The following is a 72,089-nucleotide window of genomic DNA, read 5'->3' on the forward strand; positions in this document are numbered from 1 at the left end:
TCGAGGTCTCCGGAGGTATCAGTAGTGAAGGTGCCCAAAGCAGACAGCCCTCCTTCGCCTTCCGGCTGTCCCCTCTGTGCCCAGCCAGCGCGGCTGCGGGGAGCTGCCGCTGCATCCCGGACTCCAGCCCAGGGGCACTGGCACGGCCGTAATCAACTTCATCATTCCTCACTCGGGTGGCATCACTCCAAGTGAGTGAAGTAATCGTGCAAAGGGACTGTTCGATAGGGCCTGCAGTGGATGTGTGCTCAGGCCCGATGGTGGCAGCCTCAGGACCCCTGCTCAGGTTTCACCCTTCTCCTCCCTGATGAATAGCAACAGCCGAGAAAACCTTGTTCTCCTCCTGGAGGATAGAGCCTGGCTGCCTGACTGTGTGCATTACTTGCAAGTTATGTTTTACCTTTCATAACCTCAAGGAAATACCAGATATACATTCCTGAGCTCTCCTTCCTGCCCCTTCAGTAACCTTTGTACCCAGGTGGTTTTTTATGTGATATTTAATTTACCATTTGACCAAAAAACCAAGCTTAAATTCAAAGTAAATGTTAAACACTTGCAAAAAATGCCTATAACCGAGGTTAGGGAGCAAACTCCCGTCTGACTTAGTTTTGCTACGAACTGGTCTAAATGTTATTACTACAAGTGGGAAATGCTGGATATATTTTTCCAAGAGTGGCAGCAGCTAAAGCCCCAAGAGAACCCACTGAGAAGGACCCGATGCTCCCAGCTCACTGAGGTCCTTCTGGAAATGTAACTCATTTTTTATTAGATTCTTTTCATAAACAAAGAAATTAATTTCCCTCCAGTTTTCATAGTATAAACTTTGACCGTTAGCCAGCAGCTAATGTAAAGGTCATACTGACAAGATCTGTCTTCCCAGGTGTGGGTAACAAGATATGCTTGGAAAGACAACCGTGGTAGATACCATGGAAAGAGAGTTTCTCAATGCGTGTCTATGACCTCTAAGGTATCTCAATCCTAAATCCATGAAATCAGTCGCAACTCTAAAAGTAGAGTTTCAATGTGACAGAGCAAAGTGTCTCCAAAGCTGTGACCCTTAGCAAGAGCAAATTATCAGGACACTGAAGGAGAAGGGTTGGAGAAAAGCTAAATTGTTTCAGTTATGACTGAGGAACTGTTTTTATTTAATTTTAAATTTAATTATTTTTTACTATAAAACTACAATGTGGAGAAATGGGGGGAAAAATAGCAAGCAAGACATTTTGAAAATGAAATCTCTATTTCACATAGAAAGCCAGTCAGTTGAAATCATGAGGTGATTGGAAGTTGTCAGCATTCGTGACCTCAGAAATGTTTATTTTTTGATTGATCAATATGCATTCTAAAATACGCTTATTTGTCAAACCAACGTTCCAAAAGAAACATGTGATAGCTCATACCTTTATAAAAGAGAACCTGGCATGTTCACCTTTACTTTATCCCCATCATGAGGGGCTTGATATTAGCCCTGGTGTTAACCCTGGTGGGTAAGTAACTTATCTGCTTTGATGGATTTAAAATAATAGATTCAGGAAGAGGTTTGAGAATCTAAATATAGTTCAATTACAAACATGAGCTTTAACATTATACAGAAAAAAAACTTTTTATGACACTTTTTTTGTTGTTTGGGGAAAAAAGGCTTTTGGCTATGTGCTGAACTAGAAGTAAAGTTAATTGGAAAGAGTTATGCCGCATGTACAAGATGAGATATAGCCTCTCACACTAAAATACATTAACATTTTGGGGTGGGTTTTTTTGCTTTGTCATTTCATTACTCTTTTTTTTTTTTCCCTTCTCTTTCAGGGAGCCAGCATCTTAATTACCGTAAGTAATTTTTCTATCAGCTAATATAATTATAATGAGTGAACTTCAAAATAGAATCTGAAAAGTATATCAATGTTTAATATAGTTTTACAACAGCTAATTCTGTTCAGGTGTAATACAAAAAAGAGCAAATTCATCTTTTTTTGTTCCATACATTGTAATACAGGTACTTTAATACGTTCTGTACAATCTCTATAATGTTTTATGGGAACCATTTCTTTGCAGAACCCGACTTCAGTGAAAACAAGGTTTATACATTTAATTATGAAAGCGTGCTTCTCAGTGGACTTCCAGAGAAAGGACTTGCAAGAGCTGGAATAAGAATAAAAAGTAAAGTGGAAATTAGTGGTATTGGGCCAAAGCTTTGTCTTATTAGGGTAAGAAAATGTATTCCGTTTGAAAGGTAAAATTCTCTTCATACTTGACTTCTTTTTTAAGCTTTTGGGAAGTAATTAAGTTTCATCATGTGTTGTGCTTACTCAGGGAGAATGTAACTAACACTATTATTTTTTATGCAGTGCCCTAAATTCTATTTGCACTTTGCCAGGTAATTCTCAGCTCAAGCCAACCTTGGGCTTGAAGGATTTCTTCTGCTTTGTGGTCAGGGAGACAATGGAATGTAATTTGAAATGCACAATAATTTATTACTGGATCAATCCAATTCTTCCAAACTGTACAACCTAGGATTATTTAATCAACTGATTTCATAACCAGCAAACTAAAGGCAATAAAACATGCGACAGTAGCTGGATGTGATTCAATATTTAGCATAATTAATGTCATCTGGTGGCTTCTTTTTCTGCAGGGTCCCAAATGACATTCTTTGTCATCCTCAATTGTATATTTTTACTGCATGCTGAGTAATTACTAAGAGTTCTGATTATATGAAAAACACTTTTGCCTTTAACAGAAGCCTATACGTGCTTCTAATGAATGTATTGAAACGCACTCCTCAATTGCTTTACACAAACTCCACTTAGTCTTGTGTATATGTAGAAGAAAAATGATCTTTTTAGAAGCTTTTATTCAGCAAATTGAAAACTGCAGATTAAAAAGACTGGTGACTGTCTAATAAATGCTTGTAAATGCTGTGGCCTTCCAGCCTAAATTAGCCTTCTCTTACTAGGTATTTTTATAAGTTCAAACTATAACAGATCTAGACAGGAAACATTGCTTTTCCACGACCTTTGCAAATGGCTGGATATTTTTGCAAAAAAAACAAGGAAATAAGAGCCACACGTCTACGCTGGTGAGTAGAAGGCTTCCCTGGCAGAGGGGAGGCAGAAGCAGTCTCGGCTTCGCCCCACAACCTACCCCATTCCTGCCGAAACAGCTCTTGGTGTGCCAGGGTGAGCCTTCACCAAAAATTGACTCCTGTTTCCTAAAACCTTCCAACACTGCTTCACCTGCCCTCGTGCATTTGGGAAAAAAGTTTCATTTTCAAATATAAATACAGAAAGAATTTCAGTCAAGAAAAAGAAGAGAAAAGAAAAAAAAATCGTGAGAATTGGGGGCAAGTTCTAAGCAAAAGGTAATGATACATTTTTTTCCCTTCTCCTCTGGGAAAAGTTTATTTTGCTGCTGTTATATTTAAATTAGACAGTTCGGAGGGATGGTTCAGGGAATTAATCTTTCATCTGTAGCCTACTAGTTCGCTTTCAGCCCTAGCAAAAAGCTGTGTTCCCTGGGCGGTTTCCAGCTGACAATTTTTTCATCGCAAACCCACAAGTAAGAATTGCCAGCTGTGTTCAAAACCTCGCAGACAGCATAAGTCCTGACGGGGCCCCGAGGGCTGGGGAAAACTACCTTGCCCTGACCCTGCAGAGCAGTCCCAAACCTGCCCGTATGCAATACGCCAGAAGCATGTCCAAGAGGCGGCATGAGGGATTTGCTCCATAACAGCCTCCTCTGTAAGCTTCAGTTGCTGGGGTTGGCAGTGATCTCCACCAACAATAACAAAAATAAATACGAAAGTGCAGTCTCCAGCGATTTGCTGTAGGAGGATTTAGTTTGTGCGGCTTTTTGAGAAATTAATCCACGTCTTGCCTCACATCACCAGCCTGAGGTGTCAAAGAAAAGTCTCTTTAAATTGTCAAAATATATAGAAGGGAAGGGTCCTCTGAGAAACTAAGCTAAACGTGCTCCGTCCCCATGGGGCAGAAACCATTCGAGTTATGCATAGTTTAGCACAACTTTCTACTTGCTTGGATGTGCCCCGGGTTGAGGCTGAGTGTGAAGTGCAGAGCGGGGTTGGGGCAGCGCCTGAGCCTTCGGCTCCCCAGAAGAATGTGTAGGGAAGGACAATTTTGGTAACCTGCTCTCCACTGATCAAACTAATTATGACCATCTGGCTGGCCCAGCAGCCATGTTGTTACTCATTTCTGACTGTTGTTACTCATTTCTGACTGTTGTCTGTGCTCTGCGACCCCAGTGAGGGCGACAACAGAGTTCACAACAGCAGTTAATGATGCCTTACGCAACATTAACTTTCTCCTGCGATTTCCTGCCTACTGCTTCCTTCCATACTACTTTTGGGTAGCAACCTGCTTCATGCAGCTCTTCTCTGGCTCGTTTCTTCATACAAGTCAACCTTTGGCAATATGGGTATCTATGAAATAGAACAGAGTGCAGCGACTGCTGAAATATCACAGTCATTTGCATTACTCTCTTTCCTTTTATATATGGAAACGTGTATCGATACTAACTGTGTTAAACAACAACTTCTAAGTTTTCTCTTTGAAGAGGCTTTGTGTTAAAAGCGTGTTTTTGACATGAGTAAAGCTCTAGATGCTTATGTGCATAGAAAAAAAGTTAACTGAAAAAATTAAAGAGGAATTCTTTTCCCCCTTTGTTCTAGATTCACTCAATCGAGGCAGCAGAGTACAATGGCGTCTGGCCCACGACCTCGTTCTCTCGATCACTCAAACTGACCCAGGTACTAACCGGGCAACTTAGTACTCCCATCAAGTTTGAGTATAGCAATGGCCACGTTGGAAACGTTATGGCTCCTGATTCTGTCTCGGATGATGGTCTGAACATCTACAGAGGGATTCTGAACGTGCTGGAGCTAAGCATAAAGAAGATGCAGCATTCATACAGCTTGCAGGAGGTGAGCTTCTTGCTTTTGTCCACTGTGGTTGCTTTGTAAATAAATAAGCCTTCTCTTCAGATTCTTCTACTGCATTTTCTGAATTCATCCTTGACATAAACTTCACTAACAAGAAACACTTAAGCTTGGGAAGTCATGATTAAATTGTTCTTATGGGGCAACATTTGATGGAACTGTAGCTAAACAGGACAACAGAATAGCAGATTTTTAACCTGGCTGATCAAAGTGTTTCAGAAAATGCGTTTGCAGTGTTAGATCCTTAGAAAATCTGGTTTGTGATTCTAGGGAAAGTAAGCTCCTGTGAACCCTGAAGTCTACATAAAATTTGAATACTATATTAAAACAAGCCTAAACATACAGCACAAGATTAAAGCTAAAATAACAGTAATTTGATTTTTTTACCAATCATATATACTTTAATCTCTCCTAGCTCCTCTTTTAGGAGAAAAACAGTATATATGCCATGACATTACTGTTATAGCTTTGACAGTTGCAGTTGATGCTCTATTGGAATTTCCACTGTTTTTCAGCTTTTAATATCTTAGTCAAGGTAAATCATCTGATATTACTATTCACCACAGAAATTGCAATGTGTTTAGTTTTTGCGAAACCATATTTACATTGATTAGACTACATTCGATTCAGAGATCAGCAAAAACCTTGAAATTATTATACTTTCATGTTATTTTTATTGAAAATGCAGACTGGAGTAACTTTAATTTTTTAAAAATTTATTTTTATGTAAGTAGAGTTGTTTCTGGGAAAGGAACTATATGACTTAATATTTTCACGCTGCTTGTTGCACATAAAAACCCCAGGCTGGGGGGGTGTCGCATATTCTGCACCACTCTTTTCTCCTATCTGATTTTACATCTTCATTCTTTCTATTTCAGTTAGCAATATGTCCTGCTTTCGCTGCTGAGCAATATATGTGACCACCTCCTAAAGCTGTTTCCAAGTTTTCTTTCCTTAGACAGCAACTGACTAATGAACATCGGCCCCTTTGCTTGACAATCTCATGTCACTCTGTAAAGGGAGATAAGCGTTATTAGTCCCAAAATCTGAGCTGCAGAGAGGTTTAAAGGACTAACCTGGGAAACTCTACATCACGTCCTGCAGGGTGTAGGGTCAGGGTGCCTGAGCTAGCTGTGAACTGCACACAACTAGAAAGTCCAGCTAGGCAGGAGGCTGCTTTGTCCCACTGAGCCCGGTGGGCTGGACATTCCCATTTGAAGTCTTGGTATCTCTACCACACCCTGCAGAGGAGCCCCACACCCGTATTTACAGAGTACATGTCTTTCAGAAAGCTTGGGCAATTCTTAAATTCTTATTTCTAGCGCTTACCAAAGCCACGGTGTCTTCAGGAATAGTGCTAAGCTGAAGATGAAGTGGGTATGTCTTGCCTCCCAGCCACCACATGACCATTTTGCTGTTCTGACACAGCCCAGAGCTGCTCTCTGGAGTGGGTATGCTATCAATAACAATAAAAAAATCATGAAAATAACCCTTCCTCCTAAAATGCAATCAAATATTTTTCCTCTCCAAAAATCTCCTGGCTGACTGAGGACGTTTAAGAGCTCTTATAAATATATATGCTTGAAATATTATAAAAGATCTGAGCTAAAACTGCAAACTCAAGAAAACTCACAATCAAAACCCTGCCATCCTGAAATTCTTTTTAATTATTGCTGTTCGTATTGTGACAGATCATCTGATATTGCAGGGCCTGTTCCATAGGCATTTATAAGCTGTCTATAAAACGAAATTTTAAGGGCAGAATGTCATCTCCAACCTTAAAATACTTTGCTGTTGAGAATTTATTCTGACTGGTCAAATTATTTTGGCACTTTTTATTAATATTCCTTAAATCATATTTCATAATCAACAGCTCTAACTGGAAATTGTTACTCACCTTCTCTGAGGCTCCAAATCTTGTCTCGGTGAAACTCTTGAGAATTCTAGTTCTCAGTGAAACTCTGATTTGCCTTATTGGAAACCTGTACGTGTAAAAAAAGAGATGAAAGTAACAACCATTTTGCTCCGGAGAGTGCCGTAAATTAAAAAGCATTTATTTCTATCAGGAATTTTGAAAATACAGAATTAAACAGGAAATCCCGTGCGGGGAACTGATGAAGCTTTGCGTAGGGGTGAACTTCGCTGACCACATTCTCATTTTTGCCAGGCTGGGATCGGAGGTATTTGCAATACAACGTATGCAATCCAGGAAAACAAGAGAGCAAACTCAGTCTATGTGACCAAATCCAAGGACCTGAACAGTTGTGAAGAGAAAGTTCAAATGGCCACAGGTTCAGCATACACTCATCCGTGCCAGACCTGCCAGCAGGTAAATTAGAGTGGTATTAGGTATACGTATTTTATATTCACATACAGGGAGCCATTTGGCATCCACATTATCTCTTGCTTTGTTACATTTAAAATGAGAGAAGAGTTAGATCTTCTGTATGCAGTTACCAACATTTTATTTCTGTATGAAAATCAGATCCACAGAGCAGCAGAGGTCTGTGCTGCAGACGGTCATGTACTGCAGACACACTTCAATTAGCTTAAACTAGCTGGCTTGGAAACCATTAATTATCAGCATGAGTTAATTCACTTACTCTGTCGAGTAAAAAAGACAGTCACGATGTCCAGTTTCTGCTATTCAAGATAGGTACTGCTGCATCTTATTATAAACCTGCCTTTGAAATAAGAAATTGTGTGGCTTGTACTGCTGGTTTCCCCAGAAAACGTGTCTCCTTCTCAAGGGAATAACCAATTACTTATATTTGGGAAAGGGAAAAACCACCTGACACTTCTCACCAGTAAACGTAACGGAGCCAGGCAGCGTGCCTGACCTCTCCCATGGAAGTGTGCACACAGAATTCACATAAACTGCTCATACGGCCAATGAACAAAACAGCCCTGGAAAATAAGTGGGTTGAAGCGGGTGATGTAATAGCTTCTAGTCACAGAATTTAGAAGTTCTATGTCTTTCTATTTTCTTTGTTTCTTTGCTTTTTTTTATATTATAAAAGAGAAACAAGAATTCCCGGGCAACTGCTACTTACAATTACAAAATTAAATATACACGTAATGAAGCTGTAATTACACAAGCTGATGTTGAGGAAATCCACCAGTTTGCGCCCTTCAACGAGATAACAGGAGGAAATGCTATAGTAGAAGCAAGGTACTGTACATATGCCTTTAATTCAGCAACTAACTCAGCATCTCAGTAATCTGGTCATACTCCATAACTGAAATAAATCCTTTACTTCCACAGCCCATTGTTTGCCAGTATTTAATTACATAAAATCCCAAACAGTTCATAAAAACGACCTTCACCGCGAGTTGTAAATCTGAAACATGCACATCACTATCCAAATTTTGTTAGCTAAACTTGGCAGGGTTTGACTATTTTATTTCTCAGGGATATTTGATTTATGTCATAAAAGCCAAAACAAATGTAATTCCATCTGAAAAATTGTGAACTAATATATTTGCAGTAAAATACTTTGAAAGACAGTTACTCACTGAAAGAGAGTTCCCTGGAAAATAATAATGGAGTAAGAGACCCTGGAGTCTAGTTCACAAGAAACCTAGATAGGACTCTGGATTCCGATGTGTTTCCTAAGTACAGTGGTCTGCTTGCAAATCTCCCATCAGAAGAGTTTCTTGATAGGAAATTGGGTTTTGTTGCAAAAAGATTGGGCACAAAACATGTAAAATGTGTTTGCTTTTCCACAGCAAATTTTGTAAAGTTTGGGGGAAAATGAGAATATGGTTGTCTAAGAAATTGAACCTGTGCTCATTTTTAGCCCAAGCCCCCAAAATTTCAGTGTTTGAGAGTTTTTTTCATCTGTTTCAATATTACCTATTGAAAAAATTTTTAGTTACCTGCTTTAGCAATGGACTCTGCAGAGAGGGGTGCCCTGCTGAAGAGGGAGGCTTTTTGCGTAAAGGTCATTGCAGAAGATACACCTCAATCCCACTCCAGCTGCTGTAATCTTGCATTGCTCCGCTAGCTTCTGCAAGGATCTATTGGTATAATATAGAGCTCTGGAAACTGCAACGTCAGAAAGTTCATGTCAATAAGTCACTGATTAACTTCATTATCAATTTAACTTAACTTCATATTCAGTTTGACTAACAAAACAAAACAAAAAGAACAGTAAACGTGAAAGTGGTTTCACTATCTCATGCAATCAAGGTAAAGATAGATACAACCGTAGTGCTTTTATCAAATTATAGGTTTTTGTGAGTGAGCGTTAGTCTGGAGCCAATGGACTTTTGGTGATTTAAACTGTCCTGCAGTTCTCCCTCAGGTACTGAGCTCCCAGAAATCGTAGTGCCTTTATTTTTCCACAGTTTTCTCTAGATCTTTTGCATTGCCCAGCAGGTGGGGCCAAATATAAGATGGCAGGGAAGATGCAGGTATGTCACCCAAGTCTTGGAAGTTATTTCTACAATGCACATTCTGTATTAAAAAATAAATAAATAAAAAAGAAAAAAAAAATCTAATACCAAGGACTTAAAACATTTGGAGATGAGTTTTCAGACCTGCTCGGCATAAGCCTCTTGCAGCACCTTTCAAAGCCAAGAGACATTTTACTATTGTTTCACTGTTTTAATCCTATCTTTAGTATTCATTTGCTCTTCTCTTTGGCGTATAATATTTTCCCATCTATTCTAGGCAGATATATCTCTTCCCAAAACAATGATGGTAGAGACATAATAGATTCCTCATGTGCTAGAAGGGGGAATTAAGTCTGTCCAAGTGTACCTGATGTTATACTTTTTGACCCAAATGCCCTTTCAATAATATTGTATAAAATTTCAAGAGAGAAAAAATCTCTGCTGATTCAGTAGTGATTTCTATTCAAATTCCAGTGGCTTGTCTGCAAAGCAGTTATATGCTATTTTCTGCAGCAGTTCTCTGCAATCCATATGGAAGAAGTGGATAGAAATGATACAGAAGATCATCATAGAGATTCCAAAATAAACACTCCCGATCTTTTACAGAGATTTTGAGATACTGTGTAGTACAACAATATTGCTTTTGGAATGTTTTCAGTTGTTCAGTACAAATGCCTAACTTTATTATAGTGTCCTAAACAACCTATTTTAAACATAATTGGTGGGACAGGATGCATCCCTTTATCTGAAAATGTAGCAAAGATAGAAAGTGTTTATGAAGACAATCTCTCATTGGAATTATTCTCAATAACAAAGGTTTTGTGCTCCTTGAAAAGTTTCCAAAAACTTGAGTACTTTTCTGAAGACTAATCCTGAATTTATCTGGCCCTTTTTGTTTGGGAAATCTAGTTTGAAACTTCACAAGAATCTTTTATCTTCTGCAGTCCCCGGGACATTCAGCTTCCCTTCTCAGAGCACGGTTCTGAGCATCACGTCCAAATGTATCTATTTGTAAATACCTTTGCCCCTCGACAACAAAACCCTTTTGAAACAACTGTAGTTGCAGTGCAATGCAGAAAGGCAGAAACACTCTTCTCTTTTTAGTGTGGACCCTGCATCTTGTGATGTTAATACCCCGGGTTCCTCTGTTCCAGGCAGAAACTTGCTTTGACTGACGTGCAAAAGCAAATGGCTGAGGTCCCACCAAAAGAATTCCAGAATCGTGGGTCACTTCAGTACCAGTTTGGCAGTGAATTGCTTCAGCTTCCTGTCCACTTATTCAGAATAAAAAATGTGGAAAGCCAGGTAAAGTTCAGCCACCGGACAGACTCTTTGTTGGAGGTCGGAATCGGTGCATGTGGGAAACAACGTGTGTGAGCTTCGTGCGTTTTAATCTTCCTGCAGATAGAGGAAAGTCTGCAAGACCTAGTAGAGACCACATCTGAACAGCTTCCCAGTGATGCACCAGCAAAAGCCCTCAAGCTTTTGCACCTCTTCCGTGCAGCAAACGAGGAGAATTACGAGTCAGTGTGGAAGCAGTTCTCCAGTCGGCCAGCGTACAGGTAAGGCCATACAAGCGGTGGTTCCTCTGCTGATAAACTCTGTTGGAGACCATCTGGGATGACTATGTTCGAATGCAGATCTGGAAAATGGTCCTTGCCTTTCCCATTACAGGCGCTACATTTTGGATATAATTCCTGCAGTTGCCAGTCACCGTGCACTGAGGTTCTTGAGGCATAAAATGGAAAGGCAAGAACTCACCAACTGGGAAGCAGCTCAGACGGTGCTTGTGGCTCTGCACTCAAGCACGCCAACTCAGGACGTGATGGAGGAAGCAACAGTAGGATTCTCTAAGCACTCTCAAATAACTCTTTACTGATTTTAGCATTTGTCGTATTTATTCCTTTGACAAGATTGCAAAGGCGTTGAAAATATAAAGGTTTTTTTATCCTCTAGTGAGGTTGAAAGGAGTTTATTTTGTGACCGTCTTAAGGGGAGGAGAATGCAAATCAAAAGGGAAAAAACAAATCCAGAATGAAACAGGCAAGAAAGAGTAAAATACCCTGCAGTGACAGAGGTAATTGCTGCAAACAGTGGTTTCTAGCCTTCCTTTGTCCAAATGTACTTTATAGTTACATCAGATTAAATCTCTAACTGGGTGTCTAAAAAGACTAGGGAGTAAGAAATACATATTTGTTATATCTGTGCATTCATCCAGACTGACCTAGCAGGATGGCTATAAATTGCAGCAGATCTTTTGAAATCAAGGGAATTACGCCAATGCGGAGCCCACATAGGAGAAACTCTAATGATTTTTACAATTTTTTCCTATTCTGCAGGGTCTAATTCCATCCCTCAGATGCAGGAACTTATCTCTGCCTACCCTAGGTAGTGACCACAAATCTCAGAGTAGAGTTTTGCCCTCTGTAAAAGCTGTGACAGCCCGGCTCTTACTGTGCGGTAATGCTCTGCTTCCCACTCAAGGAAGCAGTGGGCTGGTGCCTCCTGTCAGCTCCTACATTTATACAAAATATTCCTGTCTGCTCAAAGGACTGAGGTCTGCTCACAGTGTATCTCAAGTTTTTTGTACCTATAGCTGGGGCAATTATAAAACAATGATGAATGTTTCTTGAATAATGTGTTTTTTCCATTCCATAACTGGGTGATTTCCTCCCTTTGGATTACAGCCTATGCCAAATTTAAATCTGAAACACTATAAAAGCAACAGATCTGCCTTCCAGATGTTACTTGGAATTACTTTACGATTGTATTGTCAAATACAGTAATATCCACTGATTAACAATAAATCCACCTATACAAAAAAATCAAAAGCCTGGGTTTGCCTTGCATTTGGCCGAAACGTATTTTTTAATATTGTTGCTCCTTATTAGTGGCGGTAACGAACAACCGCTTTCTCCCCAGCTCATCGTGAAAAAACATTGCCCACGCTCAAGTACTGTACTTGGAAAGGTTTGCCATCTCAGCTACGCATCACTGTGCCACAAACAGTGCTCTTCATCAGACTCCTGCTCTGAATGTCTCCAGGTAACCACATTGTTATTTAGCGTTTAAAAGAAAAATTAAGCCTTGAGTTCTTTCTTCATTATTCAGAAACCTGTATTTCACTTCACTACAGTGTTTCCTTTGGGAAAGGAACCCCAGTTGGTTAAATACAGCATTTTATCTTTAGATTAACACACGAAAGAGAGTGAGAGGAAGAAGCATATAATTCATAGCACTTCCTATCTGAGTATCTCTGAGTGCTTTATTGCCAATTATTAATGAAGTCCCATGGCACTGCTCTGAAATACTTTAAATATAGGTACTTATATGTACTTATAAATAAACTAAGTGACGCAAAAGCCCCGTTTGTTGCCCAAAGTCATGTACCCCAGCTATTTCTCAGCCAGAAGCAGGGCCCAGTCATTCACAAAGACTTTAAGCTTTTAATAATGTTCTGCACTGCTTTTAATCAGCAGGCCTGAAAACAATTTAAATAGGCAGTAAATAACATTTCCCCCTTCTAGAGATGCATGTTGTGGTTTGCAGAGGTCGGCCACTCAGCCAGTGATAAAGAGGGAAAGAGTAATGGGTGTTTTCAGTCTTCAACACTGGTCAGTCCACCATCCCCTGTAAGAGCAGGGTGTTCCCAACACAGTGTGTGCCTGCCGTGACTTTTTTCCTGTAGTACACACGCGTGGCCGACATTCCTACATGCACCTTCTGTGCTACAGTTGCCACCAATGCTCTTGAACTAGTTAAATCTGAGAAGCCCAGTGCCAGGGAATGGAAATTCTTTCCCAAAGCAAATGATTGTATAGGCTCATTCGATGCATTTCAAATGCCCATTCATTCAAACAGTAATGCCAAATGGACTTTTTCTGCACCATCAATGGATCTCAAATGTGACATTTTAAAGCATGGGAACTGTATGGAAATTATTCTATAACATCTCAGAGTTTCTTTTTTAGAGCCATTGTTTAGCATTAAAAACAGTTTTCTATTAGGATGTAGTTCTTTTCTCATATTCAGCCGTCAGACAACTATTTCTAATCTTGCCATGTTGCTTGCAATGAAGGCTGTAAAACAACCTGGTGATCTCATTGCCAGCTATTAACCCACGGTAAAACGAGCTGAAGTTAAGAGCACCACCACTAGCCATATCTTCAGGAATCTTATTTAAGGGTCTGAAGCATTTAACTGTAATCTGCATTTTTGCACCTATCTTCAACCATTAGAGAGATACATTCAAACAGCATTATTGCAGCTTTCCCTGCTCACCCTGAAAGGCAGTGGGAACCGGGTCCTAGACGTTACTTTTTCCTTTAAAAATCTTACTTGATAAATTTAAGGCACAATGATGAAGCAGCTGTTCATTGCAGCTTTCTTGGCTATGCTTGTTCTATGAATAAAATGTCCTATTCATGAGGTTAAAAAGAATTTGAAAATATTTAAAATAAGTGACTTGAACAAACTGAAATTATCAAAGTCAAACCTCAGAATAGGCTGGGGGATGGGATATAGATAAGAGCTGTAATTGAACTCAACAGAAGATTTGTTTTCTTTTTTCAGTTACTTCATGGCTTTGCAGGAGAGGCACTGAGCAAGTCTAACACAGAAGAAATTTCCCTGGCTTTGAAGGCCCTTGGGAATGTAGGACATCCAGCCAGCATCAAGCACATCAAGAAATTTTTGCCGGGATATGCAGCTGGTGCCTCAGACCTGCCACTCAAGGTCCATGCGACTGCCGTGATGGCCCTGAAAAACATAGGCATGAAAGACCCAAAAATGGTAAGGGAACAAAACTGCCTCCTTTGCACTTAGGATAACCCAGCACTAGGCTTCTAACTGATGATGAGTGATGAGGGCGAAGCAGAACTTTTTTTCAAATATAGCTGTAATATGTGGGGTTTTTTAAATACTTAACTATTCCTGAGTTGGCATGTCTTATTCCATTTGACATTAACCTATCGTGTTTCAGACTGCAACAAAAAGCACATTAAAAGGATACATTCATTACACTTTTGTTGAAGACAAAACAGTATTTCCATTGCAAACATTTATTTTCCAAGAACATTAGACAGAAAGCTAAATTATTGACCAAAATGTGTTTAGTGCTACTTCAACTTTGGTATGTGAGAGAACCACAAAACAAGGTTTTCAGAGAATTGACATTTAATACTGAGTGTCACATCTAATCGTAATTCAAGACCAGATCTTATTGTAAATAGATACTGGAGGTTTGCATCCTAATTACAAATTTACAGACATTGTGTGGGTTTAAGTCATAAACAGAACATTTACTAAATGTGACTTTTGTCCCTGAACAAGATAATGATTAGATATCACATACAATGGTTACACAGGCGTACTCTCATCCACCACAGACATCACTTTACAATCTTTTTCACCTAAAAGCAATCCACTTCTAAAAGGAAACCTTGCATTTTCAAGATTTTTTTTCCTCATATTGAAATTTTTTGTTTTATGTAAGACTATTCCTAATATAAAAAGTAAAATAAAAGCTTTCATTAACTATTCTCCTACTAACCTGTATCAGTTTTTCCATTATACTTATTTTTTGCATATGACTTCCAGTTTGAGTGCACATATTGATCCACAGACAATAGTGTGACAGCGTATGCTTTTAAGAAAAAGAATAAAGAAACAATTTACTAGAGTGCAGGAGCTAGATGGGGGAAATCAGGGAGGAGGGGAGAATAGCAAGGGTAGGAGTTAGCATATTTGCTGGGGAAGAAAAAAGCCAATCTGGCGTTTGACAACAGTGCTGTGCCTCTGATTGCCCTTTGGCCTAGCTTTTCGCGTGTGACCCAAACCACTGTTTAGTTCCATTTTCTATGCATTTTCTTTGGAGAAAATTGATCTGGAGCAAGTTAATCACTGTGGCCAGATTTTTCATTGTTAAAAAACCAGTATAATGCCTGGTTTGCAGCTAGCTACACACCTGTACTTGCATTAAACATGCTTAATACACGGTCTGTCTTTTTTATTGTTTAATTTGAAAAGGTTTCATTTAGAAAGAGGCTACCACATCCTTGTCACCACTTTTACCTTGGTATTTGCTAATCAACATCTGCAAATTAGAAAAACCAATCAGGGCATTTCCAAAGTTGGTTAAGTTTTCTGAATGAGACTTTTCATTAGAGAGCGTGGGTGTGCGCCGCCCCAGGCAGGACAGGACCACGCAGAAGGGCTGCCAGAACGGTGTTACACCATCCACATCCATTTTGAAGTTGGGGTCAAAGGCTTCAGTGCAGCTCATGGAAACTGGAAAGGTCCCAGTACAAAATTAGTCTTGATACTGAATATTGCCGGGGTCAAACACATTGGTCACAAGTAGTACGTTTGTTGCATAAACTTTCAGTTTTAAACTGCCTACATGACATAGATATTTCTGAGAGTAAAACGGATTTTATTCTAGCAAAAAGGGCTCCAGGAGATCAAATGACTGGAAATAAGGCATACCTTTATGGGTAGGGATAAGTGATCACTGAAACCACTTCTCAGGTATGTGATGGATCCATGAAATCTCTTTTACCGAGAGTGGGTATGCTACATACCTATTTTGCTATAGCTGAAAAAGGGATAATAGACTTGATGTAGGAGTCATCCAGCAAAGATCCTTGGCTTTGATTGTGTGGAAATACATTACCATAATGCCCCTTCCAGGCCTCAGACTATGAAACCAGGAACACTATTGCCATAATAATTGAATAATACAAATTTTTACTGTGCTAGGGATGAAGACGTCATTCATTGGTGATGAATGGTTATTAACAAAATGTTCAAACATACTGTAAATTTGAATATATCTATTATTTTCAGGTCCAGGCTATTACCCTTGAGATTTTCCTGAATCAAAAAATCCATCCTCGGGTCCGAATGCTAGCTGCAGTGGTTTTGCTTGAAACCAAGCCAAGCCTTCCAATACTGATGACATTAGCTGATGCAGTGCTGAAGGAACCTAGCATGCAAGTGGCAAGTTTCATCTACTCTCACCTGAGGGCCCTGGGTAGAAGCACAGCTCCAGATCTTCAAGTGATGTAAGGAAAATCTGCATCCCTCCCCTAGATGAAAAACTTGTTACGAACTAATTGAGGTGTTAATGTGCTCACTTGCATTCTTTCAGGGCTTCTGCCTGCAGAATGGCTATCAGAGTATTAAGCCCCAAATTCGACAGGTCTGGATATCAGTTCAGCAAAGTTTTCCGCTTCAGTATGTTTAAAGGTAAGATTCAGTCGATGTTGTAGAGAAATATGTACAGGTCAACGTGTGAAAAAAATCATACGGTATGAGAACCCAATTCTCCTAGCCAGCTGGTTAGCTGCATGTTGTTCCTCCAGATTCTCCTATGTTCAGTGAAAAAAACGTATAAAAATCCCAGGCTCTCCATTTGGAGAGTGTTTAGGTCCCTGGGCGTTTTGCATTGTACACTGCCAGCATGAAATTACCGGAGGGCTTGTGGGGCTCTAACCCTCCATTTTCATCAGCCGGTGAGGCACATGCTCCTGTATCAAATGCCGTAGTCTCAGCGGTGCTTAACAATTTCATACCATTGTTCAGCACCAAACAAACAGAAGGGACCTAAATTACTGCTGAAGTGGATTAATTTCTACCGGTGCTGATCACCTACAACTCTTGCTGAATTCAAATGTGATGCTAAACACGCTTCACCCCAACAGTAGTGCCCAGTGAAACAGCAAACTGAAAGCATTCAGATGTGACAATTCATTGCACCCATGAGCAGCTAACTCGGGCTTACTGTCTAAAGATTGTTCTTGCACCTTCCTACCAGGATTCTTTACTGGAATGAGCAGATCCACATGTGGGATCTGAAGGCTGACCAGTTACATCAATGGGAATTGCACATAAAAATGTAGTCAGAGTGGGGAGGACCAGACTAAAAAACAGCTCTTGCTTGGACAAATTGTAGCTGTTTCTTTTTCCCATGTATGTTATTTTTCTTAGTAGAGATTTTTTTAAGCAATTCCCCTATGTAAATGACCATGACAGCCTCAGTGATTTGGCATATGTAGCTGGCAGACTAGGGAGATTGTATCTACAAACACAGTCTCCTTACACATGCTGTTTATCTAGGAGGACTCGGATGTTTTTAGCACTTTTGCTATTCACTGGTACACGTAAAGATTCTTTTCAAAGTAATCAAAAGAAAAAGAGACTCTGGACTGTCTGAAATCTACAGTCCTGACTGTACAAGTACTTTTGCCTTCTTTTTTTTCGGGGGGGGAGTGGTTTGAAAGACTTTTGTAGATCTTATTGTTGACCTACCCCTGTTTCATGGTTTTTACATGACCATTTAATCTGGTCTATAATGAAAGTAAATATAATACATACCACGACAACCACAGAAATATACGATACACGTGCTTGCTGCCTCAGAGGTGGAGACAGAGAATGCCCAAAGAAGTACAGTCGCGAATACGTACTGCATGAAGTTTTGTACCATTTAAAATGGATTCAGGGAGAGATACATTTTCCAGTAATACGCAGATGTGTGTTTCTAGTTTTAGGTACTTGTTTTCTCCTTTTATTTTTGCTTTTAAAATGAAGATATCTGAATTTCCACACAGTGAGATAGAAGGGTGCAGTATGCATGACAGTAGCTGGCAGAGGGCTATGTGAAATGGGTTACATTTTTCTGGCTGTAGCCTGGAAATGCGGCACATCAGTGAATTGCTGTTGCTTTATGGTGAGCACCAGTGTCAGAAATTTGGTTACTATGCATATGTAATCTTTAAACCTCTCATCCTGAAGAATAAGGAACAAGATCCTTTTCTCACACATGCTAATCTTAGACTTGGATAACCCAGTTGGCTAAATGAAGTCAATCTTCTATTACACTGGTGTGGGAGGAGGATCCGTCCTCCAGCTTTCTGATTTGATTTGTCTCCACTAGCCACAGATGAAATGTGTTTCCATGAGTCCATTCTGGAGGAGTTACCATAGTGACGGCTGTAATGCAGTACCTATTTCCTTGCTAAAAACAAAAATGTGCCCTCAGCATCACAGATCTTTGTGGTGCTAGATGCTGAATTTTTAATGATAGTCAATAATGCCAGCCGAATCTCTCTCTAATCTGGAATATGTCACACATGGCCACCAAAAATAGTGCTTCATGCTCTATGCACTGCTACTGAAATCAAAGGGATGACCCAGGTTCTGCTCAATGTGAGGACTGACAGAACCTGACTCTCAATATGCAGAGATTCATATAACTAAATAAGTGTTCTAATGTTCATAGGTGCCAAAGTCTGCTTTCTTTGATCACCAATTTTTCTTTCCCTCTTCCCTGGGGCAAGACATTTAGGTAGATATATGCAGGTGCCATCACACTTTCACAGTGAAGTGGCTCCAGTGCATCATCTGACTGTCAATACGATTTTTCATTGGTAAATATTTTCTTAGAGCATTAGAGCTGTGTAATACCTGAGGTATGGAAAATATCCCTGCTCTCTTCAAGTCAATCAATTCTGTATAATCATTTAATCATTTATAAGCAACACTTCTTATTAAGTATCAGTAAGTACCATGGTTGGGCTTTTTTAACTTTTTAACTAAAGTTTTCATGGGTTAGAGCACGAAAAAATAGAGAACCTTAAGAAAATGACTAAAAGTACCATGTCTCATTGTAGTGTTCAGTCCATGTGACACCTAGAACTGTTCTGGCTAAGCTCATTGGAGAAAAAGTAGTCTTCACATTTCCAAGTCTCAAGTCATCTGATTAGTAACGTCCCAGTGTGGCATTGCTTTGCTTTTTATTTTCTATAGGAACAGCATTAAAATGTGAGCTTTTCTCATCTCTCCTTGCTGTCTGTTGAAGGTTCTCCACTGATTCCTCTGCCCTCAGTGGGGTGGCATAAATACCTGTATTCTGATTGTAGGAGCTGTTACTGAACCACGTAGGTTGTAGGTAGATAGTGCCTTGCGCTTTGGGTAGCACCAGAGCTTCGTACAGCAAAAGAGTGAAGGCGATGTAGTGAAATGCCAGTTCATACAGATTTAGCAGACTAAGTGGATTGCTTTTCCAACAGACTGTTTCTTAAATACATGAAAAGTTGGAATCTGTCCTGAGAAATTAGAAATCTAAGTCAGTCCCAGTAATCTTATCCAAAACATCTAGTGTGAGGAGTAAGCGAGGGTAAACAACCATTGAGACCCCAGTCTGCATGCATGGATTCAAAAGAGAATGGGAAGGTGTTGACTCACAGGTGAGATAGATACTATCTGAAACACAGAGGCTGGTACTAGGGGAGTAATATGGACATGAGCATTCATAACGCCCCACATTCGTGAACCAAGTGATAATCTTTTCTTCAACTTTTGGCCAAATAATTTCTGAGAATTTAGGCGTTACTTTTCTGGAAAGAGGTCAAAGACTCACTCCCTCCCATAATGCTTGAAAATATATATCCTACAATTCATCAAACATTTCTGTACAGTTCCTGAAATTATTGGTCTGGATTTTCCAGGGCTCTGCAATTATCCTGGATTCACAAAGTTGATTTCTGGTGGTGCTTGGATTTAGTCAATATATGGTGCCCATTAACATCAGCAGAGCAGAAATTTAACATAGGGACTCCTAAAATACTTCCCTCTCTTCCAACTAGTAAAGGAAGAGAGGGGGGAGGAGGGTTGGAAGAAAGGAAGCACAACAGGGATGCCTGTCACATGTCAGGCACAACATGTCAGTCTTGTTCCTCTTGAAACCTGAGGAAAATGAGAAAAGCCTTGAGATCACTTTAACTCAGAAAACAGGACTGTATAGACCTGTGCCAAGATCGGGAAGAATATATGACTGTGCTCTACACTGATTATCTGTATCTAAGAACATTATGGATGATAAACCTAAAGTAGAGAAAATAAATAGATGCAAATTATGTTTGCTCGAAGTTCCCTCAATGGTTAACAATTACTTAAGAATTAGTGCATTTCATGGAAGGAGTTAGGGCATTTGGAACTAGAAGAATCAAATTGCCTCTGAGTCATTTGAGAGATAAATCTACACCTCACCATCTGTCCTTATAGGACATCTATGTCGCTTTCCCCAAACTATTAGCAAAGGATAGCAAATCTGTTTCCGTTTCTGATCCCCATTGTCAAGTTGCCCTAAATGATGTCTCATAAAAGCATTTCATAAGCTGACGTTACGGAATCTGACCGGATGTAAATGATATAGCAGAAGCAACTGGAAAAATAGCATAACAAACACACAGTGAGCAGGGGGCTTGTAATTTTGCCCATTAATAGTTAAAAAATGCAGAATATTCTGTTTATGACTGTTTTATAACATCAGCTTTATAGCCGGGTTTTCTGGCCTTTCTCATATCGTGCTGTATCAGTTGAATTATGCAATTTGTAAATTGATACAATCTGCACACTGTGGCTTTAAAAACTAACTGTGCTGTGTTTTACTGCCTGTTTCTCTGCAGAGTTCCTTATGAGTGGACTGGCAGCTAAATATTTGGTATTGAATAATGCAGGCAGCTTAATTCCAACAATGGCAATGTCCCAGCTGCGGACGCATTTCCTTGGAAAAGTGGCTGATCCCGTGGAGGTAATTGGGTATACCCACAGTTTGGCCTCTCATCAATTCTTATGACCATCGTCCAATTGGCATTTACACTTGACTTCTTCCCACAGGTGGGAATAACGGTTGAAGGACTGCAAGAGATGTTTGCTAAAGGTTACTCCCCTGACAGGGACTGGGAGACTGACTATAACTTCAAGGAAATCCTGAAAACGGTAAATCCTCAGGGAAAAGAAAATCTCTAAGGTATTGCTTCCTCAAATGTTACTGAGAATCAGACTTTCTTCCTCTTTTCGCACAGCTCTCTGACTGGAAGGCATTCTCCAGTGACAAACCATTTGCATCAGGCTACTTGAAGATGTTTGGCCAAGAGTTGTTCTTTGGTGGACTTGATAAAAACGCCATCCAAAATGCATTGCAGGTATTGTTTTGAAAACGCCACCACCCAAGCATCAAAAGCTTTAACATACTGTTTCTTTCACGCATTCTCTCCCTTTTTTAAAATTTTTAATTCAAGAGGGTTTTTTGTCTTTAGTATTAATCAAGGCAAATAAGGTCAAGCTTTGATCAGGGTTAGCTATAATCGCTGCTGGCAGACTTTCCCCTGAGGCATAGCTAATGACACGGATCACGATGTTCAAGTTGTGCTTGTTTAGACAAGTTGAATTCTGTAATTACAGGCATGGTATGGACCTGATGAAAAAATCCCTTCGATAAGGAGAATAATCAGTAGCCTTCAAAGTGGTGTAGGGAGGCAGTGGACCAAGGCTTTGCTGTCCTCTGAGATCCGTCATATTGTGCCTACCTGCACGGGGTTCCCAATGGAGACCAGCTTCTATTACTCTTCTGTCACTAAAGTTGCAGGAAATGGTAACGTATTTCAAGACGAGCAATACAAACATGCAGGTGAGGACTGGGGGGATTTTTAACACTTTTTTTTTTGCTTTCTTTCTAATAGTTCAAGCTCAGATTACACCTTCTCCAAAGTCTGATTTCAGATTGACTGAGTTACTGAATGCCAACATTAGGCTGCGATCCAAAACGAGTCTAAGGTAAATATTTATTATAAAATTAAAGAACCATATTTCCAAGTGACAGAGGCCATAAAAATTCAACAGCTGTTTGCTGTATGAACATAATTTTACCCTCATTCTACCTTTTCAGCATGGCTAAGGAGATGACCTTTGTAATGGGGATCAACACACGCATGATCCAGGCAGGGCTGGAAGCACACACCAAAATGAACGCTCATGTACCTGTGAATGTTGTTGCCACTGCCCTTATGAAGGAAAAAAATATCAAAATTGAAATTCCACCCTGTAAAGATGAGACTAACATAATTACAGTAAGGTAAGACATAGCACTCATTATCTTTCTATGTAGCAATGCAGAGTCTTTCCAAATAAAACAGAACATTTGCTCAGGGATCTTGCCTTTGACTGACAGCTTGGGTAACTGGCAATGATTGGTGTAGTTTATTTAATTTAAATGAAATGACATGTACCAAAGCTTTGCTTGAAAATATGCTTTACTTCCTGTGGTCTTCACCTGAAAATCCCCTTTAGGACCATTTTTCAGTTCTTAAGACCCATAAGCTGTTTGAAACACACATGGCATAAAATTTCTATCCCAATACATATATTTGGACTGGAGACACTAGGTAAATTATAAGCCAGCTGAATCCTATCAGTTATAACAGATAACCCATTTGGTGCCTTGAAGCGTAGAGAACTTGGTGTTTCTTGTGTTTTTACCTTGTTTCCCTGTGGCTGCCATTTGGTTTTCTTGCCTGTTAGGTCTAGTTGATTTATTATCAGTGCTTGCAATTACAATACACTCTGGAAAACTATTGTAGCCAGATGCCAAACAAATGAAAACAGATGGAAATACAAGCATAAAGAGAGGGAGGAAACAGAAAGAGTACGTCCAAGGAATCAAAGCAGTAGACCAAAGCTTAGAAAACTTTCACATACACACATGAAAAAATACCGAGAAAGACAAGCTGAAAATTCATCACAAAGGAAAAAGCATCACTGACAAAAGAAATCAGCTATTATACAATCCACAGAAATGTTAACAAGTTTCTGCTCTAGGAATACAGCCGTAACAAGAGAACTCAGTTGCTTGATCCAGCTGCAATTAGCATTCATGGCTGCTGGCCCAGAGCAGCTCTGCAGGTCTCCTCAGTTTAGCCACCACAGAGGCTAATCATCGTTCTCCCTTGCCCTTCAATGGTCACAGACCATCCTATCAGGTATTTGACATCACATCCTCCTCCCTGAGATGATGCCTTTGCTCCATAAAACATGACTGTAATGAGGTTCTCCATGCAGAGGAGGGAGCGTTTCGGCAGTTCATAGAGCATCCGTTAGCTGTGTATAAGCTGCTGGGGTACCACAGCACAAAAGTCTTGTTCGATTTCTTGTGAAGACGTGGTCAGTCCGCTCCCAAGGTCATCAGGGACAGCAGGCACCTGCTCTCACTAGCTCTCACTGTTGGAGAGGGTGAGGCAGATATTAATGAACTCAATAAAGATGCTGAACTGAAATGAGAATATTGGACACTGATAGGGAGTTTGGAGCCTCAAGCAGAGCTAAAAACTTTACCGGAAGGATCCTCCCTGCAAAGCAAAATAAAAAATATTTTCCTCCTTTGACTTAAGGGGAAATCAAATCAGACAGAAAAAGGGTTAAATGCATTGCCAGAAAGCATAAAGCAAGTCGGTATCAGAGGCAGGGGATTACAGCAGGGGAGTCCATGAGTTCCAGCCCAAGCCCTGCTCTAGACCCTGCAGCATTATCATTTATAAAGTGTAGTAGTCAGTCGGAAATGGCTCTATAATGCCAAGTATATGAGAAAGCTAATACTCACCAGCTAACTTTTAGCACCATCAATTTTTCTCCAAAAAGCATTCCTGTTCACTGTTACAAAACAAATGGTCGGTGGAAATCACACAGAGCAATGAAACAGCAATGACTGCAAGTGAAGGCAAAGCAATAACTAGAGAATGTAACATTGAACCACATCACTGAGGAGGTCAAAGAACAAGCAAAGTAAAATCTTAAAGGTATGAAGAGAAACAAGTAGACATGATAGAGAAAGAAAGGTTGCGTATATATTCTATATAGAATAAGTCAAAAATCTTAGTTTAACATAGTCTTTCTCTTCCTTTTGCATAGGTCCACAGTAAAAAGCCTATTGAATTCAATATTTTAGATGTATTCTGACACATTCCCTTGTTAGCTTTAAATTCCCCATTTAAAGAAATGGTTCTAGAAAGCTATTGCGCTTTCATTTGTTTCTGAGCTCTGTTCAAAATATTTTAGTATTGGACACTTGGTTTTGATGGTCAGTGGGCTACCTTCTATAGTACCATGTCATTAAAGCTCGTCAGGATGTGATATTATTTTCCCCTTCATCTCTCACATCCAGACGCAGGAAGCAAACAGTCTTCAATAGCATTAAGTTCAGTTATATCCTACACACTGTACAGGTTATAACCTGTCACAGCTGTGGGATTTATATAAATTTTCAGGAGCCGAAGAGAAACTCAGGCGAGCAATTGCAGACTCTAAAGAAAAAAATAATGAAAACTTCGGTGATAGAGAGATTGCATTCCCAAGACAAATCAGCACATTAAGGACTCAACTTTCTCTATAGCAAAAATCAGAGCAAAATAATTAACCATACCATAGAGAGAGTATATAGCATGTGTTTCAATTCAACGCCATCAAAGTTAAATTTAATTAAAAATAATAGTTATTTTTAAGGCTCTTTTAACATAATTATTTAGTATACTACAGATGGCTACTTAAACATACTTTTAAACAAAATTTACGGGAAGAAGTAAAAATCAAATAAATTTCAGGGAAAATAAGAGCCCTGTGATTAAAGTATAAATATGGAGAGCTGCCAGAGAATGCACTTTGCAAATATATCACATATTCATAATGACAGGCTACTGAAGTATATACATAATCTTGAATAGAGCTGGTATCATAGGGGTTTTTTTGCTTGTTTTAAGTGTAGGATAAGCAGAAATTGCTTCACATGGGCATCTTATTTATAAGATGAATTACAAAATTACAACACTGTGTACGACATGCATACAGCATGCGTGGCAGAAAACACAGGAGAGCCAGCATATGCTGTGAGCTCGAAGGCAGCACGGTGTATTTGGGGACAGAGAAGGGAAACTGCTGACGCTCGAGGTCTCTGGTTTTGTAACACCTTGGTGCCGAGGTCAGAAGGATGGTGCGTAGGAAAGGCAGAAATTTTCATTTCACCACAGCAGAAAGAGAGCTAAATATCTGGTTGGAGGATTGTCTCTTGCTTCTCATTTATTTAGATGCAATGTCATGCTGGGCTTTAAAACCTGGGAAAATAGTTTTTCATTGTTTTTTTTTGTTTTGTTTTAAACAGACATTGAGCTCTTCTGTCCCCGTGTTAGGGATGTAGGTAAGGCCACACTCGGTGAAAGATCAGTGGACCCAACACAGCTGAATTGCTTGTCCCTTACCCCTGCAGTGAATTTGGCTTATACTATAGCACAGCTGCTTCTCTCATCCAAAAAATACACTAATACATATTGGAAAATCTCCTTTTTATTTTTTCTCCCTTGTGTGGATCAGAGAGAACAGATTCTTTCATACCATAGCTTTAGGCCTTCTTTGTGACTGTTTTTCTTGTTAAAGCACCAGAGCTGGCTCTTGTAGCCTATTTTTACTGTGCCGTGTGATTCTGCAGACATTGACATGTGTCACCTGTGATGCAGCTACATTTGTCGGCTCTCTGTGCTCAACAGGGAGGAATCGATCCTCCACTTTCATTAGGTGGCAGGAGTAGACTATTGGCATAAAAAATACTGAAAAAAATTGGAAAAGAAACCCCAGGGCTTTCTGCTTGGAGACCCAGACTGCAGTTCAGTGGTCATTTGAATTATTGAATGGGATTAAAATAAAAGCCATTTCCCTTTTTGTCCCTTTACCCAGATGAGCCATCTGAAATGCAAGTTGATTTGTATTTTCTTTCATCCCCTTAGCTTGTTAGGGAGAATATTTTATTTCAGATTCCATTCTTCAAGGTTCTCCTATCACCCAGCGTGGAGCATTGCTGTCATGTCCTTATCTAAAAAAAGAGAGAGATGGAAAAGAAAACAAAGCCCACAGGTGACGCACGTTTTATTGAGGTGTTCCACATGAAGAGCAATTGTGTGCTTTACAGTGCACACAGCACGGTAGGAGCCTTCAAGAGGAAGAGATGGCTATCAAATGAATACAGAATCATCTTTCAAATAGGGTAGATTGGAATTGCTTAGGCTAGTGCAGTGTGGGCGATATTAAAATAGAGACCATTTTGCAGACCATCTTTCCATTCACTGTCACAAAGGCCACCTTCATTGGCAGACCACAAAAGCCCCAGGGCAAGAAGATCAACTTCATACTTGAGAAACAGCACATGGGGAATTTTGAGCTGGATGTTAGCACTGATAAACAGCTAATAAGGTAGAGTTAGTACAATGCTTATAGGTGGGGGAAATGGATTTTAATTTCCCAAAAGCGTTCAGCGTTCAAGATGTTTCTCTGACACAAAACAAAACTCATAATTATCACAGCACTGTAACAACCTCCATGAAGAACGTGGGGTATGGAGCCAGGGGGTCAGGATGTTTAGCTGTGAGTCTCAATCTCATGCTGCACCTTATATCACTCATCTTGGATCCTGAGTAAGACTCTTAGAGTCCACAACACTGGATACAAGGTACTGAACACATTTACGTAAATAAGCTCTCAACCTTCCTACACATCTCTCGGTGATGTATGGCCAAGCCATGGCCAAGCCATGAGTACCGCTGAATTTATATCAAGCTGGAGATGCTTACTTTGATGATTTCAGCCTCCTTTAATTCTGCTTTAACAAAAGTTGCACAGGAATGCATATACAGTAGCCACCAATTCCCGGGTTGTTTTTTGAATATGGCAGTATTTTCCCAAATATTATGTCAAAGGAAATGAGAACAAAGTTTAGCAATGAGCACACAGAAGATGAGTTTAAAAATTTAAAAGTCCAGAAGATCAAAATAGAAGACTCAAACATTTAATAATGTAAAACCACAGCCAGGCTTCTAAGTAAGTGGGCTGTTCTTCAAGGTGTTAAGCATACAGACATCCCATCAGCTGCAATGCATTTAAGCTGTACACGTGATCCTAAAAGCCTCACTGAGCTATCTGCCCCTGAGATCGGTCCATGTCTTTATTCACTCTTACCAGTCCTTAAAAATACAACTAACAGGAAAGATGCTGTAAATATCTGTAAAGCAATTTGCGAGCTATGATACTTGTTGCTGAGTACGTGCTGCAAGGCATTATTCAGGTCTTTTCCTCAGCAGTGCTTTATCGATACAGGTTTCCTCTAATGTTTATTCTGCAGGTCTAAGACATTCGCTGTTACACGAAATATTGGGGATTTGGCTGCTAGTAAGATGACTCCGGTTCTTCTACCTGAAGCAGTGCCTGACATAATGAAGATGTCCTTCGATTCAGATTCTGCATCAGGCGAGACTGATAACATCAGGGTAAATGATGTAGTGTCTGACTATTCTTTTTTGGGCTTTTAATCAGTGGGAGACCATTTCTTTTCTCCATAGGAAAATGTACAATTCATCTCTGACCGATGCTGCTTAGCTCAAAATAAGTCAGGTTCAATCTAATAACACAAATAGCCCTTTAGTGACATTATTTTAAGATCTGGAGTGTAATACATCAGACTTGCAACACTTTTTCAAATGCAAAAGCATTTTGTTTGGTAATTAATTTTACACTGCCATCTACAGGATAGGCCCACAATCTTTAAAATACTTTGCAACCATTATGCAGGCATCACATTCCTGGGGCAGCCACAAATGTTCCATGGGATGCTCCATTGCTCAACTTGTAGAGCCAAATTTAACACTTATAAGCATTCTGATTCAAGGATGGCTGGCAGTTTGTGTGTCAAGTCAAATGACTTCCTCAGCTACAGTTTTCCGTAAAAGCCAGTACAGGCTTTCTATGATGGGCAGCATTGTGAAGGTGTCACCGTGACAATTCATTCAGTGAAAGACTGACAGAGGTGAGGAATACACTGTCCTGTTCTGGTTTCATTGTTGTCCTGCAACTCTGAAGGGTTTTCAGATAAAATAAGAGACGAACAGAGGATGAGTATAGGACTTTCCTATGGAGAAGTCAATAGAGAGGAGTTTCCAATATCCTGGAACAAGCAAAGTTCTGCTTTGTGCCTCTGGGCTGCCCTTCCTGAAAACTCAGCACTCCGCAGTTATTCTTAAATTAACAGAAACTGAAAAATGGCACTAACTGGAGCAATTCCCAGTATCATTAGAATTTCCTTTGGAAAGAAAAGATTAGCATTAAAATTCCAGTTTTCCAGTGAGGTTCATATAAGTTTGGAATCTTGTGAGACATGATAAACTGAATAAAAAATTAATTGCAAACCTGTATTACATGTGAAACGAAAGCTTATGATTATGTGTCTTTAGCTATTTGCTTCCTTGCTTCAGGAAATCATAGTTTTCATTTCATGGATTTGATTCTAGTCTTAATTAATTGTAATTTTGTTCTTCTGCAAGCATTGCTTAGCACATGTAAATGGCATAGTTTTGTGTGGAAATTTCTAACATCTGATATGCTTTGACCATCTAGCTGACATAGTCTCACATTCCTGTCAGACCTCAACTGGGACAGAATTTTCATGGACATAGATGAAGGTTCTGCTGTTTGACCCAATCGTAAATCAAAGGAAGTAACTCCAGTCACTCTAGAGCATGCTCAGATTTATCAAGAACCTGTTAACACTGTCTAATAGTCCAGGAAAACAAAATTAAATATTTAGAATTAACTTGTGATATAATGTTCCATTCTTGTAGCCTGAAGCTCTTTTAACTCTAGATAATCTAATCAAGCCATTCTGTTAATAATTTTGTCCAATTGAAAACCAAGTTGTTCTATGACATGGCCTTCCCATTGCAAATAAGCCGGTTAATTCCTCCTGCAGAGTACGTGTAACTATGACTGAAAGAGGACTCATAGCATGCAAGTATTCTTCTTACAGTTGCCCAGTTGAACTTGACGTGTGTATTATCTAATAGCACAGACAGTCTGCAGAAGATGTTTCAGCGGGAAATTCCGTTTCCTTTGGATATTCTTCTTCCCGGAAAGAGCCATTTTTCCAGTCTGTGTGCTCCAATGCAAGTACATTTGGGGTTCAAGTGTGCATTGAGAGGAAAAGCGTACATGCAGCATTTATCAAAAATGTTCCTCTTTACTACCTAGTTGGAGAGCACGCCCTTAGAATGAGCTTCAAGCCAGGTAAATATAACCGTGCACAATAAAGAAAGTAACGGGTGGGTGGGCAGGGGTGTGTGTATATACACATATATATTTGTATATACGTGTCTTTCATATCTTAAGTACCACTAAAACTACCATTAGACCTACCAGCCCTGCCAGTATTGGCCACACTCTACGCTTGTAGCAGGAATCCCTTTCTCCCCCACTGGTCTGAGCAGCGATTTCCCAGCTCCCAGCAATGCCACTCAGCATGGCCAGCGTCAAGCAGAGCTGATCCGTGCCTGCAGAGCGTGTCTGATGCATCCTGAATCATTGGATTTGGGATGCAGGCACAGAGCAATTGGACATGGGCAACAGATCTGATGTAGTGTCCTGTAGCTACACTCTAAAAACCCAGCCTCTTAAAGGGAATTATGGATTAACCCTGCCACGATCTAGTCCTTAATGTCTTAATCCATGATCATAAGAAGTAAAAGCACAGCAGGCCACTGAATCTAGGTCTCCCAAGTATCAAACTAATGGCCTAACCACTGGACCATTCTGTACAATTCAAGAGTTGAGCCTCAGTTCCTTTCTGATGCCTAGTTCGCCATCCCATAGTGTTATCTAGTTAAGCAATCTGATTCACTTGACTTAAATCTGCTGATCACTCAGTTTATTGACTTGAAAAGAATCTATTATCATGCTAACATTTTAAAATTTCGTTATTCCTAGTATGTGCTTTAGCTATTAGAGAAATATTTTAACAAAGTTGCTCAATACCAAAAATAATAAATGAGCATTTATATTTTCATTTGGGGAAGAATGGCTAAATAAATTATAGCAAAAAAATGTCTTATTCTATTATTTAGTTGCTAATACTAACAGTAATACTAATTGTCGTGCAATTTCAGTTTACGCAGAGGCACCTATTGAAAAAATACAAGTCACAATTCAAGCAGGAGACCAAGCTCCTACGAAAATGGTACGTTTAGTAACGTTTGAAGATCCAGCGGCACAAGTATCTTCCAGCAAAGAAGCAATTAAAAGAGTGAAGAAAATACTTGATGATGCTGGTGACCAGGTAGTGCTGTAAAAATCCACCTCTAGATTTGTGGGAGACATTACACAAAGCTTAGTTATTTATATTTCTTTTGTCATGTAGCCTCCTCTGTTTAGATAGTATAAAAAATTGGAAAATAAAGACAGGCTTTTGGGTACACAAGTCTTTCTGCAGGTCTTTTGTTTGCATTCGTCTCTTTCGCAGGTGAGGGACATTAGAAAGAACAGGTTGGTTTAGTAGTTTTTCCAGAAAATCTCTTGTAAGATGCAAAATAGCTATTGCATGCCCAAAAGGGAGCCTGTTCTTTCCAGCTACTGCAACTGTGGCAAAAAGCTCAGACACCTACTTACACAACTGGCCCTCAGATAGTCACAGCTACAGCACTGCTGTTGTCGACAGCAGTTACAAGTAATTGTATGAGAAACAATTTCGACATATGTTCATTATCACAAAAGGGTTTGGGGTATTGTTCTGCTTATGTGTGGTTTTAACACGTTATGAATTAGGCTTATTGTGATGTATTGTGAGAACGCTCTCAGGCCTACATCTTGTCTTCTAAGGCAGCAGAGAGATGCATAGCTCTCTGCATCTAATTTTACTTATAGCCTTCTGCAGGAACACAGAACAAAAATAATTTTTGTTTTTCCAATGGTACCATTGACTAGGGGACAAGAAAATCCAGAAGCTCATCGTCCAGTGCCAGCAGCAGCAATGGAAGTGCCGAGAGTACAACGAGCAGCCCCTCCAGCAGCGACTCCGACAGCAGAGCATCACAGGGAGGCACCCAGATAAATCTGAAAGCAAAACGGTCCAAAGCCAAAGGAAAGAAATTCTACCCCTTTGGGGACAGTGGCAGTAGTAGCAGCAGCAGTAGCAGCAGCAGCAGTAGTGGTGGCAGTGGCAGCAAAAGCAGCAGTAGTAGTGGCAAAAGCAGCAGTAGTAGTGGCAAAAGCAGTAGTAGTAGCAGCAGCAGTAGCAGCAAAAGCAGCAGTAGCAAAAGCAGCAGCAGCAGCAGCAGTAGTAGCAGCAGCAGCAGTAGTAGCAGCAGCAGCAGTAGTAGCAGCAGCAAGGACAGCAGCAGTAGCAGCAGTAGTAGTGGCGAAAGCAGGAGTAGCAGCAGTAGTAGTGGCGAAAGCAGGAGTAGCAGCAGTAGTAGTGGCGAAAGCAGGAGTAGCAGCAGTCAGGGCAGCAGCAGAAGGAGTAGGAGCAGCAGCAAAGGCAGCAGCAGCACAGGTAGCAGCAGCAGCAGTAGCAAAGCATCTGGTGTAAAGCATAAGGCTAAGAAGCAGTCCAAGACCACATCATTTCCACATGCCAGCGCTGCTGAAGGCGAGAGAAGTGTCCGTGAGCAGAAACGTAAAACACAGAGTAGCAGCAGTAGCAGCAGAAGCACCAGCAGTGGCACCAGCAGCAGCAGTGAAAGCGTTGGTGCTTCCCATCGCCACAGCAAATACGACAGACGAGCTGAGCCGAAACATGTCAATTCCCAATTTAACAGTCACAGTGGTTACGACGTTTCTGCAGAATGGGTAAAATTTTCTAATGCTTTGACTTCTGCGTGGAGGTGATCCTTTCTGAGCTGTAGGTAGTAACTCCTTTTGGAATTTTGCAGGAATATCACCTTCCAAAAGTATACCGGCTCCGCTTCAGGTCTGCTCACGTCCATCGGGTAGGTCCTTAATTCAAGTGCACATTCCCGTGGTGGCTACAGCTGATATGATCAAGCATATTACTGAAGGGCTTTGGTTCATTTCACTCTAGCATTCCGTACTGTCCAATATCAACATTGACGATGGCCAAAATAAGCAGATTTGTTACTAAAATACCGACTATTATACTACAGCTTTCTTTTGTTGCAGCACTTGCAATCCCCGAATTTTGGTTAGGACACCTTTGGGCTAAATGCTGTGTAGTACACCCAAAGCTAAGTTAACGAAGACCATGGGGGAATTATAAAACAGCAGGATCTTCCAATAGGAATAGCTGTGTCCACAGTTTTTAGGCAATCATGGCAGAATTACCATGTATGTGGATAGGATCAGAAACCAGGTTTAGTATGCATTATGGCACAGAGGTGCTTTAAGTACATATTGGAATGATACTAGTGTTGTGGCTTTTGTAGGTGTTACCTGTAATGTTATTATATATCCTGCTTATGAAAGAGGAAGATGATTTACAGTGTTTTTAATTCAATTGTAATCTCTTTTTTATTTCTAAAAAATATGGAAATGTTTGACCACTTACGAAGTGTCAGTTTTTATTTTCCCTAACACTAGACCTGGACAGTGTGATGTTGCCATTTGCAGTCACTGTCTATGCAGCCTTCCTATTGCAGAGAGTTCCAGGTGGATGTGAGGCACATTCCTATCTAACATATTTCACGTCTGCATACGATAATACAAATAACACTCTAGATATGTCTGTCACCAATAGAGGGAAGCTGATAGCTCTGATTTTGATGCCTACACTGCAAAACCAGAAGCCATGCCATGGCTTTTTAACCTATTTTTGTTTCATAGCATCCGGATCGGAAGATATCAAGCAGCTCATCCTCATCTTCCTCTGAGTCGGGAAGCAGCCACAGCAACAGCAGCAGCAGTGTCAGCAGCAGCAGGAGCAGCAGTAGCCACCACCGTCATGGAGAAAACCCTGGCCACAGCTCAAGGAGGAGCCACGTGAGCAGAGGAGTCGGCACCCACCACAGCCACGGCTCCAGCCAGAGGCGCGAGGTATTGCTGCTGCCTGTGTGGCACCAACGAGCAGCCGGGCTTTGCTGGCTGCTGAGCAGGAGCTGTAGCTGTGGTGGCACCCAACTACCTGAGGGGCTAGGCTCGGGAAGTACGCCCCAAGTCGTCTGTAAATGGAAAGTCAAAGTCCGCTGAGATGTTTTCCCTCCATGAAAACATTTCTTCCAAATTCCCTTGGTTTTAAGAGTTGGGTTATTTTGCTGGTTTCTTGGGTGTAGTTGCCTTCATTTCTAAAGGTGTTTGCAGTATGTGAAAGCCTGAATATAGAAATTATAAAAATTGAAGGGAATGGGGTTGTAAGTTAAAGGGGAAAGAATTTTATTTTTCCTCTGAAAGCCCAAAATGAAAAATAAATTTCATTAAGGTAAAAATGGGGAGGAAATAAATTGGTTTTATTTAAATGGGTTTTTTAACTTAGGCCGGCCTAATTATTTTTAGATGTGGACCTGAGGTCATGAGTGCATGCAGAGTAGAAATAAAATCAGGCTCTCCGTGGTCATTACCGATCGGTAAATGTGGAGTCCCATTAAGCACAGATCATCTTTATCTTTATTACACGCTTAGTATTCTATAATTGTACTGAGTAAAGGTATCTACATAATAATAGAACAAATAGCTCTGCAAACGCAGGCAATGTCTGTGAGAACTCTGCTACTAAGGATTTCAAAATAATCAAAAATGGCTTGAAGGAGCTGTAGTATAGTAATGTTGTGGATGTGTACGCTGCTATGAAGATACCTAGTACGTACTGTAGGCAGCTATTTGAAATATTAAAATAATGCACAAAATCTTACTAAGTGCATAAAGATCATTTGGAAGAGTCTTGGATCCACATCAAAACAACCACGTCTTTGAAAATTCATGGTGGTAATGAAACAATCACGATTCCAACCAAATTTATTCTTAAATATTGGTGATACAGAAATACGTAAAGCAAACTAAACTGATGAAGGACGAGGGCTGCTTCCCGCTATCTGTGCGCATAAACTGGACCATAGGCTCTCCAGCGAATACACAGAAATACTTAAGCACAGATGGTTGGGGGTTGTTTTTCAGCGCAACTTCCTGGGAGACATAATTCCACCTGGCATTACGATTGTGGCACAGGCAGTAAGGAGTGACAACAGAAATCAAGGTTATCAAGCTACAGCATATGTTCGTTCTGATGCTGCCAAAGTTGATGTGCAACTAGTTGTGGTTCAGCTGGCTGAAACCAATTGGAAAGCATGTGCTGACGCTGTAATACTGCCTCTGAAAGCACAGGTAAGCACACGGGCAGCTTCGCCCAGAGAGACATCTGAAAAGCCCCGAGGTTTTTAAATAAGTGCAGAGCACCTGCTGATTAGGAGAACCAAACAGGGAAAGCATACGTGTTTTGAAATGTTTCATGAAGTTTGTGAAATTTCAGAAAACGTTCCTATCTTTCACCATTCTTTTGAATTAAAAATAAAAAGTAAAAATAATCAGCCACTGGCAAAAAAAAAAGATATTGACTTTCAAGATACATCAAAATATGACCAGTAGAAGTACAAAAAATGTTTCAAAAATTGACTGCTTCATTGCTACCTATTTATTATTTGCTCTACTATGAGTTTTCTTGTCTGAGAATCTGTCTGATTTTCTCTATATAATTCATTTCAGAAGACTTATAACTCAAATGCCTTTGAAATGTTGTATTTTTTAGGATTTATATGAAAAGGCAGAAAAAGTAAAGTTGGGTAACGGGTTGATGCTTGAGAGAGCATCATAAATGAAGGAACAGGTCTTTCCTTTTCTTTTTTCACGTCTCCCTGTTCTGCGCTTCCCATGTGCCTTTTAATGCAAGAGGTCTTTGCGTAACAATTTACAAACAACTGCTTCTCGCAGCTGCAATTAACAAATTCAGCTTGATATTTCAGCATTGCAAAAAGCGGAGTGCAGTTCAAATCGAGAGGTATGGGGGAAGGCTAATAGAAATTATACTGCAGTCTTCTTCTAGAAAAAAAAATACATACCGATTATGAACCCAGAGACTTGGGAACATAAGAAATCAACATAAAGTTGCATCAAAGAAGAAAAACTTGCATTTTGAAATGGTCAGGGGTGGTTCTGTGATTCTTTTCTGCAATTTGGGTGACTTTTTCCCTGTCTGTAAAGGCCAGACTGAGGTGGGGCAAGGAGTGCCGGGACTACAGGATAGCAGCCATGGCTACCACAGGCCAACTGGCAAAGAAGCCAGCCGTGCAGCTGAAGGTGCAATGGGGAAACCTTCCATCCTGGATAAAAAAGACAAGCACAGTGTATGTAATTTGCTCTTTCCTAAGTTGTTATGTTGTATTTCTTACACCAGTTGGCTTTATAAAAACACTGAAAGAACTAAATGAAATTCTTCAACTCAAATGTGTTTGGGGGCTTTTTTGGGTAGTAAACACAAGTTCAGTGGCACAAAAGTATTTTGCAAGTGTGTTCACTTCCTCCACATGTTTCATATTAAAAGATACTCCCAAATATTTAAAAACTTGACATGCTTAATTTTATTTTCCATATTAAATGATTTGATATTTCAGTTCAAAATGACTTTTTGTTTTGCAATGTTCTTCTAGTCAGCCTCAAAAAATACCCAGTTAAAATGAGCAAAATAGAACCAGTTTTTCTCTGGATAAAACCAACCATTTAATTTGACTGAAAGTATTATTTCTTTGGCTTTTTAATTCTTCCATCGGTTCCCTGATTTTTCAGAATGGCAGGTAGTCCTCATTCTCCCATGTCTGCTTTTGCTCATGTACCTGAGTTTGTCACATCTTGTTTGTCTCTAGATTCATGCAGTACGTTCCTGGTGCAGCACTTGTGTTGGGCTTCTCAGAAGCACATCAGAGAAATCCATCTCATGAATTTATAGTAAGGGCAGCTGCAACATCTCCACGTACAATTGACACAGTAATTAAAGCTCCTGGGGTACGTGTCAATTTTTATTTTCCTTTTCCTTACCTTGAATGGATTTTCAACTAATAACATTTTGATACTTAATGTAAGGACAGAAAAGCAAAACACTTCCTTTTGGAGAAGCTGCTATATACCTGACTACATTACATGGGTCTTGAAATACATACAAGAGAACTCATGATTTTGTGCAGCTTTGGTGCAATGTAGCAGTAAGTTGAAAATCAGACTCCGTAGTCAAATACCTTATTTCCGTGCTGAGAACAGCAGTTAGGCCCAAATTGTCTCAAGTATGACTGCTCTGCACTCACACCTTTATTCATTTTACCCAGCGTGACTGGTTCTGTGGGATGTATAGGGGTCTCAGAGCAGATAATGGAGGCTTTGAGAACACCTTGCACTCCGTTGCAACATCTATTTGTGTTGGCGCTCAAGTCCCACATCTGCAGTAACCCTGCTTGATGAGACAGGTCCGAGAAAGTTATGACAACCACAAATTCAACTCTGCCTTAACCAAACCGGAGCGGTTACATTCTCAGAGAAGCTTGCACAGCCAGGTTGTGCAGAATCCCACTGATTAATTGGTCCTTGTCCACCAAATCCCTATGCACCACTTTGAAAAATTTCCCCTATGCATCTCTGAAAAATTAATAACAGCTAGCTATTTTTACACAGAGAAATTAGTGTGTCTTTAACCTTCCATGGTGCTTCAGTATCGCAGGATCTTTAATAGATGATAATGAAGAAGTAGGCACACTAGGCCTTCATTTGATTCTCTTGGTAAATGTAATTTGTAGCTACAGTGAGGGATCTTACCCCAGTGCTCATCATGCCAGTTTTCAGCCTGTAATGGATGCTGTTCACTTTTCCAGACATAGCCATCGAGTTACTCAGTTACTTAACTTGTTACCTTATATTTTTAAGAAGTCACTCAATTATCACTTAAACCTCATCTATGTTGGTTACTTTCCAGTGTGCTTAATAATTTCTCAAAAGTCAAGCAGTGTGGCTAGAAGAGAAGACAATGATTGCTCACAAAAGCTAAGGTTTGGCTGCATCCTAGAGAGACTAACACAACTGCAATTGTATAAATGCATCTTCAAGATTTTTTTTCAAGATAAGAGTCTTTTTTGTTTGCGGTCATATCAATATAGTTCAATTTCTCTTAATGTATTTTCATTTATGCTTTTTCAGGTAACGCTTTACTATCAGGCACTCCGAATGCCATTCACTCTGCCCTTAGGCCCATCTCCAACTTACGAGATTCGAGATATCACTGCCTGGAATGTATTTCCTGAAATAGCTTCGCAAATAGCACAAGAAGATCAATGTAAATATTGCTTATATGCTTGTCTCATGAATAAGCAATGTTTGTAGATCTGTCCCCTGCCATGACTTGGCCCTGCATTTCCTTGTAGTGGTCTTATAGCATCTTTAACCCTGTTTTCTCAACAGCTCGTTCCTTCGCTTAAAAGCATGTTTGTTGGTAGGTGAATGAAGAGTCTTCAAACTGATGTAAATATTCAGAGTTCAGGAATCACTCCTGTCTGCAAGTCCTAGAGATTGTCTTTTGCCCTTCTAAGAAGGTGCCACCTCTGCATTGAGAGGCATCAGATGATGAGTACAAGGCAGATCATGTATTTTCTGCCCTTTCAAAGGGCAGAACTTTCAGACTGCAGGCTTTCAAAAAGCAGTCGTGTGAGTCTCAGCTGGTTGGTGCCTAGCTCTTCTGCGGGAAATGCGAACTACTTTTTACTATGGTTACTACTTTTAGTTTCTCAAGAATTTGGTACGGTTTAGTCCCGGTTAGCTTCAGTTTTGTAATTAGCATGTAATCAAAATCAATGCTAGTATAATCTATACCTAGTAGTAATTCTATAGTGCTTACAGACTCTGGTGGCATTGAAAGCTTCTGCCAAGGAGACGTCAAAGTTTCTTTCCTGTTTGCCATCTCACAGAGGTGGCCTTCAATACTTTGCAGCAGCATTCATGCCATTGTCACATCTGCCATTTCTTTTCTGGTTTTGTTTTGCAGCCACATGCGAAGTCAGCGAGAGAGATTTCAAAACATTCGATCACGTGAGCCGTACATATTCTTTCAATAAAAGCTGCAACCTCATAGTGGCCCAGGACTGTACAGAACACCCAAAGTTCATGATTACTACCAGAAAGGTTGATCCTCAGTCTTTCTCAAGACAGGTTCACATAAATACAACCTCAGCGTAAGTGTGGTTTATCCTGAGGGCTCAAGAATTAGGTATAAAGTTTCAGGCAGTTAGTCTGGGGATGGGAGATGTCTAGCTAGGTGAAACTGGTTTGCAATCAGATATTTGGGGAAAGATGCGATTTCCAGAAGGAATCATTAGCTGATACTCTTTGGTTTAGTTGCTCTTTTCTTCAGTTTCACGGTCACCATCATCTGATAACCTCCTCATTAAGTCTCCACGCTGTCTTTTCTTTAAAGTTTGAATCTCAAAACCCAACATCCCAATGAATTCTGCACTTTGGAAAGAAAACAGCTCATTCATTCATTCGCAATTCAGATATTCAAATTGGTTCTCTGCAAGTTTTGGTCACAAATATCTCTACTTTTTACATTTTAAATTAACCACTAGTTTCTTTTTTTTTTTTCTTTTTCTGAAGAAACATCACAATCTGTCCTACCGCAGATTCATCTCTTCATGTAGCATGCAATGAAGAACCAGTTCTGTCGCACAGTGGAGTTTCTGAGTATGAAAAAGGTAAGCTGTGGTACCCGCTTTTCCACCTGGGAACTAAATATCTTCAAGATGCTTTTATAAATTCCACGGAAAAATCTCTATGTCAAGAAAATACAAGTGAGATTAAGCTGAGGAAAAACTAGACACTTTACTTTCTTTGGATTTGTATTGACTTACATTCCTGTTTCCTATAGTATATACACTCTTACTTTCCCCCAGCATAATTGACAGGTAAATAAAGCCCTTTCTTATATATATCACCAGGTTGGTGATAGTTTAGAAAAAAAGGGCTTGTTATAGTCACAGTCAGATGCTTTGGTTCAGCTATTTACCTGGATCACCACCAACATCATTATCATTTTGAGACTTAGCAGACTGGACACAAAAGTCAGTTCCAACTATAGGTAACAGCAGTAGAATATTTTTACAAATAGAGAGATAATTTCTTTTATTTTTGCTTTCTCTCTCCACAAAAAAAAAAAAAAAAAAATCTGACTAGCAGCAGAATGATCGTTGTGAAGGAAAACGCATTATGGTGCATTTTGTGCTACTCAGTTTCTCTATTAATTTGAAATTAAGCAGATCACCTTATGATTCACTATCTTTTTACAGGCGATGTTAAAATTTATAAAAATGGAACAACAGTTATCGTGGAAGCTCCAACACATGGACTGAAGAGAGTGACTTTTGATGGTGTGATCCTTAAGGTATTGGGCTTACTTTCAAGGTTACTACTTTCTTTCTGTTTAGTACCTTGGCAATGTAACAGACCAACACTCCAGTATTCCCTACAAAGATGTGCTATTTTATAGGTTACTGTTGCTTCATGGATGAGAGGAAAGACCTGTGGAGTTTGCGGAAATAATGACAGAGAAAAGCACAATGAACTCCTCATGCCAAATCATAAGCTGGCACACAGCTGTTCCGCTTTTGTTCATTCATGGGTGTTGCTAGAAGAAACCTGCTCTGGTGGTGAGTAGATCTGAAAACAATTTATGCTTGGGGAGAATAAGAGCTCACTTTTCCTCTGCCAATAGCTAGAAAATATTTTCTTTTTAAAAGCAGCAGATATTTTTTCCTTAGAAAAGACAATAGCAATATATATCCATTTTAATTTCATTAACCACTGACTGTTTAAAACACTGCCTGTGAATATAGAGAATATACACTACAGCAAAAGTCTCTGTCTCATATGCAATTCAATGTTAGATAATCCATTCTGCTATAAATTCTTACACTGAGCAGCTTTTTTCTTGGAGAGGCAAAATCAGGCCTAGCCTTGCTCCCACTGAAGTAAGTGTCATTTTTACCACTGAATTGAAGCAGTTTCAGCTGTTGTCTGCAGGCTTCATTCAATCAAACAAGTTGCAGGCTATGAATGCAGTGTCAGATCTGAAGTTTATGTAAATTTTCAGAGTGCACGAAATTTCATTTTTGTTCTGCGTCATCTGAGGGTGCAATCTAGGGAAATATTTAGAAATACTCCTGAGGTAAAAGAGCTTCCTCTTACACGTAGCTGGAAAAATAATGATGGTATCCCATAACATCAATACAGTTTTGTTCTGTAGGTCTCCATTTACCTTGGACCTGAGATAACTTTATTGAAGTTAATGGTTGTTTTCTCCTTGACTTCGGTGGCAGCAGAATTGTACTTATCTGTGTGTCAGGAAACGGAGTCATAGCTGGGATCCTGTTAAGTGACATTATACCTTTCTAGTGAGATAATTGCAGCATTATAAAAATCATCCAATACAAAAATTATCCTTGATGTTATTACATAAATGCTGCCTTTTTTTTATCCATTCACTACAGTTGACATTTTTCCTAATGCAATGAAGTAGCCATTGTGCTTGCAGTATCTATTCTTAATAGCTTTCAGACATGAGAGGTTATTTTCTGTGTATTATGTGGTTCTAAAAAACTGGGTATACATGATTCCATTTGTGTTATATTGTGCAATTAGATTTTAAAAATAGCTCCCCTTTCAGACTCTTTCCTCTATCCCCCAACTTATTATCATCCTATCTCGATAACCTCGCTGCTGCAAAAATGGTTTGTCAGGCACCTGTGTTTTAATAAAAGCTGAGGAGAAAATATGGACCTTTATTATTGCAAGGATCGATTGGGATTTATTTCTACAATTTTAACTACCTTTCCTTTCCTCTTAGGGTGCAAGCTGCAGCGCAGTTATGTGAAGCTGAATCGAAATCCTACTATTGATGGAGAGGAATCTACGTGCTACTCTGTTGACCCAGTACTGAAATGTATGAAAGACTGTACTCCAATCGAAAAAACTTCAGTTAAGGTTGGCTTTCACTGTTTCCCAAAAGGTACGATATTTTTCTCTCTCTGCGTCACGTACTGTAGGAGCTCTGTTAGAGCACGCGAAAGAACAAAACACAGCACAGCCACGCACAGACCTCTATTGCTCCAGCTCCTCTCTGAGCTGCTGGTTTTAATCCCATTAGTATTTGCTATAACCACTGACAGTACCGGCCAGCTAAAAGCTAGTTTAGATGATGGCAGGTAGCATCATCTGAGAAAAACATTTGAGGTGGTAAAAGGGGCATCAGTGATCGATAAAAATTTTTTCACGTTTTCAAGATCTCCATAAAGTTGAGATAAGCAACACCGAGTCCTTTTATGCACATTACAGCCTGCAATTTTGTGTAGACCAGGGCAAGCAAGGCAATTGAAAGGCAGTCAAGGAGTGTGACATGACTGCTGCGATTAGGCTGCCATGCTATGCCGCTGTGCAATACATCAGCAAAAAAACACATTGCTGAAATGCTCCCTAGATTGTTCCAAAAAATGGTTTGGTTTTGAAGGTATTTTGTGCACATGCACACTTGTGCCCCAGATTTTTAAAAATACTGGACCTTTTTCTCCTTTCACTTACACCAATTTGTCACGGATGTGATGCATTGCCTAACACAGGTTCACCCTGAAGTTATATAGGTGCAAGAATCCAGCCTGGAACCTACAGATATTGCTGGTGTATTCCTTCCAATATCTTTTAATGAATTACTGAGTACATATATACCTTAGAGGGAAACCTACCATTAGGGAGTATCTACTGAAGTGGTCTGTTCTCTGCGTTAACCATTGTTGGCCAAATCCATTGTTAGCCGGGATAATCCAGTGCAGTTTCACTGAAGCCAATGGACCCCCGTGTTGAGTAATACTGGAGTGGAACAGAGTATTTTATGTCTGATTTTGAACAAGGTCTGTGTAGAACTTTGCACTTTCCTCATGTTATTAATATCTGCAATGTGCTGAATCAGCCCATAAAAGCAGGGAGTATCTTTCTGTAATAGCCAACCACCTACAACAGCCTCTTCAACAAGTAGCACAGAGAGCGCGCTAATAGTTTTCTGACGGCTCCCTGAGATGTGAACAGATGGATCCTTTTATGAAAAGAAAAACCCACCCTAAACAAAAAAAAACCCTTCCAAAATCTTGTCATATCCATATTTCACAGATTTCTTTTCTGTATCCAAGTCTGTATCTCTGAAATGTCACCACCCCAGGCCACTCGCTGCCTCAGAATATTAGGCTATAATAAAGCTGTCTCATTCTCTCACAAAAACGTGTGAGAAAAGAGGAAAATCAGAAAAAAAAGATATGTTAGTTGTCGCAGCCAAGGCTGCTTTTACAGCAACTGCAGGCTTCTCTGGTTCATTTACTGAACCAGAGACTGGGAAGTCTGCTAGCAACACTCCTAATCAAGGGCTTTTTTTATTTATCTATTTATCCTGAGGAGAAGGAGGGGGAGGTGGAGGAGGGGGAAAAGGAGCGGGAGAGGGAGGAGGAGGAGGAAGGCAGAAGATGCCATTTGTGGGTTTTTAGCAAGATGATTGTTTTTCCTCAGGCTAAGGATCAACAGGAATACAAGGCCGGCCCTTAAAAACTGTTCTTTTTCTTTCTTTTTTCAATGACTTGGAGAAGCAGCAGAAACAAACTCCTCATCTTTCTTAAGCTGAGAACATGTATTTGCATACAGTAGACAAAGACCTTTCCTCAGCTCTTCATACGAGAACTCAGACCCGAGAGACTGCTGTTTCCAAAGAGAGGGACCCCATCCCTGTCAGCAGCGGAGCAAGGATAAAATGAAGCACAAGGATGCAGAATTTCCCCTGTTGTCCTCAAATCAGTGAGACTGTAGTCTTAGGATCTTGACTGAGGCAGGCATCACTCCGAGTTTAAGCCCACGTATCAGTTTACATTTCAAACATGCCACAAGCCCTACCCATAGGGATCGTAGTTACCCAGCCATGATCCTGTTTGCCAAGGGAACTATTTCCTACGTGGGTATGAATGTGATCAGACCCACAGTGTGCCCAAGAGTAAGAGACATAACAAGAATTAATCTATATAAATGTATATAAAAAAGAGAACTGAGACATTTTATTGCATTTCTCATTTCACAGATAGAAAATATTATATATTTTTAAAAAGCATCTCCAGCACCTTTCTGGGAAATATTTCTTATCCACTTTATTATTCAAAACCAGTGCTTCAGGTTGGACAGTAATTTAGCCAAGGAGAGCGTTAGCATTTCAGGAGATAAGTGACTGATAAAACCTGAACCCAGAGAGCGGTCTCCAGATTTCCCTGTGATGAGAGATGGCATGTTATAAATGTATTGTCCAACTAAGGGATAAAACAAATGGAAGTAAAATTATGAAAGCTTTACCCATTCTCATTATACAAACTTAATCTAAATGGATGTCCTAATATTCTTCTAGATGCAATGATAAACCTCCAACTAGCTAAGAATATGTATTGGGAGGATGAATATCATTATTCCATTTAGATTATTTCAGCATTAAGGGATATGGCTTATTCAAGCTGCTGTTGATAAAGCAGTGTGGTAAGGTTAATACTGCAACTGACAATGCTCTGCCAGATTTCACAATATATGGGAAACTTTAATTAGAAGTTTATGAACTCTGAAAATTCTCCAAAGGGCTTATCCTTCAGAATGAACTTCGACAAATCGTCAGCTGAAATACGCAGTGGTATGCAGCACTAACATAAAAAGAAATTGCTGATGTGTATTGTTACATGGTGGTCACATTGACGGTGGCTACCTCCAGCACTTTTACAGCCTCCTGTCTGTCATCTTTGTGCTTCGTGAAATGTTATTCATTTTGTTTTTAGGGAAGCATTATAGTAATTATATCATGGATGAAAATCCTGCTCCAAGTCAATGAGTCAGTTAGATGTCAGTTGTACGGGCAGGATTTCATTCTTTACTTGATGAGGGAGTTGGCAGCCATCAAAACAGTATTTCCTTGAAACGTGTTAATTTGCTTGATGTTAGTTAACAATGGCTTCGCTTTTCTGACAGATACTGCTGTAAGCCTGCTGGAATGGCAGAGAAGCAGCGACAAGAAATCTGCATCTGAGGACGTCGTGGAGTCTGTGGATACTGACATTGATTGTACCTGCACTGGCGACTGTAGTTAAGCTAAATGCTTTAGTGTTGTGCTATAGACATACTATACAAATAATTGAATAGCTGGAGAGATAAGAAGGGAACGTAATAGCTGTAGTAAAATATTAAGAAATGTGCTTGAAGAAAATAAGCCTACTGCATTGCATCCAAAGTCAAATGCATTATGTACAGTCTGCACTGCTTAATAAATATGTTGTTCATTAAATAAGTATTCATGTGGTCTCCCTCTTTATTTTTCCCTATCAACAAAACAATCAGACCAACTGTAATATTATCCAGAAATTCTGCTTCCTTTTATCTGAAATATAATTACAGCAGTCCTCTCTTAAAATTATGTTCACTAGGTGATGAAAGGAAAACATGATTACGGCTACTGCTAACATTCCATTGTGCAAAGAATTTCATATTTAGCATACTAAAGACACAGTAAGCATTTGTTTTCTTTTATGTTTTCTGGTAATGTCTGTTCTTGGAACCATTCTGCAAAAAAATACATTTTACTCCCAGCAAGACCATTAGCCTTAGTGCATTCTACAAAGGAATGAATTGGACTGCTAGACTCCCACTGTAGCTTTCCAGAGAGCTATAGTGTGTGACACAGTCCCCATTTTCATTTAAATTTCAATGGATGTGCTGTTGCTTCATGAGCTAAAAGTATGAATAGGAACTTTTTTTTTTGGTTTACCATCTCCTATTGTATATCTATGAAAACGATGCCTTCAAAAACTTCAGGGAAAAATAATACATCAAGGAGCATTCCAAATACTCCGAAAAAGTAATATATAGAAAAATATGTAATATCAATAGCATCATAAAGCTAAAATAAAGTACAAGCAGGACAGTTAGACTGTGTTTAACCAGTGCAGTGTCGATCTGCTAGCTTTCACTAGGCCTATGCAGAAAGGCAATTCCCTCCCACCCCAGGGGACAAAGAACAGGTGGCACCTTCAAACCCCGAGCAATGGCACAATATCTCCTCACCTTGTACACGAAGCAGCCGTGCAGCGAGGCGTGATCTGTTTTCCACAACAGTCAATAGCAGCCAGCATGCTCTTCCAAGAGAAGCCTTAGCATGGGCAAGGTACTGCTGAACCCAAATGCTGTCAGGAAACTGCCATTAAAGAAAATACTTTCTAACTGAAAACTGAGCCATCAGAAAGATGATTGAAGACTAAACAGCTGAACAATTACAGAATAATGTTTCTCAGTGCTTTTCTTTCAAGAGCAGAAATGTGAGTAGTGTGTAGTCCTCCTCTCGCTCTCTCTCGAGTTGCAGCTTGCCACCAACTTGAAATTAGAAAAGACCCTGTTCACCTCTGCCCCTAAGCCTCTCTCCTGAGGATAACCTACAGCCAAAAGGGGGTTACCTGCCTCTTTCCCTTCCCCCAGTCTTAATGCAGTCTATATGCGTTGTATTTGAGACCCTTCATGTGCACTGGGTCTATATGCAGAGAGCATATTAATTTTTTTTCATGCAGGTATGTTCATACTAAGACCAGTAACATGAGTTCTTGCACCATGTTTTTACTCGTAACAAAGCATTCACAAATTCCCTGTACAAAAGCTGTGTTTTGCTAACTCGTCAGAAGGGCTACACTGCAAAAAGGGTAGCCCCAAATACGAGGGGAGATGAAAAATATTGCATTCCTCTTCCGTTTAAAAATCACACTAATATTACACCTTGACAGCCCTTTTCTTCCTGGTGTTGTTTTCACTGTGGCTTATGGGAGATTTGCCATTGACTTTCATGGGATCAGACTGTCATCTTTAATCCAACACCTTTCTCTTTAATCCGCTTGTTTACAAAAGAGAAACTTTTGCCAGTCAACCACTTCAGATAAGACAAAGGTAGTTGAAGAGATGTAGTGAGAGAAGAAAAATGAACTTTCATGCTCAACTACTAGAACAGGAATTTAGTAACTGCAAAGAGCCATTAGTAAGAGAAGTAATTCTGCTCGCAGTAAAACAGTCATCTACACAGAACCATGACACTAATTAACAATGATCAAGCTGGGATGTACAGTACAAAAAAATACAAGCAGCTCATAAAGGCAAATGCCTTCTCCCAGAAACAATTTACAGACTGTTATCAAGTCATTGGAAAAAACTTGAAGGCAGAGAGTGACCAGCAGTCCTAAATTAGTTTATTCTAGAATGACGATACATAATAATACTACATACTGTCCAGCGCTAATAAACAAGCGTGCCAGTCAGGCCTGTCCCTGCTGAAGCCCCGCTCTGGATCCTGCACCGACGAGAGGGCACCTCCGGCACCCCAATTAAAGGGAGCCACCAGAACAGCTATACGTCTCTTTCTGCTAAATTGCCATGCCTGGAAAAAGGTCTTCTGCCCATGCTAAACCCACACACATGTGCTTTTCCCCAGGAGAAGCTCCTCTGCTGGCACTTTCCACTGGCGGTGGTTTTCACGGGCAGTAAAGCTCCCAACAGCAAGATGCTGCGTGCAACAGCTTGAGCCCAAAAGTCCTAAAGACACTCCCAGCTCACGCGCTGTCCCAGGCACAAGGAAAGAACGGTGAAAACGCCCCACGGTGTCAGAGCACGGCCAGGGAATTCACTCAGCATCACCCTACCAGTGGTGCAGGCTCAGCCCTGGGGAAGGCAGTGGCCAGCAAAGCCCAGGCACTGTCCTTTCACCCGCCTGCGCAGGGCACGGGTGAGACACAGCTCTTATTATTTCCTTTTCAAAGGGGCAGCTTTCATTTCCATCCAGTTCCTGTTCGTTAGTGCCCTCTTGCTGAGACAGCTGAATGCCTTTGACTGACTGAAAGACTCCACTGGTATTGCAGCTGTAAAATCCAAATATAATGAAAGTGAGTAAAGCCTGAGGTTGGCAGTGGGCACGGCAAAGCAAAACACTTAGAACCAGCTCATTTTGCCAATGGAATTAAGAGCATTATCAGTACAAGTGTGAAAAAGCCCTTCTGGAGTTCCTAATGCACCACATAGACATTTCCAACCCATCTGGGAGGATATCTGCAGTCCAGATTTAAACCTCATTTGGAAATCATGCCTGTCCTATTTTATAAAGCAAACCAAAGTTATATAGCCTACCGAGTATTAAAATGTGTACTTCACAGTCTGAGCTTTTATGCACTCCACTTTTCATTCCTAGTGCTTCTCAATGACATGAATTAATGAACTTTGGACTTTACTGTAGTAATCAAGGAATATGACCTTGCAATTACAGTATCCAGTATTGTTTAGAGATATGAGTGTCAGAAAAAAGATGCAGGCCTAAGCATAGGCCGGGCTGGAGTCCTAATCCTGCCTTTGCAGCTCTGTAATGCGGTTTTGCATGAGGCTGGGGATTTCTGTGCCTCGTTTTCTGCGTCAGAAGGATATTACTACTTACCCACTTGATGGAGTCAGAAATGCTTATGAATTTATAGTCCCGTACGTCTTTTGCAAGTTCTTCAGTGATTCTAGAGATGAAAAGTAAATTTTTCCACTAGATCTCCTAACCACATGAGTATGTTTTATTGCTAAGTTGAAGGTTTTCATTTACAGAGTCATGCAACTGTAAAATAACTATACATTTGGAAAAAATCAAAACAACGTACTTAATTTGTTCACGGTCAGCTTTGGTTAAACCTTAGTGGATTATTCATAAAAGCCTAGAATTGGATCCTGCTATTACAGTGGGATAGGCAAAAGGCTATTGGAGACACGGTCTTTTGTATGCTAGACAAAGACAACAAACCTTTTGTCCATCAGACCTGGCTCTTTTGATTCACTAATTTTAAATGACATAGTGACTCTCAGGAAAGCACGGCCATTCTGTTCCAGAGAAAGCAGCTACAGTGTGATAGGAAACGACAAAACCGTTAATATCAGACCCCTCCTGGAAACGAAGTGCTTGCTTCGCAGCATGAGCATTAAAAAAAATAACATGTACAATTCTAACCCCACCGAAGTCAATGGTTAAACTCAACAGAGCCAGGCTTTTACTCAGCATGTTTGAATGAGTTATTAAACGAACTTTAGTTGTCCCTAAAAATAAATGTACTGTGTGGATCTAAGTGGAGCTGATGAATAAGAAACATCGGGAATCTAGCAAATACAGTAGTTAGGGCTAAAACCAGAGACAGCACGGAAGGTTGCAGAGCAGAGTAGCTATTAGTAGCCATCTGAGCTTTATGTTGAATCTCAAGGTCTCTCATGCCACCTACTGGCTTTTTGTTTACTAACACTGGTTTAAATCTTTTTCCTCCAGGTTTATTTATAGGTCTGATACATCCCAGGCAGTTTTATATAAATTCTAATCAAGGTTTGGGGTGTTTTTTTTTTCCCTCTAACCTCTACACTTGATTACTATGTGGTTTTTTTCCTGTAAGTACATTACAATTCTGTACCTTTCTGAACACCATTTCACATTGTCTCTGGAGGAAAACGACATTGCCTAAGACATTCTCATTTCTGTTATTGCTGGATAGGCAGTAATTACATTGCAAGCAGGGCTGGGAGAACAGTTTACTAAGAAAACCCAAAGCTGTTCAAAAATAGCACTTACGGCTCTTCCTCAATCAGTGTGAGAAGGTTGTTATTTTCATACCTGAAAATGCTTTAATGTACAAAAAAATAATCTGGTTTTCCCCTTGTGGTTCACTTAGCTGTAATTCACAGTGAACGCTTGTATGTCCTAATATTATTAAGTTTACTTTCAGATGGGTTTTGGGAAGCAAGAATTATATACAGATAGATCTGATCAAAGCACTTCATTGTCTATAGCCGTTTTCTTCCTGATGTGTCAGTTCCTCTTCCCTATTTATCTATGTCCACTGGCCTGTTCAGCTTCTCTCAGCAGCACAAGCCTGGGGACCTCCACACACCTTCCCCCAGCTCCTGGGGGTAGCAGGCAGCCCTGCAGCTGGGCGCCCTGCCCCATCTAGAAGCTAGCCAGGCAGCTTCAAAATTCACATGGCACCCCATGTTAAAACCTCAGCCCCCTGAAGCTTTTGGAGCTTTACAAACTTGCTCTCCCTCCTCTCCTTCTGCAGTATCTTTCACTCACCTCTGATTACGAAAGGCTAAGGGCCAGGGACGTGTGACACGGTAGTTGTTGTAAAGGCTGGTTGTTGGTGTTAGGCAAGATTGGGGTTCAGGGCACAGAAGGAGTCTGAACATCCAAGACCTCTGTGGATTATCCTGGAGTACTCCAATTGCCATCTGCATAAGAGAGGCCAAATTAAATCAGTATCTTTACTGTAGCAGCTAACTGGGATTCATCATGTTGTGCATACTGTTAGTCCAAGCAATCTTGGGTCCTGTTACTGGGTAGCCCCGTCCTCCATCATCTTTGATGCATTTTGCCTTTAGGTAAATTGTGAGTGCTTTGGAGAAAAATACTAATCGGAGACTTGAACCATTAAACCCTGAGTCCTGCATGAACTCTGCAAGGGTCACCACATCAAATATAGTGCTAAACTACGGTGCTGAAATAACAATCCTCCAGCTTTTGCCGCATCTTTGTTTTGTCTCACTGGGAAAATGGATCACAGTCACTTTTTGTTCTGAAGATTCAGGGCACTTTCATGACTCTCATAATCTTCTCCTTGGTGACAAACGCATGAAATGTTGTGACTAGCTCCCCTCGAACCTATCTCCATTATTTTTTTACATTAGTTCCCCATGCATCATCCTAACCTTTGCAAGTAGAAGTAACTCAACATTCTTTATAGACATTACATGAAACAATATTTAAGTGCCTTGTTTAACAGTGGTCATATCTGTCTCTCATGTGGTTGAGAATTTACTCTAGCTAGAGCGGCTTTGATGCTTTGTTTTCTTGCCAGCTGATAAAAAGATAATTATAGCAAAGGAAATACAGCCAAGAATTCAGGCTGAATAAGCTAATACGCTAGAATTCTACTTAGATTCCTGCTTATGTGGTCAAAACAAAACTATTAATATTCAAGATCTGTTCATGTCTGTGAGACTTGTGGGATGATATACAGATTAGCTTCACTATGGGCATAAGAGATTGACGCAGGCTCAGGCTGGGATGAGAGTTGGCAGTCAAATGTGTATCTCACCGTGACACTAACCTGTCTGCATTACTTCAGACTCAATGCGGATACACTGGTATCACTGAATGGTGTTTCATCTTTGTGAAATGTGGCTAGACCACTTCCAGTTGATACTAACTTGGGCATCTTTACACCATGAGTCACGGTGCTCATCTCTGATGTTACGATTCACTGTGTTACAAGACCTGACTTCACGTGTCTGAAGCCAGAGTACAGTCTTCTCTCCAGCGTGATGTACTAAATTTCATACATTAAGGAGAGTTAATCACTTTAGGTGGGATCTAAGGTATCTTCCCCCCGTAGACTATTCAATAGGAAATGCTGAAGAGGTCATCATACACATCCCATTTCCCAGGGCCCTGGGCTCCCTTGGAACAGGTTTCCATACCTGAAATCACTTTCTGGGTTCTGGCAGCTATATTGTCCCTTCTGAAACACAGCTGGGGGATGGTGGGGAGGGGCAGAAGCCTCACATCTTAGGTGACTGTTCAATCTATTAAATCATTGTATGAAAATAGGTGGGAACCACCGTTGCATCATTGAATTAGCATAATCACAGATACTGGGCTTTTGCGGGGCTCACTGACAGAGATTAAGGGGTGTAGAGGGAAGAACATCTTGTGTGAGGCTTTTCATGTCTTATGTGTGAGAAGGGTCTGAGCCCCGTGGCTTTTCCAGCACTTCTGAGCAGAGGCAGGGCTGTTCTTTAGGATGCTGGAGATCTGCACAGATTGTGAAAATTGGTAGACTTTGCTGTTAAAAGGTACAGAAGGGAGTATTAAGGATTTCAGCCTTGAGTATAAGCACCAACATCGTACCTAAGTCTTTTACTTTCCTCTGTGAAGCTGGGCATCAGTCTCTACAATGCTACAGCTTCACATTGGAAAATCCTGATGCAGCCAAACTGAAATGCTCCAGAGGAATTAATTGGTGACCTTCCCTGACAGACCAAAATAAATCTGGCAGGCAGGTTGCCCCCTTTGCCAAGTCCTCAGATCCCCAGCTGCAGCCGTACGGATTACACAGCTTCCTGGGCCGGGTGAGGCTGCCAGCTCCGAGTCCAGCAACCAGCCAGCTCCCCTGCGCTGCCTCCTGCCTTCGGCTTGGCTCTGCGGGCTCCTGAGCATGCCCAGGGCCAGCTGGTTAGCACCAGGCAGACAGGGAACCTGGCACTCCCCCCACCTTTTGGCCAGCTGGTGGATCGACAAAATGGATTGCTCCACTCATGAGAAATGCTGGGATGCCGACATCTCCCTCCTGCGCAGAGTGAGACGCAATGTGGCAGCCTGAAGCTCCCCGGAGGTGCAGCTCCTTTTTTGCAGCCCGCACGGGCTGTTCTCTGCCTCACTTTCTTCTCTCGTGCAGGGGACAGAGAAGCTTTTCAGGTGTGGTGTGATGAAGTTATTTCTTTTATATTTTTTAAAGGATCCCAAAGTGCTAATTTTTTTGTACGTCGTTCGGCATCCTGTTCCAGCTTTCTCTTGGTGGGTAGGCACAGACCAGCTGAACTAAAGGTCAAGGTTTAGGTTACCGGCACAGGCAAAGCTGTGTGTTTCGTGTGCTACTCAGTTCTATCAAATCTGCAGCTTTACATGAACAAACACCTACAGAGAGAATCTTGACCTGGCCAAGGCAGAATCATAGCTCAAACTACAGTATTGATTTATATCATGTCTATATAAATATAATTAAGAAGGATTTCTTATTTCTTTCAAAGCTTCAACCAGCAATTCCAAGGCTAAGTCCTTCATGGTACAAACATTTGAATGTCACCTTCACTCATATGCTGCACGTTTTCAGCATGGCACTGAAGAGTGGTTGAAATGTATGTTTTGCTCCTCTTGAACTCTTGCCTTATCCTTTTGGACAACATTCCTTCCATAAAAGTCTCGTTTTAAAGGGTTTTTTTCAATGATTTATATATGCAACTGATTTGTTTTGAGATCAGGTCATCAGGACTGCATGCCTGAACTGGCCCCTATACAATGGCAATATTTTCTGTATTTTCTGTAATTGTGTCCACCCCTCCACCGTTGTTCCAGTCATCAAGTCCCCTTTTAACTGCAGCTCCGTGTGAAGCATGAGACAAGTATTGCGCTCCCATCAGAGCTTACACTTGCATAACGTCCAATAACCTCTGTGATTAAGACAATGTGAGATTTTCACCACTGCTATCTGTAAATGTATTTGTTTAACCAAGCTGCCAAAACTCATATTTTAGCTCGGGAACTCATTCATCCAATAAGGCTCTCGTTACACTTCCACTGTTCTACAAGCACTTCATCCTAAGGCAATCAATATGGTAAAAAAAATAGTACTTTTTTAAAACCAACGACCTCAAGTCAGTGGGTGTTTGGAATACAGATGAAGTGGGATCACCGAAGGTCAGCCCCCCCAGGAAGATACGTGATCATTTCTACATTACATCATCCTTGAATTTCAATCTTTTCCTCAATAGTTGCGCTGAAATCATTGAACCTCACCGTTTTCCTCCACATCAACATGCACTCTAGGAAAAAAAACGTTTCTTCTGCTGCAAAAATGTTGGTAGATCTTTTAAAACAGTGTATGAGAAATAAAATACATCTAGTCTGCCAAACTATTCCAATGACTCAAGCCTGAAAACCGCAATAATTTTTCTGAATGACAGACCGAGAGGTTGCTTACTTCGTAATCACGCAGCAATTTCACAGCTACTGGCTTTCATTACCCCCTTCCCTCCCCAAAAGATTTCCTTCATATGAAAAGACCTTTCCCACTTTAAGTTCTTCTCTTTGCCTGAATTCTTCGTTATGCTACTTGTAGGGCTTATTTTTCCCTTGTTAGGCAGAAAGCAGGGTCGTAATGAAAGCGCTATGTAATCAAGTGTGTCTCAACAAGCTGAACAGATTCCTATAGCAAACCCCCAGGAAATCTCAGTGCAGCCCCCTCTGCTCCTACCAGCTGCTGCTGTGCTTATCTTCTAGATAAGAGACTTGGTGATCTCCTCTATGGCCTTGCCTTTGAGGCAATGGAGCAGCGGGAAAGCAGGCTTACTCAAACTTCACCCCGACCTCTAGGTGAGAAGAAGCCTTCCCTGTACAGTTATATGCTCACAGTAGAGGCTGATAAATAGACCGAACCATAAATCAAACAGAGCTAAATAAAATCCATTAGCTATGGTCTCTGCAGAGGGCCCGTCTCGCCTGGCTCCTGGGGGTCCGTCATTTGCAAACTCGCTGCCACTAGAGGGCAAACGTGACCAAGCCATTCGTACAAAAGAAATCTCTCTACATTAAGATATAATCAATCTTAATTATGGCTTATTGTGTGAGAAGAAACCTCTTTGTCTAACTGCACCCTCAGAGAAGATGCAGTAATGGTATCTTTTACCAGACACACTAGTATCAGACGCATTAAAAGTATTCACAGTTGCAACTGTGCCAAAACACATTGCCACTTCGCTACAAGGCCCAAAAATTTTTTAAATATGCAGGTCAAACACTCTTCTCAAATATTCAATGAGAATGTGGTACACATCCTGATATGATTCAGACCAATACAAATGAAAACAAACTAGATACATTTCATCTTGCGGAAAAGAATTCTTTTGAAAAATATATTCAGAGTAACCAGTCAAAACGTTTCCAGGAAACTGTTGAGATCCTACTCTGGGAACCTCCTATTGAAGGAAGAGGTGATATAATGAAACATCTAGACTGACTCCCTCTGCAAGGCACTTGCCTGGCTTTCATCTCATTCGAATGAGCACATTGGCAGTTCAAGTCTCGTTCAATAGCTCTTTATAATGGCTTCGGGGTCTGTTTCCGGAGTTAGTCATTATCACATAATATGGGCATTTAGCTATTCAACGCTAGGATACAGAAGGCAGTTTCTAGTGCAACAAAGCGAAAGGAAGAAAGTAAGGAACACGCACAATGCGTAGGGAATAACTCAAGATGTAATTTAAGCTGCGAGGAGGAAATAATATTTTTTTGATAATTTCTTGAAAGGTTTGTTGCAAGTGATTTTCCTAATGGAAAGAAATGATAGGTTTGGAAAGATCCTGCAGTCATACGAGCCTGCAGAATTGGTATCAAAGCCCAGAAGCTGGCGAGCCTGTTCTCCCCTTAATAGTAGCAAGGCAATACTTTTCTTCAAAGGGAAGTCCACCTTCATAACTGCAATGAGATGCAATTCCACTGATGTCTCTGGAGTTGCATCTGCCTCTGGTAGCAGTAAGTGTGACCTCCCAGCGTCAGGATTTTGTAAAGATTAGCCCAGCAAGCACATAAAATATCAGGAAATTTTCAGCAGGAAATTTTCAGCATTTTCCTTCAGCTCCTCAGAAGGGAAGTTGTCAAAGTAGCTGTCTGCTAAACATATCATCTGCCTTACTATAGAAAGAAGGATGTCAACACTGCATGTCAAATCCAACCCTGAGATATATTTTTTAATGGGCAGGATCTGACTTAGACAGATCCCAAATCTCTCTGCAATTACCTGCATCTGTAGGAAAGACACAAAAGGGTTTATCTTAAAGAGCTCTCAAACTATTTTCCAGTCTTGCTTTTCGTGACAGAAGCAAAGTAAAAATCTTAGGAAAATATTTTCAAAGGCATTGTTGTAAGTTTCAGTTGCTCCCATGCCTTCACACCAGCAATAGTGCTGCTCAGGTGCAGCTTGGGCAGTGATGGTTTGCTCTCAGCCACCACCTCTCCTGGGGTTCTGGTGACCCTTCCTCCATGAGCCCTCTGTCAGCACCCAAACACCATGATACATGATGGTTTTCAGGAAAGAGACTGCTCAGAAGTGGGCTAATGCCACCAGAGCTATTCATCCACTACTACAGCCTTTTCCCTTCAGAAAGAAGTGTTTGGGATGATGCAATGTGAACTGAAATGACTGTCTATCTCCATACCCTTCCTTAGCCAGTCAAACCCTTGACCCTTCCGTTAAACATAGGAAGGGAGGGCACAGAAATACAAGCACATTAAGAGAATGCTGGATACTTTCAAGATGTTTCAGCTTAACCAGTGCAATATATTGAGTATGCTGGCAGTCCCCTGACATAGCCATCAAGGGACATGCCATGACAGTGGGAATGGACACCGCTTCCTGAAGCCAGCGTTCACATGGCTGCAAGAGGCAAATTAATCCATTCCTGCCAACACAGACTATCACCTTTTCCCTCCTAGTCTTTTTTCCTGCTCAAAGCATATTTCAAACACAAGCAGTTATGTGACCTAAAGCCTAAACTCTGCTACAAGAGCACTAGCTTCCAGGAGCTCTTCCCACAGGTAAAGGGAAGTCACGTCAGCCAGGTGTGGGAGTCATCACATTTCATAGCCGGTTTCTCAGGTTCATTTTTCACATCCCACTGCAGATGGTCACTTCAGAGCTGTATCCAGTCAATATAACTAATTAATTACACTGTATTAGCCCAAGAGGAGATCTACAGATGTAAATCACTAATGATAGCACTTTAGGATTATAACATCTGATCCTTTACATCCTCTGTGTGTGTGTGTGATTTTCACACCTACACAAGGTACGTACAGAGCCCTAATTCGTCTTTTTACAAAAAGGACAGGGGGAAGAGAATCAAGCCTTTATGGTTAAAGGAAATTTTTTTTGCCTTTGTATCGAACCTTCTCTCCTAAATTGGATTCACTAAGCATATAACAGTGTGCTTTGGTGGGACAGGGAAGTAAACCTTCGGACAGGTTTCACAAGTGCCCCTTTGGATTCTTAAGTGGGGCACGGAGGTACTGTTCATAGCTAAGTCAGCAGTGTGCGAGTATTAAGGGATGAGACAGCACGTTGGCTGCTTAGCCAGCACACCTCAGCTCCTCCTTTCTCCTTCTTTCCCTACTTAGACATGAGAATTAAAAAAAAAAATTAAAAAAAGAGTGAGTGCTGTAGAAGGTGGTTGTCTGAATGTGTATGAGCAAGATTTTCTCCCCTCCTGGGGAATTCTCAGATGGGTGGGTAAAGTCCTACCATTCTGGATTGGGCTGGATGCAGCAAGTCATCCTAGCCCTTGCTTTTCCTAAGTTTCTGGTATCTTTCTCTGCTATCATCAGCCAATTTGTTCTTTAAGGGATATGTATAATTTCAGCATATCTTAAATTTTTAGAAGGAGAAAAAAGATTTTGAAGCGTCATATGAACTATGTTTTCAGAGTATGGTGGTCCCTAATGGAACAAAAGTATGGCAGAACTGGGGTACCACTGCGCCCTGCTTCTCAGCTGATGTGTGTGTGTACATGGACTGAGCACCTTCCTCAAAAGAAGGAAATGTTTTCCTTATTGTAGAGGAAAGGATGCTCCAGTGCCAAACAAATGGGCAACCTTCTAGGAAGTGCTCCCCAAGCAGCCTCTCTACAATTGCTTCTGGTTGAAGACAGCACAAGAATTCATTTTTTCACAAAGGCATTAGGTAGAAAAGCTTTAATTATTAAAAGAGTGTGAATTAAACAGATACTGCGCTGCACCTACAGTGCCTTGGTGAGAAGGTGCTCTGTAAACAGAATTATTATTTCATCAACACAGTAGACTCCTCACTTAATGGCTCACAAACTGGGCAAGAGATGAGACTCGATGTGAAGAAATCAATGACTCAAAGCAAGAGATTCAGCAAATATGAAACACCTAGTGCTCAGCTCTTAGGATTGCATATTGTCTCCTGTGGAAGTGACTCGTACCATGCAGGGAGAAAATAACACTCCTGCTGCTGTGTCCAACTGTATCCATAGGAGATAAGACCGAACTGGTGCTTGCTAGCACTAGACTCCCATACTTTAGGGGTTTTTTATTTGCTTTTTGGTGTCCTCCTCCTGTGCTATAGCTGCTAAATAAATAAGCACTACTACTTCATATTGCCAAAATGGTCTTAGAGCCTTTTTTTTTTTTTTTTTTTGTAATTCATGACATCAAAGTCAGTATTTCTTAGTAGTGGTAGCCTTATTTTGGTGTCCACCAGATGTATACATCAATCAGAAGGACTCTGCTGTACTGCAGAGAAGAAGCACCAAAGGGCATCCTGCAAAATTAAATGGTGAGAATAACGAAGTCCTTCACAATTTCTCTCTGTTCTAACCATTATAACAACTCGAGAGAGCAGAGAAGATATTTTCAACATGTGGCTATAGGTGCATGACTCTTCTTCAGACAGCTGGCTAGAGGGTAAATGGCAAGAGCAATAAGTATCTATCTCTCCTCCCCAGGAGTGAGCATGATTCATGGATGAAGAATACTTTATTTTCCTACTCACCAGCATACTGAGGCTTTACTGTGAAATTACTTCTTGAGTTTTCCCCTTCTCTTCGGTGCTAATTTAGGGATATAAAACTCACCACGCTAGCTCACTTTTCACTGAAGCGATTTCAGCTTCTCTTCCAGATTCTCGGGGAAAATCTCAGCTTTACATTCATCAGCTCCTAATGCAAAACAGCGAATCTGAGTCTGCAGAGAAAGGTTCCTGGTGTAGTCAGGAGTATCCGCGCAAAGGGGGAGAGGCGAGTTAAATTGCAGAGGAAATCCTTCATTAATAGTGCCAAAGGACTGTACAAAACCTAACTAATGCTCTGAAAGAAGGAAGGATTAATATCCCATTTTACAGGGAGGAAAGTGAGATAACAGAGCAAACACCCAGGAAAATTAACAGCCAGGATCACTGCGGCTTCAGTTCCACATCCATTCCCACGGGTGGAGAGCCAAATTTGGGCAGAATCTCTTCTATTTGTGTGGTAGTTTGTATTTGTTGCTATAGAAGGAACAGCCCAGCAAAATTTCTCGCAAGCAATTTTCTTCAGAATACCCTGTCACTTCTCATTTGGATTTTTTTCCTATCAACATGCATCTTTACCAAATAGGACAGTTAACAGCTAACGTGACAGAAAACAATTATAAATTACACAGAACTGTGTTGAAACCAGACTGCTACCTTTCATGCATTTTCGAAAATAATCTGTCTTTCTGACACATTTTTCTGGCTGCTTTTTGTTGGGGGGAATAACACAGCACAGAAATACGCTGTTGAAAAATGGCAGCTTCCAATGCCTTCCTCAAAAAAAAAGCAATAACCTTTTTCTACACATAATTGCACTAAATTCAAAAAGAGCACATAATGGACAGGAATATAAAATGAATCACAACATTTCTATATGAAACAGCTGTTCCATGAACCGGCCATGATGATTTTTGACTATATGACTGCATCTGTAGTTTGGAAACAATTAGCCAGAAGCAATTATTTATCTTGAGTTGTCACACTTGTTTTATCAGCTCTTTAGGGGGTTCTCGTGTAATCATAGAACTTGCAGAGCTGAAAATGCAGGATTTTCCTGCTCCAGTTGGACCAAGAAATAAAACGCAAAGCAATGACAGCGTGTTTAAATAAAATTTGTATGATCCGATTTCATCCATCATTTTCTTCTTGCCCTTGTTAAGACAAAAATATTACATGCTCTCAAAGACTCAGGAGATCTCAAAATATATTTAGTAGTCACACCAGTATACTGGAATCAGAAGAATGCAAATAAATCCCATCCTTCATTGCCTCATACTTTCCGCTCCTCTAATTTGCAGTGGTAAATTTGAAATCTGAATAGTCTCATTTTTCAGAAAGCTCTGAGCACTCCCCAGTGCCTTTTGCAGGCACTGGGACACGCAGCTGTGACATTCAACACCTATGCAAATCTGGGCCGAGTTATCTGCAGTGAGACAACTAACGCAGCTGAGAAAAAGAGTTGCTTTGCCATCTCACAAGGGAATGAAGTCTCTGTAGTGAGCTGCTGGCTCTGTTAGAGGTAACTCAACGACATTACGATAATGTAAGCAGCCTTAGGAATAGGCTAAAAGTCATCAGGAGGTTGGTTTTCAGAGCATATCAGGAGACGATATATGGCACTGTCATGCATTCAGGAAATCATGTTCAGGTTTTATAAACCACAAATGCAAATAAGGCCTGGCAAGCTTTATGCTGCGAACACATAAATAGATTTAGCATATGTAAGCCATTGTGGAGCTCAACTGGAGAATTAATACTGTCCAGGAAAAGATATGCCAGTGTAGTAAGAACTTTCTGAGTAGCATGAGGTGAACAGTACCCAGGACAGTCATGTCAAGCTTTCTAATTTCACATTTCTGAAACAGGAACCAAGACACAAATGCCTCACCTACGCTATTGACATTAGACATCATTTTCCAGAACATCCTAAGCAGTTATCCAAGTGCAACATAGCTGCACGAAAGAACTCTCTGCTGTTTGTTATTGCGTTTTGTGGCTGCTTAGGTATGGGCCACAGCCTCTGGACAGTCGCTCTGAGCACTCAGTTAGCAAGCAACAAGCATCACTTTTTGGGAAACAAGTAAGGTTCAGACATTAACTGCTCAAGCATGTATTAAAGGGCTATTTCCTTTCAGACCTGAATTCAAACCACCCATTTGTGCTCACACAGTTCTTTTAAAATTAACTTCTTGGTTTTATCCACCGCCTTTTTTTCTCCTGTTCTTTCAGAAACAGCTTTTGAACAGGCAAGCAGACTGTGGGGGTCTCTTTCCTCTTTCCCTGTTGAAACATTCACCGGCCTCCTGTGCTGAATCCTGATTCACCGGGTCCCGCACGCTGCCAGGCTCGTGTCCTCACAGGGCGCTAGCACCGCTCCTGCTCTCACTCCGCTCACTGGCCACAAAACCTTTGACAGAAGCTGGGCTCTGGGGCCCGGCTGCTATAGGTGCACAGGACAGGCAACGAGCCGAAATGCACCTCATCCTGAATGCCGAACACGAACACTCTGCCTCACAGCTCAGGGGGTAATGAAAACTGAAGACACAAAGGGATTTTGCACTAGATTTCTGAAAAATCCAAGCTGAGCTGACAATCTAAGCACTTCTCAGTCAACAAAGGCTGTTTGGGATTTACAAACTAGCTGTCCCTCCTGAAGAGTCTGATTTATTTGGTATGCTTTGAGCAATCTTAATGCATGCCAAGTTTTTATTCACAACCATGGCATTTTGCATAATACCCGAGTAGAGTATTTGCTTAGGAAGTGGTAGACCTGGATTCCAGGCTTTTCCCTGCTGAGGGCTGAAACTACAGTTTCCACCTCCTGCGGGAAAACGCAGGAGGGATGGGGCCAGGCAGAGCCTACAAAGAAGCACAAACCCAGATCCAAGTGGAAGAGACCCGGGACCCAGTTTCTGCTCCCTGGGATGTTCAAACACCTAACATTAGATGGCATCTGGATTAAAAAACAAATACAAGCCAGAAATAATCAAGGACATAGAGACTGGGACCAAGAATACATCACTCTTGGCCAAGCTCCATAATCACTCGGTTAGGTAACGGTGCCAGTCCTCTTGGCAGACCTTATTTGCAACGTGCTAATGCAACTATATTATTTCAGTTCTGCAGCAGCTCGAATGCCACAAGGTATGTGTCTCTGCACTGCCCCTCCATGGCACTGTGCAGACACACTTTCATCTCTTTTATTGAAGCTGTTTGGTACAAAGTACCTTACCATTCCCTGGGTCAGAGAGGTGTTACATGTAATAGTCACATTAATGTAACTACTGCTGCTTCATTATTATTATGCATTTCTAAATTGGGACTGTACGTATCCTTGGTATCCATGGCACTGCCTGCACCTGGAGCAGGAATCCTTCCCGTTTAATTTTAAAGATGTTCCATGATTACAGCAGTCATCCATTTAATTAGGACATCATCCCCCTGTTTCAAGTAGTAATTAATTAGGTTGCAGAAAAAGGAAAGCAAAATTGAGAATCCCCTGCCCAGGAATGAATACCCCAAAGGATTTGAGAATAAATATCCTTGAGAGGTTTAGAGTAAAGATGGAAGGAATAGTAAGATGTTATAATTCATCTGCCCTTGTCTTTATTAACACATTCCCCCCTCCCTACAGCGGTGATAAGATTTCCTGGACAGACGCATTTCCACATCGGTACCCTAAGATGAGGGAGCATGCGAGAGGCACTGCCTCATTACTCCTCCCTGGATGGAGCCTTTGGTGTACAAAGCCCTCTGCCTACAGCCTGGAGTTAGGCGCCTATCGGACGGAAAAGACATTTCCCCCTGCCCTATTGAAGGGGCTCTGATCACAGCAGCTTTCACGAATCCCACCCTTGACACCTACTGATCCTATGGGGTATCAGGACACCCAAGAGTTAGATACCTCAACTCCAAGTATAAAACGTCTTGTGTCTCCTTAGAGAATTAGCCCTCAGTTTTAATCTGTGCAATTTCCTATCTAACTGACGCAGTTTAAGCATAGGTGTGTTTAAACCTGCAAGGCACTCAGACTTCCTAGGGATGGCGAAGTACCTTAGAATCAAGTATCAAAGACATCTAGACAACCTCCTTCGAGAGCATGAGTCTACTCTAGCTAGTTGTCAAGATAAGCCACTTGCCCCACAATAGCCATGAGTAGCTGTTGCAAAGGTTAACCACCATGCAATTTGTCTCAGTGGAAATGTCAGACACTTTCAAATAACCAGGCGATATAGTAGTGCAACATTAAAAGTAAGTCCCCACAGTTTCCTCAATAAACATGTCTTTTTTTGACATTAACCTGCCTTTGACTCACAGTCTACAAAAGTTAGATCATTTCCAAGGAGGTCTGCCACACTGAATGTGCAGGTTTTAAAATCTGATGCTATGGCTGTGCTATTATTGTGCAGCATGCGTTGCTTGCACAGCAAGATCAGAGATCCATTTCCAAAATTAGGGTCAAATTTATAAACCCACATACAGTGCATTGTCTCTTATTCTAATAGGATTTTTTCCTTCATACTCTTTCCTGTTCAATGCAAAATGAAATTCCATTTTGTCTTTAGTAAACCTTTCAGCTGAAATATAATTTTGACTAATAACACCTCCATAAACACAATCACTTTTATTCTGTATGACTGCAACAGTCAGACCTTGATAACACTTGGCATGACTGGCAGCAGCAAGGTAACCATGGACACTGCTCTTATGAAGAGGAGATAAAAAATTACATCCCAGTAATTTGGAGATACTTTTCTCTTGAAAGGGAAAGCACAAAAAAAAATATTTACAGGTATATTCCCTTGTCAGATGCCATGTGTATTAGTGGTAACATTAATATTCCTATAGTTTTAACTGTGGTGCTTGCAAATACCAGTCTGAGGTCAGGGCTACGGAGGTCAGAGCTGCCCGAACAGAAATGATGGTCCCTGACATCAATGCCCAGAGTCGGAACAAAAAGACAAACAAGAGTAGAAGAAAATTGGGTTTACCTCCATTTTTTTCAGATAAAGGAAAAGAAGCACGAGAAGACAAATCTTTAACTAGCATAAATCAGTACAGTCTCGTGGACTTTGCCATCTTTGGAGTGACTGTTTTTCTGTATTTGTTAAGCATAGTAAAGGCCATCAAAAAGCATTGGACTAGTCAGACCTACGCAAGGAAAACTATATTCATGTCGTCACTAATCTTCTGCATTACTTACAAAATTTTTATAGACATATTTCAAATAACAGTTTCTATAAAGACTGATCATAGAGCATAGTGTTTTGCTGGCGTTTTTATTGGCTACAGAAACCTCTGGAGTTCTGGAATTCCAGCAAATTACATCCCTTAAAGAGCACATCAATTTTATCTGGGCATTTTCCTAGCCAACTTGCCGTCCCCTCTTTTTGCATGGATGTCATAAACTGGTATTTGGGTAGACCCAACTCAAACCAGCTGTTGGTTTTCTTGTATGAGTTATTTTTCTATCACACCCTGCTTGTGTCCTTTCCCTTTCTCCATACCGACAGCTTTGCCAGAATAAATCTTTCCTGCTCAGCCAGATGCGAAAACAGCCTGCAAACAAGGTTAGTGTCCTTTTTTGGTTAGGTATGCCTAGCCCAGACTGCAAAGTCCTCACTGGCGTGCCAGACTGTTTTCACATGTCTTACTTTGTATTACCAAATGTCCTGGTTTGAGGTGTCTTTGAATCATTGGGTCATCTACCTGTAAATAAGCCAAAATTCTGATAATGACGATAAAAAATAAATCTTCATGTGGCACAATGCATACGCTTTGCCTCAAATACGTATAACATTATCTCCTCTCAGTCACAGATAGTTTAAAAGAATCTTTCCAAGATTTCCTGGGTAATACGAATCCAGGCAGATTAAAAATGATACAAAAGATATAAAAGGCAATAAACCCGCAGCCCACCGTACTCCATGGAGTGCTCCCTAACACTTGTTTTGCAATTACTTCTGTTGCAATGGCGAGCGAGTGTCTGGGTTTTCACCTGGAAACAAAGGCTGAATTATTATTATCTCTGCTGTCAAGGGAATGTTTTAATTTCTTGCGTTACAGTCACTTGAAAGTTCGTCACCTAGCCTGCAGATGGAGAGAGAGGGCTGTGGTTAACGCTCGCTGGCGTTCCCCACAGAGTTACGTGCCTGAACTTTATCTGAAGCCCAGCACTGCGGTTCTCCCAGATAAAGCAGGACGCAGACTAATAGTGTGGCAAATGCATAACTGAACACGCATTTCCAAAGGCACGTTCTAGTCTCAGCCATACAGTTGTAACTTGGGAATATGCTTTTGAATTTTTGTGCATGTTGACTAGAACAGCGTCACACCAGGAACTATTTGCCTGATAGGAACTTCTGAGTGTTGATGCCATTGAATGAAGGAATTCAGAAAAGAAGTTGTATTCTTCTGGTTAGTGACTGCTATCACTGTTTTCACAACACTGAAAGTCTGCTCAGTATCTCTGACACTTGTCATTTCTAAAGCCCGAGTCAGGTGGCTGAGACACGGGGTAGTTAAAAAAAGAACTTAATTTTACTTCCCATTTTCTCATCACTTCTAATTTTGACCACAAATATTGATCCATCAATCAGAAGAAAGGAAAGGGATTTTGGGCGCACAATTAGAAAGTATTCATATACTAAACCTTCAAATTATTTTTTCCAAAGAATTAAGTGATAAAAGTGTATTTGTGTACAGGGAGACAATGAGCTATAAAGTATTGGTGTGTGTATCTTTACCGCAAGAGCACTTTTACAGAGAATGATTATTCTGTAAGACAGAAAAAAAAAAATTGAACTCAATGCATTTACAGACATATCCAAGAGATAAGTAGCATGCCCTGCTTCTTGAAGTTTTCTTTATGTCGCACTCAGAGAAAAAAAAAATTGGAAAGCCCTGCTCTGAACTGAGGACATAGGCTCCACTGAAGTTATCAGAAGTTCTCCTACTGGGAGCAGAAACTCATCCTGCAAATAACAAGCTGATTGCATCTTCACTTGGCCCCCTGGTCACGTTACCACTAACCACCCCTCAGTGCCTTTGGCATGACACTGAAATGCTCAGTTAGGGATGTATTCAAAGTCTCATTGCCTTCGCTTAATTTGAGTAGCGTCCTGAGTAATTTTATAGCATTTTTACCACCTTGCTGAGATTTTAACAAAAGAAATGAAAATATTCATCTCTTAGGGATGCTTTGTCACAACCACCAGACCGCGATCACCGGTGCAGTCCTGCCCTGCGCTTAACGAGAGGGACTGACAATTCCATTTGGATACAGCACACTATCTGAAAATTAGGAGATTATAAACTGCTCACTGAAAAGCCAAGGAAATTATTTTTATAGAACTTCAGGCAGGTTTGTCGTTCAGTCCTCCTCACTAAACAGATTTATACAGTTTTAACGATGTCGCTGTAGACGATCAGCTGACCAGCAAAACAAAAAAAACACTAAGAAAAAGAATACAGAAAGCAAAAGAATAGTTTCTCATAAAGAGCTGCAGTGCAGAATGACCGACTTTCCGTGTGCTTATGCATTTGGTAGCAGTGCTACAGTCCTATAGAAATGGGATTTTGAATGAAGGAAAAGGCAGTAACTCTGCTCAGAATGAAAAACATCAGGCTCATCATAGGTGCTGTAAATACCTTCCACAAACATGATTTCATAAATACAAGCATTGGGTTCAACCACTCATTGATAGGCCTCATCGTGTGTTTCTTGAAAGTGTTCCTTTTAAGGGGTATTTCTTTGGGAAATTATGCTTCTCTGTGCAACATTTGCATCTGAAGAAGTGTATTTTTCTACTCTGAACAAACTTGGAGCTGAAAAAAATCAGCTTCATTTTGTCCCATCCCTTCTTAAAATTATCGCTGGAGAAAGGATGGGATTTCTGTAAGGTTTTAGCTGATCAGAGAATGGGATGTAGAAAAGCCCTCCCTGAGGTGGCTGAAAGGGTCTATCAGTAATTATATGCATATATACACACTAAAAAATATAAGTAGATTTTGAGTGACAGAAGTCAAGGGTTCAGAGCTCATTCATGTGGATTTATGACAGGATTTAACCACTATGAAATTTAAACCCAACCCTTTATGCAGCTATATAGCATCTATATAGCCATGGCTCATCCTTTCTGCTTTTAGGGATATCAGGTTTGCTGAGATTTAGTATATCTTCTTTAGAAAGCGGTTTGTGAAGTTTCTCTGGATGACACTTGCTTTCTCCCACCTCTGCATCAAAAAAAAAAAAAAAGTACGCGTCTAAGGATACTTAATTCCCAGTCTGGTCTGCAACTTTGGACTGTGAAGTAATTGTGGGTTTATATTTGTGTCACAGGGTGGTTTTTCCACTGTGGGGGCTTAGATTTCCTTAAACCCCAAATCCACAGCGTTATAACACTTATGTCTACCTTTGAATGAGCAGGAGTAAGTTAGTGAGTGGTGGGCTCTGGCACGGACTTCCTTACGGTCTGCAAGTTTCCTTTCAATAGAGAAATGAAACCACCAGCAGCCCTAAGGGACAGAAAATAACAGAATTAGTAACAGATTCCCAAAATGAGTTGGCTTTCTCTGTTACCAGTTGCAAAGAAAGAACAAAGATGCATTAACCTGGTTCAGGTTAACCTTTTGTAGTTGGGTGAGAATGTGTTTGTTTACACCCAGCCCAGTCCAGTTGGGTAACGTGATAAACGTTGTCGAGGGCAAATCTTGTTTCAGTAGCTCAAACCTAATAAGAATCTACCTTCGCAGTACGGGTAGGCTTCACAAACACAGGTGACTGACTGAACGGTTGTACTGATTCTTTTACTGACACAGTGCTATTGTGTAGCTTGGGTCCTTTAAATAGAAATGAATATTGTTTGTGCAGCCATTATATAATAAACCACGTACTATAGCAAATCTTCTCGGGTTGTATAAGAAAACATTAAATTACATCACTAAGAACACCTGGTACTAAGAAACATCTGGTTTCTTCTTAGCAATATTACTCATTATATACAGAATGCAGATATTTCCTTGATGTGTTAACACCTCATTTACAAGTAAGCACCAGTGTAAGCATAGGTAGCAAAGCACTAATACCTCAAATTCAAGAGGCCCCCAGGAGGATGGAGAGAGAAGCCCCATCCATTCAGTCCCCACCACTCCCACCAAAGGGGACGACAGCACCTGAACAATAGCAAATCAGCAAATGGGCAAATTAAACACTGATGCGACATTCAAACTGCTGACAGGTCCTGACAATTTGCTAGAGTTGCGTTCTCACCAACAAATACATCCTTGTCCTCTGCTGGTGCTTTGTTCCCGTAAACCAGCAACTCTTACTGTAACAGGGCTCAGCGAACAGAGATCACAATCCTTTGTCTTCCCAAAGTAGTGTTCAAAGTGAGAAATAACAGGAAAGTCAGAAGTAAAGAAACAAATAAACCTACTTCATGCAAACGTAGTCTGTGAAATTCAATGCCACGTGACATCAACAAACTGAAACACTGCAGATAGTTCCACTGCTTACGCAACATGTAAGCAAAAGCTTATCAGAATTCATGCCGTCCGATGTAAAACCTCAGGGACAAGAAAACGAGCTTTCTTTATTTTCTGTTCTGTGGTGCTCGGCGCGGCACTCGGCCCAAGAAAGCTGCTTACCCTAAAGCGCAGTGCAGCGGTCACCTTCCAAAGATGTCACCAGCGTAGTGGTTTGAACAGGCATAGTTCCTGCTGCTGTGATACACAGCTCTCCAAGGACACACCATCGATATAAATTGTAAATTATAAATGCTTGTTCCTAAAAATTTGCTTTAACTTCCACTACGCTCCATTTAAGCATTTTCCCAGCACATTGAAGATTGTACTGCACATCTCTCATGCTTTTTTTCTTTTTTGGAGCGTGACTTTTACCCAAAATACATGAAAGTAACATTGCCATTAATAGATTATGAACTACCGATACAAATATCGCTTTAAGCAGCAGCGAAAAATAGAACCCATTTTTTTTAAAGTTACACTAATCCTCTCATACGTACCATTAGAAAAAATAACATCGCTTCCTGCATCTTTTAACAAAATGACTTAGAGCTTCACTTTTATGATTCTTACTACTTTAAAGAAAAAAAAAAAACAGATGCAAAATAGTGAAAATTATGGTTTAAAATATCTTTCTTGTCTTCAATGCACTATAATTTTAGTTTGGATAATGTTATTCTCCTAAACTTTACATTGTGCTAATTCTTCTCTCTTTATTTCCCTATTTTTTTCTTCAGGTAGAGATCATGCATTTCCCCCACCTTTTGCTTCTGCTTCAGGGTTGATTTTTCCTAGGGACAGCTTTGTTCAGCAGCAAGCAGGCCGTCATTTTAGCTTCTTTATTCTGTTTACCCCCCTTTCTCGGTTATATTCTGTATTTTGTGGATATAAAGGATACACCTAAGGTGAGTTGAGATGCTATTCATAAGATCTTTCTGCCCACCCCCACCCCAGTAACAATAATCAGAGACAAGGTGTCCTTGTTCTTTTCCTTGCTACCAGAACATTCAGGATTGACAACTCCATGCTGACTTTCTCAGTTAATCACACACATTCTGGTGGAAATTATTACCTTTGTTACAAAGCTGTGTATAGATAGAATTAAATGCTCATCTTTGCAATAAGAATGTGCTCTTGTGTAAAATAATTACTCCATTATCAGGTGTGCTTTAAGTATTGTGAAGTTGCTAGTCATTTTTCCTATTCTGTGAGGATTATAAAAAAGAACTTGAATTTCCAAAGTACAGGATTTCAGACTATCAATTATTTCCTTCGTGGGTCCCTCCCTTTCCAAAAGAAAATAATCTCCTCTGAAGAAGGTGTCATTCTTATGACAACAGAGGGAGTGCAATATCACACATTCAGTGAAAATGTTAGACCTGATTCAAAGTCCAAAAATTCGAAGTACGTGGAAAATATCCTATTAACATCAGCGAGCTGTTCATCGGCTCCACTGAACAAAAGCTTCCACTCACATAAGGTCCTGCTGATGGCTGTCAGGCCCTTGAAAGTTTTGACATCCTGGTTCCAGTTACACCAGCTCCCGGAGTAAGATTTATACAGCTTTTCTGCTCCCCTTTACTGGTTAGGTATACTCAAGTCCTCCTTCCTTACTTCAGAAGCATGTTTAATATAGCTTAACTTTTATATATTTACTTCAGCTTGTTAAAATGACAAGCTTTATAGGGACCATGCTGGCAGTAATACCCAAATAAAGTCATATCCCTTTTAAGACACATGTATTTTTGAAACCAAAGAGTTCCCCCCATGCCTTGCAATCCCTGTGATACTAAAACTTGAAAGAAATGACTGTTGTGTAATTATCGTTTCCTGCAAAAGACGACCACTAAAATAACTTACAACTCTGAATGTTGGATGTAGCCGAACTCATTTATGCCTTCAGAAACATCAGGAAGTTCTTTGATTCAATAAACACTCTTGAGAACCGATGGGCTAAACCAGGCTTCCCTGCCAGGTGTCCTCTTTTATGAAATAAAGCATCACAGGAGCATGTCAAGAAAAAACAAAATTAAGACACTTACGAGCACCAGGTGTAGACAGAAGTGAAATAAATACCCTGGGACAAGAACACAAAACAGGAAATCCAGCCAGGAAAATGACAGTTAGGTAACAGGCCTAACAAGTACGGCAGATAAAGGAAAGAAAATAACATATGTATGTAGTCAGGGAAGGTACCTTGCATCCAATCCCCCACAAACCAACCCAACTACTTCCTTTTTTTTTGCATCCAGAATCATCACTGTAAAGGTTTTTGATTTAGAAATGGAAGCTAAATGGAAATCAGAGCTGAAAACAGAAATGCACTGGAAAATATCCCAGTTCAACTGAGTACTGAATATTTATCCCCCAGAGGAGAAAAAAGGCCTTGATCAAAACTAGTCCCAAACCCACAAACTTTCAGTCCTTTCTGCTCAAAGGCAGCAAACAGCAATAATTCAACCCACAAGAACCAAAGCTGAAATATTTTCTCTGCCTGTGCCCAAAAAGAAGGATCACACTGAGAGCTACCCAGCGTTTTTCACTGGGGGTTGATCTTTGTTTTACTACGATCTGCAAGTAATACTGCCGCAAGCTTCCCCCACAACCCTCCCACCCGCCGCAGCACTATGGAATGCAGTCAGAGTTAGGATAAAATAGGTAATGTCAGCCAAACCCAGGAAAACCAAGCTGTAGAAAGCAGCAACACCTACAGCGCTCATCCCCCGACTTGCGCTCCCCAAACAGGCCTGTTGACCTTGCCAGAGCAATGGATAATCCCGTGCTATCACGGCTGGACCAGTTCCAGCTCTTGCCTTTCCTGGAGCTGCACGGAGGTGCAATGTACTGTGTTGGTAAGGAAACACTGCTGGGTTTTGGAGCAAGGAGTCTTTCTGGATACGTTGGCTATAGAGTTTTCTGGATAGTCACCGTTACTTTGAAGGACATGCCAATATTTTGATCCCAGATGAATGTGTTCTGCTCCTCCAGCTCGTTAATGCCAATCTCTTCTACAATAAATAAGCTCTGTAGCTGGTCTTCACTGGCCTCTCCTGGATGATTTATGTCATCGGTTTGCAATAAGTCATGCTGAAGTTTCCCTGCCCTAGATTCACTCAAACACTGTAACTAGTTTGGTGACTTCTTTCCAGTCTTTCAAATCCATTATTCAGCAAGCTGATGCTGATGATGCACTTTCAGCCAGGTTGCTTTCATCTTTCATTTTATTAAATGCAAATTGGATTTGAAAATGAAGGCGGACACTGCTGTAATCATACTGGCAGGTAACAGTGTTATACAGCTGTCAACAGAATTCAGCCTAAATAGATCATGGCACAAGAAAGAAATCGTATCAATGACTTTGCTTTGCTTGTATTTAAATATTACATCAAACCTATACTGTCACAGGGGACAAAAAGCGAGAACAAGTTGCAAACATAGCATTCTTAGTCTACATCCTTTCTCTTTTCCTGATCCTTAGTAAATCCAAGGGGAGTTCTTACAGAGTGAAATTTGTGCATTGTTTGCCAAAAAGGTAGCAGGGTGATAATAAACCAGACAGCACCAGTGCCACAGGGCCCCACTTTATGTCTACTGGTTTAGATAAGCCAATTAATTAAAATGTTAAGAGCATTCTTTACACATAGATGCTTTTAAGTTCCAGAGAGTTAAAAGTAAATCAATAGAAAATACTTGATACAGATACATATCTTTGATACCAATTTGCTGGTCCGTATGTTATTTGCAATAAATAACATAATGGTCTGCTTTTCTCAAACTAACTAATAATAATTAATCAATTGTATTAACCATGTCTGAACTATACGTGATCATATCCTTATATAAATGATGAGCCAGCTGTAGCACAGTCAAAAATATCAATTAGTATTAACAAAATTTTAACAATGACTTTGATGAGGCCTGGTGCATGAATTGGACAGCTACTTTTTCCTAATGTTGCTGACATTCTAATACCAAGGAACACGTCAAAGCTTGACGTTCTTTGTTATTAATATGAAAATATGCTGAGGTTTTAGTTAGAGAGGGTAGTAGATAGATGGTTGACTGTATTTTTTTGTGAAGGGGCAATTATTCCCTACGAGGAGGAAGGCAACACAGCTACAATCCCTCCAAAGAACAGGCTAAATCCTCTGAAATGTCTCAGCACGGGACACAGCATTTAGCACAGTCACAGAAGGAAAAAATTTAGTTTTCCTTTAAATGGTGGCATTTTATTAACAAGCGGCAACGCCGTAAGAAGATGGGAGGCTTAAACATCTGGCCTGAGGTCTGGCAAGATGCACCCAAAGCTTTGGGTATGGCATCAGAATCATTCCTGACATATCTCATTTATTCTCTTCTTCTGTGCAAGCATGAAAGTCTGTTGTCAAGTGTCTAATTGTCTCATTTCGATTGCAGCAAGCAGCTTTCTCACCCACTAGAGAGCTATAATTTTGTGTGCTCGCCACTTACTACAAATGCTGTCAGAAATGGAAATGAACAAGTGGGAGAAATACTTAAATCCTGCCATCCTTCCAGTGAAATGAAAAAGAAGATGGGAGTAAATAATCCTGTTGGCGCAGTCAGAAAGGGAACTTGGCCTCTTACCTCTCTCCCAGCCAAGACAGAAAACTCAGCCCATTCACACCAGGGTCCCTCCGTCCCCAAAGGGTCTCAGAGGTGGCCTCTGCCCTGCGCCGGGCCACTGATTCCTCCATTCCTCTGCACAGGTTCTCCGAGAAAACTGAAATCGGGTTTCTTCCGTCTGCTGGAGAAAAGTCCGACTAGACAGAGAAAAGTCAGCATGAAGCCAAGTCCTGCAAATTGAGCTTGGACTCAAATATCTTTACCCCTCCAAAAGCTGGAGAAGTGTGTCAAAATGCCCACTACGCTGACAGAGTCCCAAGCCAGGTGTTTTGCAGTTCAAGGGTCTTGATTGTTTCTTGTGGAAAGCAAGAAATGAATAGCACTTTGCATATATGCATGCATATATATATATGTGTGTGTATGTGTGTTAACTTTCATTTGAAATAAGTCTTATTTATTTGAACCAATTCTAATTTTAATTTCTTGAGGTGTTTTTTTTTTAATTTTTA

At 40.5% G+C, this 72,089-nt stretch overlaps 1 protein-coding gene across 1 annotated transcript; it reads left to right on the top strand.

Annotated features, from left to right (window-relative positions):
- Nucleotides 1-1,447: 1,447 nt before the first annotated feature.
- Nucleotides 1,448-44,298, top strand: LOC128913941 (vitellogenin-1-like). Its single transcript, XM_054212337.1, has 36 exons — nt 1,448-1,487; nt 1,804-1,824; nt 2,050-2,201; nt 4,682-4,933; nt 7,116-7,277; nt 7,969-8,120; nt 10,501-10,651; nt 10,751-10,908; nt 11,021-11,186; nt 12,269-12,391; nt 13,919-14,137; nt 16,193-16,410; nt 16,497-16,594; nt 20,818-20,942; nt 21,029-21,130; nt 21,217-21,336; nt 21,596-21,785; nt 21,874-21,967; nt 22,080-22,265; nt 27,345-27,489; nt 29,059-29,278; nt 30,154-30,323; nt 30,968-31,394; nt 31,521-31,831; nt 31,915-31,971; nt 32,822-33,031; nt 34,106-34,312; nt 35,186-35,328; nt 35,845-35,983; nt 37,163-37,298; nt 38,004-38,190; nt 38,612-38,709; nt 39,301-39,395; nt 39,501-39,660; nt 40,857-41,018; nt 44,042-44,298. The coding sequence occupies exons 1-36, from the start codon at nt 1,448-1,450 to the stop codon at nt 44,158-44,160; spliced, it is 5,715 nt and encodes a 1,904-aa protein (XP_054068312.1). The 3' UTR covers nt 44,161-44,298.
- Nucleotides 44,299-72,089: the final 27,791 nt, after the last annotated feature.

Source organism: Rissa tridactyla, chromosome 8 (genome assembly GCF_028500815.1).
Source record: "Rissa tridactyla isolate bRisTri1 chromosome 8, bRisTri1.patW.cur.20221130, whole genome shotgun sequence".
In the NCBI taxonomy this organism is placed as follows: domain Eukaryota; kingdom Metazoa; phylum Chordata; class Aves; order Charadriiformes; family Laridae; genus Rissa; species Rissa tridactyla.

Excerpts from the sequence above, each read along its gene's own strand:
- LOC128913941 (XM_054212337.1), top strand. The coding sequence starts at position 1,448 with ATGAGGGGCTTGATATTAGCCCTGGTGTTAACCCTGGTGG. Across the intron at positions 1,488-1,803 it reads CCTGGTGTTAACCCTGGTGG|GGAGCCAGCATCTTAATTAC; the intron begins GTAAGTAACTTA and ends CTTCTCTTTCAG. Across the intron at positions 10,909-11,020 it reads TCCAGTCGGCCAGCGTACAG|GCGCTACATTTTGGATATAA; the intron begins GTAAGGCCATAC and ends TTCCCATTACAG.